Consider the following 72,089-nt stretch of genomic DNA (forward strand, 5'->3'; position numbering starts at 1 on the left):
TATAGAACAACTAGGTGAGTTGGTGACATTTTTCACTTCATATTCACTTTTTTATATCACTGCCATAAATTTGTTAGAAAATGAACTGATTCACTTGTATGTAGTAAATCTATATCCGACAATAGCGAAATGGCTGGAGCCTCTGTCAAGCCTGAGAACAACATCAGTTTTGATGAAAAGATCAATCAATCAAACGTATTTAAAAAGCCCTTTTCACATCAGCTGATGCCACAAAGGGCTATACAGAAACCCAGCCTAAAACCCCAGACAGCAAGCAAAGATAACACTTGCATAATGATAAGATGCACACATTAAACAATAGAAAAGTAGACCGTATGTATTTACTTTAAACGGCACATGTCAACAGGAGTTATATTTTTTCCTGGATGACTGGCAAATGAAAGATTTGGCGCCCTCATCTGATGGAAAGTAGACATTGGCGCAATTTTGAGTCTGCAATTGAGCTTAATGAGCTGCAATTGTAATGCATTTGGGCGTAGTTTACGATGTTATATGAAATTGATTAAGACCATCACACTTGAACAAAATAGATATTAGCAGTTAGCTTCTGAAATGAACTATCAGATATAATTACTAGCTTTGAAGGAGTATCCAGCCAACGTTGCAGAACTGTTTATCATACTGTAGATGACTTGAATGCTACTCAGTACTTTTGTTTATGGTGTCCGTAGGTAAGTAGCTAGCTAGCATGTCTGGTAGACTACCGTATTGCTCTCTTTCAATCCTCAAATATTTTATGTCTCACAAAGAAACCGAACAGTCTGGATTTAATCATTAACTTAGCTAGCAAATTAAAATCAAAATGTATTCACTTTCTTTTATTAACACTAGCTTTCAAGCAAATTAGAATACTTTGAATATATTAACATGATTGTTCAACACGCACATTTTTAACAGTTCAACAGACCTAAGGTAAGGCATGCTAGTGTTATCATGTGGAATGTGGGGACACATGTCTAACACCTCTTTTTACATTTTACACCCCCAGCAGTGTTGTCTGTCCAATATGAGTACCCATTTCAACTGAAATTGTGTTGGTCATAGACTTCTGTGACTTTGAATCATATTTAGGCTAGTTAAGAAAGATGGTCGACAGACAGGTTATTGACAGACAGGTACTTTGCCTCCTGCTGATACAGTAACTGTGCTGTGGGGATGCACCAACCCATATCCGAAGAGAAGCACAGAGGGGATTGAACATGTTAAAAGGGAGATTAAGTTTCATCAGTTCCTGGCTGAGGTTAAGTTCCTGTTTTTAAACCTTAAGGTAAATTTACACCTGTATTTGGAGAGAGACTAAAACAGTTTCATTTATTATTCTACAGTGCATTCGGAAAGTGTTCAGACCCCTTTACTTTTCCCACATTTTGTTACATTACAGCCTTGTTCTAAAATTGATTAAATAGTTTTTTTCCCCTCATCAGTCTACACACAATGCCCCATAATGACAAAGCAAAAACAAATTTGCAGGAATTTTTGATCATGTATAAAATTAAAATAAAAAGCTAATATCACATTTACATAAGTATTCAGACGCTTTACTCAGTACTTTGTTGAAGTACCTTTGGCAGCGATTACAACCTCGAGTCTTATTGGGTATGACTCTACAAGCTTGGCACACCTGTATTTGGGGAGTTTCTCCCATTCTTCTCTGCAGATCCTTTCAAGCTCTGTCAGGTTGGATGGGGAGCGTTGCTGTACAGCTATTTTCAGGTCTCTCCAGAGATGTTCGATCGGGTTCAAGTCCGGGCTCATGGCTTGGTTTCTGCTCTGACATGCACTGTCAACTGTGGGACCGTATATACACAGGTGTGTGCCTTTACAAATCATGTCCAATCAATTGAATTTACCACAAGTGGACTTCCATCAAGTTGTAGAAACATCTCGAGGATGATCAATGGAAACAGGATGCACCTGAGCTAAAGTCTCATAGCAAAGGGTCTGAATACTTATTTAAATAAAGTATTTCTGTTTATTTATTTTGTATACATTTGCCAAAATGTCTAAAAACCTGTTTTTGCTTTGTCATGATAGGGTATTGTGTGTAGATTGATGAGGAAATGATTTTATTTAATCCATTTTAGAATAAGGCTGTCAGGTAATAAAATGTGGAAAAGGGACCGGGTCTGAATACTGTGAATGCAGTGTATGTACTTGTTAATTGAAGACCTCACTTTCCATGCTTATCCTGTTCTTTGTAGCAGATGTAGCCTATAACAACATGTCCCTTTAGATTTGCTGTACCTGATTGCATTCCTACTGCATCAGAGTGGGTCCTTGGTGTACTACTTCACTCTGGCCACCACAGGTGAGCTACATCTTTAACTAATATGACAAATTGAACTACAGTATGACTGTTTTACACATCGACTGCTAATGTCATTCTCTAGGTTTCTTTTATCTCAAAATCACATGATTGACAGCTGTCGGGTCTTTGGCATCATTAAATTGAAGACTGTTATTTTATCAAATCAATTCTCTGTCATTATTATTACGTGATTAAACTAATCATGTACATGTAATTATCTAGGAAGTCGGGGCACCAAGGACAATCTTCAGATTAAAGTTATAATTTTTCTAATATTACTTTTCAGATATTTTAAAATCTGATCAATTAGTCTTCTAATTAATGAATTGTTCTTTACCTCATGTTAGTCTCATTCCAAACGTCATAAGTTGTTGGTTATCTGCACGAACCCAGCCTTCACTATGAATCATCCATACATCAATTGTCTTAATCATTTATTTACTAACTAACTAAATAATTACAGAAATGCATAACAAACAAACAGTAGATATGGTTACCTGGAAATGATAGGGGATGTGCCTTAGTGGGCTAAACCGGTATGGCGGCTTGGTAGACAAAGGGACTGAGAAAGGCGCAAAAGACAGAACACACTACACAGTTGATAATTATATTGATTGAAATACTAATCCTTTGCACCTGAACGCTCACTCATTCAGGAATAATTGCAATCGATATATATATATATATATATATATATATATTTACGTTCAGTGTGTCGTCATGATCTCTGTTGGAATCGTCTTTCTGTTGGAAAGTTCATCTGAACTTCTCTTTGCGTCCCTGGAGGCTTTCGTGGTTAGAATGGATACTTCAGAGTCCCATTCAGAAATGTTCTTATAGATTAGATGTTTCGGCGGTTGTCGGTCTTCACATTTCAGGTCGACAAAACTTCTAGCTGCAGACTAGTAATTAGTATCGAAGATTTGCTCTTATTCTGTCGGAATCGATAGTCTCGGAGTTTCAACGACCATTACAACCTTAGCTTATACTGTGTTTTTTTATGGTCTCTACTCAAATCTTTACCCCCTCTGTGATCGAGGTACGCATGTTCTGAAGGGAATTCCTTCAGGTGGGGGTTATATTCGTAACTGTGGAAAAGGGCTGTCCCATAACGCCAGATCAATGTTTGTGCTCATGGGGCGGGCCTATGACTTAGTTAAACTTTAAAGGGAATTGGATTCTCTTTCAATAAACAGTTTAAAATCACATGACATAATTTCACAAATAGTGTTCTAGCTCTGCTGTAATGGTTCAGTGTTCATCTCTCCTCCTCCTCCCCTCATACAGATCTGTCTCTGGTTGTGCCTGTGACCAACTCCCTCTCCTTCCTGTTCACCCTGCTCACTGGGAAGCGGGGAGGAGGTGCAGGGAAATGTTGTTATAATGTCACCACTTTCCAAACATTATGACACAACATTGTTGTTGCTCTCTGGGCAGTTTGGTTAGCTTTAGTACACATTGCATTGAGAATGATTGGTTATTTGGTATGGGCATACAATGCTGGCCTGTGGTTGTTTTGGTCATCATATTTTTCACATGCCGTGTGTGTGTGTGTTTGTTTGTTGATGCAGGAGCTGTTGGGAGGAATGGTCCTCACCATGGTAGGCATCACTCTCTGCATAGTGAGCCCCATCACTGAGCCTGAAAGCATAGGACAGCAGAATGGTACACAGCTCTCACAATACAATTAGAAACAGTATATGTAGCAGCACTCCTATTGCATCTATCTCTGTGTGTCTTGCGCGACGACAACAACAAAAATAAACAACAAAAAAAGGTCTGGACACATTTTAACAGGTTTTATCTCCTACAACCTAGTTCAAGGTATTGTTTCTAGTCTAAGGTACTTTCCATAGGCTTAGTTATATCATCAATAGATGTGGCTTCATACTACATAACATACTTGTTCAACTACAGTAGTGTTTAGGTTGTCCATAGGGTCCAAAACATTTCACAACATTTTGTAACGGGAGAATGAAAACAAATGAAATGAAAAATGAAAACAAAGGTTTTATTCCTGTTGTAGATCCAACCATGATCTCTGCCACAACCCTGACCTCTGCCACAACCCTGACCTCTGCCACAACCCTGGCCTCTGCCAACCAGGCAGTAGGGATTGGACATTGTGTGAATGAGTATGTAAATTGACTTAGCGGGAACTCAGCATGCACAGTGCTGAGGCTAATCCCATACCTTATAACTACTGTGAGTTCAATTAGGGTTCATTCCAGCCAACTATTCTAGTCGTTCTGATGCCATGCTGTGTGAAAGCCCATAGAAACACTATAGGACAGCAGAAGACCACAGTCAATGTGTTGGTTTGGAAAACGGACCAACAGGAGTTCAGTTGTTTTAATCAATGCTGCTACTGTGCATCTAGATCACAAACATGACATCGTATTTTTTTTATGTATGTAAAGAGCTTATTTTGATATGAAACTGCAAAGTGTTAGGTGCAAAGTGATATGTTGGTAGTGTATATTTTGTGGGAAAAAACTGTTTTCTGTTTACTGTTGTATTGCACGTTTTATTCAGAAATAATAGCATATGAATTGTTTGAGTCAAAATGCTTGTACTGTACAACCACAGAGGACATTGCGGTAGTTTTTTTGTAAGATATGAAATATTTCATATTGTATATTTCCATTAGATATTAAAGTATATTTTGATAAAACAGAATACTTTACATTCATTGTATGTGTTCTATAACTGAATAATACAGAACCCTATCCTACTTGTTCTCTTATTGTCTCAAAAACACTTCTTCCTGTTTACAATATGTTTGCCGCTTTCCATCAAAGTAAAAGCATTGTGTGTCATGAATATACATTTTTTAAAGAAACATTACATAGATTACCTGATTACTGTACCACAGTATTTCCTGTAAAATATGTCAATATCATAAAGAATACATTCACATTTTTGGATTCTTAGTTTACTAATGAAAACAATAGATGGTAGATTATAGAAACAACGTTACTCTCCTCCGCTCTCCTCATAAAGCCACAGGCCCATTCTGAGAACCGGACTGCTTCATTACGGTGTCTGGTGGAGGGTATGAGGACTGCTTCATTACGGTGTCTGGTGGAGGGTATGAGGACTGCTTCATTACGGTGTCTGGTGGAGGGTATGAGGACTGCTTCATTACGGTGTCTGGTGGAGGGTATGAGGACTGCTTCATTACGGTGTCTGGTGGAGGGTATGAGGACTGCTTCATTACGGTGTCTGGTGGAGGGTATGAGGACTGCTTCATTACGGTGTCTGGTGGAGGGTATGAGGACTGCTTCATTACGGTGTCTGGTGGAGGGTATGAGGACTGCTTCATTACGGTGTCTGGTGGAGGGTATGAGGACTGCTTCATTACGGTGTCTGGTGGAGGGTATGAGGACTGCTTCATTACGGTGTCTGGTGGAGGGTATGAGGACTGCTTCATTACGGTGTCTGGTGGAGGGTATGAGGACTGCTTCATTACGGTGTCTGGTGGAGGGTATGAGGACTGCTTCATTACGGTGTCTGGTGGAGGGTATGAGGACTGCTTCATTACGGTGTCTGGTGGAGGGTATGAGGACTGCTTCATTACGGTGTCTGGTGGAGGGTATGAGGACTGCTTCATTACGGTGTCTGGTGGAGGGTATGAGGACTGCTTCATTACGGTGTCTGGTGGAGGGTATGAGGACTGCTTCATTACGGTGTCTGGTGGAGGGTATGAGGACTGCTTCATTACGGTGTCTGGTGGAGGGTATGAGGACTCCCTTAAAAGAAAAAAACAATCAGACCGGGCCAAAATATATTTTCTTTTAAGGATATTCTCTGGTACTTTTGTATACTTTTTAGCCAGTAGTTCTGAAAGTTGCGCCCACGAGCCAAAAAGTGGTCCCCGAAAATGGCGTACTACATCACCTGAAGATATGTGCACGCTGTGTGTGTGTGTGTGTGTGTGTCATGCTAGCTGTCACTCAAATGGGGATGGGCTGAAGCTCATTGGTTGAAACTCTAATTGCTAGGGTGCTGGCCCACACGGGGGTAAATGTAGGTAAAATGGTGCTGCACAGCTTCCAGAATACTGTCGCTTTCAAACTAGGGATTTTGTGGCACATTGAGAGTAATTCTGCTCATAGATTATGCATGTATGAACTAAAATTGACACATCCAGACCAAAGTTGGAGGTTTAAAAAAAATGCTTATTAGGGGTCAAAGTACCAGAGCATGTCTTTAAACCACTCTAGGATGATCATTTAAATCCAGGGGCGCAACTTTCACTGGCAGCGGTGTGCTTTAGGACCATGCGGACGCCTCCGAGCGGTCGGGTCGGCTGTTTGGAGTATTTATCCGACTGGATAAAGAAAATCATAATAATTTGGCCCCTCCCCCACTTCTAAAACCAAACTTGCGCCAACTGTTTAAATTCACCTATTCAATCGAGCCTGATCAAATACTTGAACGGTTTCCCTGGATACCCCCGCTTGTCGGAGAACTTTGAGATGCGGAGGATGTTGATGACGAAGAAGCCCTTGAGTGTGGAGTGGTTGGCTTTGGCTCCGTCTTCGGCTCCTTGAATAGGGGTGAGTGTACAGACAGAATTCATTTCTAGACATTGAGTGTGTTCGTCTCTGTATTTATGTATTCATGCTGTACTGAATAACTGTGTGTGCGTGTGTGTGCGTGTGTGTATGTGTGTGCGTGTACCTCTGGTGTATCAGTAGCAGACACACAACTCTCTAAGGCAGCGCCTTCTTTTTTGTGGACAGATGGACCTGCGGTAGAGTTCATCTCATGCTCCAGGGATATGTTGGCCTTTGTTAGACGAAGAACATGTAAACCATGAAAATGTATCCAACATCTTCAGTGTGGTAGTGAATGACTATATCAGTGCATATCGCACAAGAACACACACCATCAGCGTACAAAACATTATGAACACCTGCTCTTTCCATGACATAAGCCATGTTCACATATCCAATTTCCTGCATTCTGAACAGCCAAAAAGAACATGGAATTTGATATTTCATGCCACATTTGTAGGTGGTTTGAAGTCAAATACAAATCTGATTCCTGGCCATGTGACTTGTGTCTGAACGGTCAAATCTGATTTATTTGCTAGAAAGCTAAACAGCTAACTAACTAGCTAGTTGACTGCTGTGGCCAGCCAAAAAGGACTGGGATGTTGTTGTCACCTTAGCTTGCTACATACAGGGGGCAAAAAAGTATTTAGTCAGCCACCAATTGTGCAAGTTCTCCCTCTTAAAAGGATGAGAGAGGCCTGTAATTTTCATCATAGGTACACTTCAACAATGACAGACAAAATGAGAAAAAAAAATCCAGAAAATCACATTGTAGGATTTTTTATGAATTTATTTGCAAATTATGGTGGAAAATAAGTATTTGGTCACCTACAAACAAGCAAGATTTCTGGCTCTCACAGACCTGTAACTTCTTTAAGAGGCTCCTCTATCCTCCACTCGTTAACTGTATTAATGGCACCTGTTTGAACTTGTTATCAGTATAAAAGACATCTGTCCACAACCTCAAACAGTCACACTCCAAACTCCACTATGGCCAAGACCAAAGAGCTGTCAAAGGACACCAGAAACAAAATTGTAGACCTGCACCAGGCTGGGAAGACTGAATCTGCAATAGGTAAGCAGCTTGGTTTGAAGAAATCAACTGTGGGAGCAATTATTAGGAAATGGAAGACATACAAGACCACTGATAATCTCCCTCGATCTGGGGCTCCACGCAAGATCTCACCCCGTGGGGTCAAAATGATCACAAGAACGGTGAGCAAAAATCTCAGAACCACACAGGGGGACCTAGTGAATGACCTGCAGAGAGCTGGGACCAAAGTAACAAAGCCTACCATCAGTAACACACTACGCCGCCAGGGACTCAAATCCTGCAGTGCCAGACGTGTCCCCCTGCTTAAGCCAGTACATCTCCAGGCCCGTCTGAAGTTTGCTAGAGAGCATTTGGATGATCCAGAAGAAGATTGGGAGAATGTCATATGGTCAGATGAAACCAAAATATAACTTTTTGGTAAAAACTCAACTCGTCGTGTTTGGAAGACAAAGAATGCTGAGTTGCATCCAAAGAACACAATACTTACTGTGAAGCATGGGGTGGAAACATCATGCTTTGTGGTTTTTCTGCAAAGGGACCAGGACGACTGATCCGTGTAAAGGAAAGAATGAATGGGGCCATGTTTCGTGAGATTTTGAGTGAAAACCTCCTTCCATCAGCAAGGGCATTGAAGATGAAACTTGGCTGGGTCTTTCAGCATGACAATGATCCCAAACACACCGACCGGGCAACGAAGGAGTGGCTTCGTAAGAAGCATTTCAAGGTCCTGGAGTGGCCTAGCCAGTCTCCAGATCTCAACCCCATAGAAAATCTTTGGAGGGAGTTAAAAGTCCGTGTTGCCCCAAACAACAGCCCCAAAACATCACTGCTCTAAAGGAGATCTGCATGGAGGAATGGGCCAAAATACCAGCAACAGTGTGTGATAACCTTGTGAAGACGTACAGAAAACGTTTGACCTCTGTCATTGCCAACAAAGGGTATATAACAAAGTGTTGAGATAAACTTTTCTTATTGACCAAATACTTTTTTTCCACCATAATTTGCAAATAAAGTCATAAAAAAATCCTACAATGTGATTTTCTGGATTTTTTTTTCTCATTTTGTCTATCATAGTTGAAGTGTACCTATGATGAAAATTACAGGCCTCTCTCATCTTTTTAAGTGGGAGAACTTGCACAATTGGTGGCTGACTAAATACTTTTTTGCCACACTGTAACTTCTGAGTGATAGGAAGCACGAGCACCACGACCAATCAGCCTACACCACTGCGCACATACCCTGTTGTTACTATGACAACTAGCGTAGCCTTGTCAGCATATGACTGCTGTCTGAACACACATCTGATTTGGTCACTTGTAACTTGCTGTTTAGACCGTCAGTAGTTCAAAACGGATTTGGAACAAAACAAAATGCATTTGAACATTAAGGACTGCGGTGTGAACAGGGCTTTAGACTGTCCAGGTGAAAGCTATGATCCTTTATTGATCCACTTCAATCAGTGTAGATGAAGGGGAGGAGACAGTTTAAATCATTTTTACCCCTTGAGACAAGGATTGTGTCTGTGTGCCATTCAGTAGGTGAATGAGAAAGACAAAATATTTAAGTGCCTTTGAACAGGGTATGGTAGTAGGTGTCAGGCGCACGGGTTTGTGTCAAGAACTGCAACGCTGCTGGCTTTTTCACGCTCAACAGTTTCCAGTGTGTTTCTGGAATGGTCCACCACCCAAAGGACATCCAGCCAACTTGACACAACTTTGGAAAGCATTGGAGTCAACATGGGCCGGCATCCCTGTGGAACACCTTAGACACCTTGTTGAGTCCATTCCCCAAGACGAATTGAGGCTGTTCTGAGGGGCAAAAGGGGGTGCAACTCAATATTAGGAAGGTGTTCCTAATGTTTTGTACACTCAGTGTACACAGTCTGATCACTGTTGTCTGTGTTCTCTCTCTCTCTCTCTCTCTCTCATGCAAGCACACGCGCACACACACACCTTTTCCTCAGTCTCTAACTACAGACAGGTGAGCCGCAAAGTAGTGAAAGGTATGAGCTATTTTCATAATTGCACTGTACTTAATGAATGCAAGCCTTCTGTACCTGTGGCATTTCTGTATCAAGCGTAGGGCTCCCATCGATGTCATCCTCTTTGCAGATGGAAGAGCTGGTATTTTCAGGTGAGTTCCTGTCTTTCTCAGTCGATGATTCCAACTTTGTGATTGGACGAAAATCACAATTATCTGAGTGGTTCTATCATGTAAGAGCAGACTATAATTTACATCTAACAGCAGACTGAAATGTACAACGGTAAATGTAACAGCATATCTCAGTAGGGTAAACATGTTGAGAATGATTTGGCAAATCATGAGCGATGATCCTCGACCAGACAAACCTTGTCTGGGTGTTCTGGGTGAGGAAGGGGATCTTTTGTAGCCTTGGTCAAAATCTAGAGGAGAACAATACAAAGAAGCTCTCGTAGCTTCACACTACCAACCATACATCCTGGATAAACATGTATGATAAACAATCTGCGACTTCTACAAAACCTCATGTCACTCAAGGAATGAGACTGTCCCATACAGATACACACCTGATCTTGGCTGTTGTAATGAGGAGGATTTCTCCCAATAAGGTCCTCGTCCTCTACTGTCTCTGCCACTCTCTAAAAGATAAAGACACAACACCACAATGCTAAAGTTTGCTTATCTATAATCCACACCTCAACACATTACATATAACCCTCATATACATTATTTCAAGGAGAGAAATGGAAAATGGTCCCATTGCACTGGTAAAGGACTAGGGAAGAAAGAACCATTTAAACTTGATTGTAACCCAGAAGGACATTTGGTTATAGGCAGGGGTAATATGATGACAAAACTTAGAGCACATACAAAAGAGTTAAAAAACAACAATACCCCACAAAGTACACAGAAACGTCATTATATGAAGGGGGGGGGGGGCATTAATTATAATTATTGTATTTATTTCTTATCCTGGGGATAAACACACTAAACAGCCCAACGGACTGCTTGGAGGCGTTTGCATGGTCCTGAAGCAAACCGTTGCCTCGTTTTGGATCGCATTCCAATGGTAAAACTGGGGGATGACAAAAATGCTATTTCAGAATGTGGGGGGGGGACATGTCCCTCCCGTCCCCAGTGAAAGTTGCGCCCCTGGTTATATGCAATTTCAGGCAATAGAGTGCATATCCAAATCAGGATCATTTGATTCCCTTTCCATACCAGGGCCATGTGTTTAACATGTTCATGGTGGTGGGTACAAAGGAGTGTTCGTATCTGTTGTATCTGTTGCTGTCTACCTGAGGGTAGGAGCTGGATCTCAGAGTGGAGGGCTTGGTCACTGTCATGGAAGGGAGGACAATAAAAGAGTGGGGGAGAGAGAAAATAATGAGGTGTCGGCCTACCTGGTCAACGGGAACATCTACTGCTGTGTTCTCATCCTCCAGCACCTCCTCAGCCCCCTGCACCTCCTCTCTCTTCTTCTGTACAGCTCTAAACACACTGGCCTGGGCTACAACACACACCAACCAACATGAACATGAATGATCAATCATTGTAAATGTGCATCGACACAATCATGAATGCAATATGCCACACCAGACCATATGCCAGGGGCCACCGCAGACAATATGCCAGGGGCCACCGCAGACCATATGCAAGGGGCCACTCCAGACCATATGCCAGAGGCCACACCAGACCATATGCCAGGGGCCACACCAGACCCACAAGCTGCTTTCTTGTGGCTCCCCTTCTGGTATCTAATTCCTATTAAATTCAGGTCCTCAGTGAGAACAGCAAGTCTGACACTGGCCCCCAGGTAATTGGAGTGTGTGTCTGTGTGCTCCTACCTGGTCCAGTCCTTGGTGGAGGCCTGGGATGGCCTCTGTTCCTCACTCGGACTTTCACTGGTTTGGCGTAGAAGATAGAGCTCTCCTCCTTCACTGGTCTCCTCTGGATGGATGGGAGAGCCGTCTCCCCCACCTCATCCCCAGTGGACTTCACCCTCCGCCCATCCGACTGGGACCACAACACCAGGGTCGTGTTCATTAGGCACCAAATGGAAGAAAACAGACTGAAACCGGGCTGGACTACTTGGACTTGTCCAATAAGAAACTTTATTTTCCACTAAAGTTTTTTGACAGTACCTCTGGAGAGTCCAGGAGAGCAGAGTCACTGTAACTGTCCTCAGGGCCACTGGCTGCCTTCCTGCCCTGAGCAAGACAAAGGGAGACAAGGTGTACCTTTATAACCAAGATCAATTGTCCTATAGACCAAAATAAATATACAAAATATTAGACTATGAAGTGTTAGACCTACAGTAGGTGTTAGACAGACAGTAGCGTACCTTATATCTCCTTGACAGCCTTCTATTTCCAGGGTAATTTCTGGAAAATATTATATAGAAATCCATATTACATTATATCATATTTATTATATCATATACTATACTATATCATATTATATATTATATTTATAATATTATTATATGATATCATATTATAATATATTATATCATATGTATTATATCATATCATATTAAAATATGTGATATCATATTATATTTATAATATTATAGAATTTCATATCATATTCAATGTATTATATAATATTATATCATACTATATGATATTTATTATATGATATCATATTATATTATATCAATTCATATCATATATTTATTATAAAATATTATCTTCTATAATATTATATAATATTATATTTATTATATCACATTTATTATATATCATATTTTATTATATCATACTATATTCCAATATATTCTATCATATAATATTTATGATATCATATTATATTAAAAAAATATGATATTATATTATATCATATGTATTTTATTATATCATACTATATTCCAATATATTATATCATATCATATTTATTATATTATATTTTAAAATATATCATATTATATTATATCATACTATATTCTAATATATTATATCATATAATATATCATATTATATTAAAATATATTATATTATATCAGATTATATCATACTATATTATATCAAACTATATTCTAATATATTATATAATATAATATTTATTATACTATATCATATTATATAAAAAATATGATATAGTATATCAGATATCATATTATATTATATCATACTTTATTTATTATACTATATCATATTATATTAAAATATATTATATTATATCAGATTATATCATACTAGATTCTAATATATTATATCATATAATATTTCTCATACTATATCATATTATATAAAAAATTATATTTGATCATATGTATGTTTTTATATCATATTATATTATATCATATCATACTATATTCTAATATATTATATCATATTACATTAAAATATATGATATTATATTAATTATATTATTTCATATTATATTTATTATATCATATTATAGCATAATGCATTTAATATATTATATCATATTATATTTATTATGTAATATTATATCATATTATATTAACATATATTATATTTATTATATTATATTATATAATTTCATATTATATTCATTATGTTTATTATAATATATTATATTATATTTATTTTACCTTTATTTTAGCAGGGAGTCCCATTGAGACCAATATATCTTTAGAATATAATACCCACACAGTCTTACATTTGACCTTTTAGTCATTTACCAGACACTCTTATCCAGAGCGAAATACAGTTAGTGCATTGATCTTAAGATAGCTAGGTGGGACAACCACATATCTTGGTCATAGTAAGTAAATTGTTCTTCACTAAAGTAGCTATCAGCAAAGTCAGAGATAGTAAGGAGGGGGAAAAAGTCAAGTGAGTTCATAAAAGTATTTTCTGTCTTGGCTGCCTAAAAGCTGTTTGTTCTATTTTCATATTATCTAAAAATCTCTGTACTAGGATAATTCCATCCATACCTCTCAGAGGCTTTAGGAACCAACAGCTCCACGTAGGGAAGCTTCTTGAACCTCTCTGCTCCCACAGCCACATAGAACTGGCCACTCACCAGCTCGTCTGCACTGGACACCGTTACTCCCTCTAGAGTGCACAACCTGAGGGGTCACAGGGTCAGGGGTCACTAATGGGGTCAGAGAGACTGTCATCTGTGTACCTGAGGGGCCATTGGGCTGCCATTAATAGGTCAAACATGCTGTGTGAGGGTGTGTGTGTGTCAGTGTGTGCGTATGTACAGTGTATATGCATGTGTGAGGGTGTGTATGTGTACGTATCTGACCTGCGCACTGCTCCAGTGCGTAAACTGGCCTTCTCTGTGACTAGACCGAGGATCTGATCCAGGTCGTGCTGCCAGGTCCTGGGAATTATGAAACGGAATGGAGAGCAGCGAAGATCTTCGTTGCGGAAAACACTGTAAAGGAACACGCAAATACGTAGTGTGTTTCTATGTGTGTAGTATTTGAGATGATGAATGGGAGTGTGTTAACAGGGAATCTTACTGTATGATACAGGGTAGAGGAATATACTTTCTCCATTTTGCTGACACATTCGGTCTGTGAAGTAATCTTGCCTAGGAAAGAAAGACATGACATTACAAAATAATACTGCACTGTAGTTTTAGATAGATTTGTCGGTCAGAAAAAAATACAAGAAAGAAATACCACTTCCTCTGATCAGTGAATGCCAAATTAAACCATGTGAGGAAACATTGACATCAAGTGTGCCATTTGCTATAATTTACCAAAACAAATTAAATACCAATTGTATTAATTTCAGAACAGAACATCCACAGACATTCCACAATAAGTGGTTATGATCTATTATTATGATTATGATTATGATTATTATAGCTTATCAGTCAGAGGGCTGTGTCCATGGCAACACACATCATCATCTTGGCCAAAAACATACTGTATCTACATAACACATCTACAAAGACAGACTGAGTGCTCCACTTCATTGAATACCTAAACTTTATATAGCCACTCTGTCCACAAAACTTCCCCTGACCTTTCTATTACATCCAGAGTCTATGAAGTCAAAGCCTATGAAGTCAAACCCTATTAAGTCAAGCCCTATGAAGTCAAGCCCTATGAAGTCGAGCCCTATTAAGTCAAGCCCTATGAAGTCAAGCCCTATGAAGTCAAACCCTATTAAGTCAAGCCCTATTAAGTCAAGCCCTATAAAAAAACTCAAGCCCTATTAAGTCAAGCCCTATAAAAAAACTCAAGCCCTATTAAGTCAGGCCCTATAAAGTCAAGCAATATGAAGTCAAGCCCTATTAAGTAAAGCCCTATTAAGTCAAGCCCTATAAAGAAACCTCAAGCCCTATGAAGTCAGGCCCTATGAAGTCAAGCCCTATTAAGTCAAGCCCTATTAAGTCAAGCCCTATTAAGTCAAGCCCTATAAAAAGAACTCAAGCCCTATTAAGTAAAGCCCTATTAAGTCAAGCCCTATAAAAAAACCTCAAGCCCTATGAAGTCAGGCCCTATGAAGTCAAGCCCTACTCATTGTGTCTGACCACATAATATATCGATAAATCAATACTTCAACCAAAATCCAACCACAGCTAGAAAATAAATGTTTCTACAATGCTTCCACTTTGAAGTGGCACTATGCAACGTTGTTTTTGTATTTAAACAGAGTGGTAGGCATGGGGCTGGCAGCAAAGGGCTGGGTAGGCTGGGAATCAGGCCTGCCCAGGCTTGTTCAGAGCCCTTATAACACAGGATGGGGCCACTGTATGACTTAGTTCTCTAAACAGAGTTACCAAGCTAACAATTCTAGTGAGAGAGAATGTTTTTGTATTGTTACCTGTAGAGTTCCCCAGATGTTTGACAAAAACCTCCTGAGAACCAATTTAGCATGTTTTGACATTAGATACATCTCTGCTCTGTTAAAAGCACACTCAAGAAAAGGAAGAAGAACATGACCAGGTAGCCTACTTTTTGTGATTTGTCTGACAATAGGATGAAAATAACATGACTGGCTCTGTTCATGCCACATTAAAAGGTAATACATTTTTCCTGTTTAAATTACGTCTTTATTATTAGGCCTATAAATAGTTTTCTTTTGCACAAGCAAGTGTGTGTACTGGATAGAGACCCCCCACCTCCCCCCACACACATTCTGGGTAAATTCAAATCAGATTTTATTGGTCACATACACATGGTTAGCAGATGTTAATGCGAGTGCAGCAAAGTTCTGTTTGAGGAAATGGTCTCCTGGAAACAGTTCTTTTTTATTTATTAAAAAAAAATATATTTAACCTTTATTTAACCAGGCAAGTCAGTTAAAGAACAAGTTCTTATTTATTCCTTGCACCTCACTGACACATTCCTATGAAAACTTTAGGTAAAGACCCAATGAGACTCTCAAGCATGAAACACACCAAGAACCTCGCTGCCGATAGACTGCCGATAGACTACCGATAGGTACTTATCACAGTGGGAGGCTGCTCCTTCTCTTGCTAGAACAAGGGGTATCTGCTGTGTGCTGACCGATGACACGGATAAACCCTGGATGACTGACAGTGGGACGCTGTATTGAAGTCACCTCACAGACATCTAGGTACTCCTCCTCTATTGTAAAAAAAGATATTGGTCACTAAAGACCCTGGTTCGATCCCAGGCTGTGTCGCAGCTGGCCATGACCGGGAGACCCATGAGGCGGCACACTGTTGACAGAGCGTCATCCAGGTTAAGGGAGGGTTTGGCCGGTTGGGATGTCATTGCGACCCCTTGTGGTGGGCTGGGCGCATGCACGCTGACTTCGGTCGCAATCTGTAGTTTCCTCTGACACATTGGTGCGGCTGGCTTCCGGGTTAGGCAAGCAGTGTGTCAAGAAGCAGTGTGGCTTGGCGGGGTTGTGTTTCGGAGGATGCATAGCTCTCGACCTGAACCCCTCCTGAGTCGGTACGGGAGTTGCAGCGATTGGACAAGACTGTAACTACCAATTGGATATCATGAAATTTGGGAGAAAAAGAGCCCAAAAAGTTTTAGAATAATAATAATTGTTTGAAAGATATAGAAAGGCATTTATTCATGTCTACATTAGTTTTTGACACACTTTAGGTAATGTGTCAAAAACTAATGTAGACATGAATAAATGCCTTTCTATATCTCCAATATATATATATAAACATTTTCCTTAAAGTGTAATTTTGTTCTTGAAACATTTAATTGAAATACTGTAGAATTCCATTCATTCCTATGGAGGACTGCTCCAACTAGGGAGTGCCAATATGGCCAACCGGTGGCTTCAAAGCCTCTCAATGGCCAAACATAGCTTCGGGGTTTGAATACGTCATTGGTGCCGACTAGGTAGCGTCGATACTTGTCGAATCCCAATGCTCGTCAGTGGCCAACAACTTGATTTTGAGCCAATCAGACAGCACGAACCCCCACATGGAAGAGACAACAACAAAAAAGTAATACAAAGGATTGTTTCTCGGTACATTCACAGATGTGCCAGTTACACTTCATATGCAATGTAGGCTATATGTGATGGTAGCTAGCTAAGTGCAGAGATGCAATGCACACAACACGAAATACTTCCTCCAAGCTAGCTAACCACTGTAGCTAGTATTAACATTCTAATTAAATAACAATGGATTAGCTAGTTTTCATGAAACGCCTGTCTGTTGTTGTGCTAGCTAGCGAATATGCTAACGTTAGTTAACTAGCTAAACATTTGGCTATCACTGGCAGTATGGAATTATGGAGAGTAAATTAAATTGTTTCTTTGTCATCTTGCTAGGTAGTTATCTAGCTGTGGGCATCTGGCTAGTATCAACAAGGGCGTTCTACAAAATAGCAACATTAGTGCAGATGGCTTTGACCTAGACCATAAGCAATACCCACAAATATGCATTGCCAAACAGCGCTACTGCCACCTTGTATTTTGGAGTATTTTATAACAAGGCTGATTGGCTGATGACTCTTCCAAGGCCTTGTTAGCGCGTTGGGCCAGTAACCAAAAGGTTGCTGGACCGAATCCCTGAGCTGACAAAAATCTGTCATTCTGGCCCTGAACAAGGCACTGTTCCCAGGTAGGCCGTCATTGTAAGTAAACTGTCTTGCCTAGTTAAAAAAATATATATTTTTTTTTAAACACAAAAGAGAGAGCTCTGACACTGTACAGAGGTGCTAAATACTGTCGGCAGTCAAACGTTTAACAATCCTACCGGTGTGTCAGAGTTTTTAAGGAAACGTCCTCTAAAGTTGTGAGAATGTTTGTTGTTAGCTGTCAAATCACACTGTCTCTGCTAATATACAACACCATATAAGCGCACAGGCAGGGCACTCACACAATGGCAAAACGATATCTGTGCCAATTCAAGTGCCACACAATTACCTTTCTACTATTTCACATGAATGTTGATGGGTTAGTTATGGTGGCCCTTCTGGTCTCAGTCAGACAATGGAGAATGTTTGTTCACAGCTTTCCTGCAGTCAAATGACAAATTCGCCCTGTAGTGGCCTCATGGGTGTAATATTATTCAGATTTTTCATAATTTCCAAATGAACACCTTTTTTTCCCGCTGAAAATCCTGTGTTTCTATGTCAAACAGTTTTGATATATTTCAGTCAACTGTGATGTATAGTGTAATATTGGGTTGCAAACTCTAAATGTTCTACATTTCAACTCCATACCTGATATGGTACAGATGTCTTCTTTTTTCTAAGCCCATAACCATGTGTGTGAGGTGTATACCTTCGTTTCAAAGTAGATTTGTTTCAAGACTACCCGGAAACACTCCGTGTGACCCTGATTTAGCCCACTGCAGTAAAAGATAGGACTATGATATTGCTCTGAATCACTACACGCTCCACAGCTGAAAATGAAATACATTCATCTCTATCCATCCAGCCAGCCATTTGGGCTGAATACAAAGCAAGCACTTTCCATTGTGTGAACGGCAATTGAGATGCTGCGCTTGAAATGCGTTTTATGTGTCCATGATCTCATTAACACAAGATCAATCTTCCTTATATGAATGTATCCGATGGTGAACAAGAGATCTATTGAAATGGGCCAAGGATGACACGAGACACTGTAAGACTGAATACGGTACAGAACATTGATTTGTTATTATTGACGCGTGGTCTACATCCTCTGTGAGTTTGTGTTGGTGCTGAGGACCATTATTTACAGATTACACGTATCCGAAAATCAATGCTATGCTATTGCTTTGGTCTATCATACTTTGGTCTACCACAGTGTCCGGTATTATGACATGCAAAGCACATCCAAAACCAAATTTAAACACAATGAATATGAAGTGTGGTCAAATAAATAATAACCATTGCGCAGTGAGAGAAAACCTGTTCTCTGTTACAACTGTTACCAGTTCAGATCTACTTGATTTTGAGGGTGTGTGTGTGTGTCAGCATGACCTACCCCAGATAGGTTAGATTAATGAGTAACGGACTGTACCGCCGACAGAGACAGAAAACCATATTGAAGCTTACCCGAGCTCCTTCTCCCATGGGTACAGGCTGCTTCTTCAGCCCCGTGTTCAAATAACTGCACGAAAAAACAAATAGACATGATAAAGGTTCACATATTCATCCTCAGTGAGACACAGCTTAACACATAACTGTATTACTGACTGTATTACTGTATGAATTACTGACTGTATAACCAACGGTGTTACTGACTGTATAACCGACTGTATTATCTACTGTATTACCAACTGTATTACTGTATGAATTACTGACTGTATTACTGTATGAATTACTGACTGTATAACCGACGGTGTTACTGACTGTATAACCGACTGTATTATCTACTGTATTACCAACTGTATTACTGTATGAATTACTGACTGTGTTACTGACTGTATAACCGACTGTTTTACAGACTGTATTACCGACTGTATTACTGACTGTATTATCTACTGTATTACCAACTGTATTACTGTATGAATTACTGACTGTGTTACTGACTGTATAACTGTATGAATTACTGACTGTATTACTGACTGTATTACCGACTGTATTACTGACTATATAACCGACTATTACCGACTGTATAACTGACTGTAATACCGACTGTATTACTGACTGTATAACCGACTGTATTACTGACTGTATTACTGACTGTATAACCGACTGTATTACTGACTGTATTACTGACTGTATAACCGACTGTATTATCTACTGTATTACCGACTGTATTACCGTATGAATTACTGACTGTTACTGACTGTATTACTGACTGTGTTACTGACTATATTACTGTATGAATTTCTGACTGTATAACCGACTGTATTACCAACTGTATAACCGACTGTATAACCGACTATATAACCGACTGTATTACTGACTGTATAACCGACTGTATTACTGACTGTATAACCGACTGTATTACTGACTGTATAACCGACTGTATTACCGACTGTATTACTGACTGTATAACCGACTGTATAACCGACTGTATTACTGACTGTATTACCGACTGTATAACCTACTGTATTACTGACGGTATAACCGACTGTATTACTGACTGTATAACCAACTGTATTACTGACTGTATAATCAACTGTATTACTGACTGTATTACTGACTGTATAACCGACTGTATTACTGACTGTATAATCGACTGTATTACTGACTGTATTACTGACTGTATAACCGACTGTATTACTGACTGTATTACTGACTGTATAACCGACTGTATTACTGACTGTATAATCGACTGTATTACTGACTGTATTACCGACTGTATTACTGACTGTATAATCGACTGTATTACTGACTGTATTACTGACTGTATAATCGACTGTATTACTGACTGTATTACTGACTGAATAACCGACTGTATTACTGACTGTATAATCGACTGTATTACCGACTGTATTACCGACTGTATTACCGACTGTATTACTGACTGTATAACCGACTGTATAACCCTCTAGTGGTGTGGGGGCTGTGCTTTGGCAAAGTGGGTGGGGTTATATCCTTCCTGTTTGGCCCTGTCCGGGGGTGTCCTCGGAGTGGGCCACAGTGTCTCCTGACCCCTCCTGTCTCAGCCTCCAGTATTTATGCTGCAGTAGTTTATGTGTCGGGGGGCTAGGGTCAGTTTGTTATATCTGGAGTACTTCTCCTGTCCTATTCGGTGTCCTGTGTGAATCTAAGTGTGCGTTCTCTAATTCTCTCCTTCTCTCTTTCTCTCTCTCGGAGGACCTGAGCCCTAGGACCATGCCCCAGGACTACCTGACATGATGACTCCTTGCTGTCCCCAGTCCACCTGGCTGTGCTGCTGCTCCAGTTTCAACTGTTCTGCCTTATTATTATTCGACCATGCTGATCATTTATGAACATTTGAACATCTTGGCCATGTTCTGTTATAATCTCCACCCGGCACAGCCAGAAGAGGACTGGCCATCCCACATATGCTCTCTCTAATTCTCTCTTTCTTTCTCTCTCTCGGAGGACCTGAGCCCTAGGACCATGCCCCAGGACTACCTGACATGATGACTCCTTGCTGTCCCCAGTCCACCTGACTGTGCTGCTGCTCCAGTTTCAACTATTCTGCCTTATTATTATTCGACCATGCTGGTCATTTATGAACATTTGAACATCTTGACCATGTTTTGTTATAATCTCCACCCGGCACAGCCAGAAGAGGACTGGCCACCCCACATAGCCTGGTTCCTCTCTAGGTTTCTTCCTAGGTTTTGGCCTTTCTAGGGAGTTTTTCCTAGCCACCGTGCTTCTTCACCTGCATTGCTTGCTGTTTGGGGTTTTAGGCTGGGTTTCTGTACAGCACTTTGAGATATCAGCTGATGTACGAAGGGCTATATAAAATAAATTTGATTTGATTTGATTGATAACGACTGTATTACCGACTGTATAACCTACTGTATTACTGACTGTATAATCGACTGTATTACTGACTGTATAACCGACTGTATTACTGACTGTATAACCTACTGTATTACTGACTGTATGACGACTGTATTACTGACTGTATAACCGACTGAATTACTGACTGTATTACCGACTGTATTACTGACTGTATAATCGACTGTATAATCGACTGTATTACTGACTGTATTACTGACTGTATGACGACTGTATTACTGACTGTATAACCGACTGAATTACTGACTGTATTACCGACTGTATTACTGACTGTATAATCGACTGTATTACTGACTGTATAATCGACTGTATTACTGACTGTATAACCGACTGTATTACTGACTGTATAATCGACTGTATTACTGACTGTATAATCGACTGTATTACTGACTGTATAACCGACTGTATTACTGACTGTATAATCGACTGTATTACTGACTGTATTACTGACTGTATAACCTACTGTATTACTGACTGTATGACGACTGTATTACTGACTGTATAACCGACTGAATTACTGACTGTATAATCGACTGTATTACTGACTGTATAACCGTCTGTATTACTGTATTACTATATTTATATAATGGTTACTATCTACATTTATCTACTGCACACAGCAATAAATATCGAAGAAAATATTTTGACAACATCATATTTACACAAACATACATGGTAGCCCTGTAGGACCATATCTGAACAATTTAAAAGTACCTTAAAGGGAAATTCCGCCACTTTTCAACCTCATTTTCATTAACTCCATCACTGTACCAGTGTCTATGTGAAAATGGTGTGTTTCTATGATATATGGTTAAAAAGGTGAGAAGGTCCTAAAAAAGAATGATCTGTGATATGATAGGGTAGGATTAAAAGTAGAAAAACTTTTTTTTTTTGCCCGTTTCTAACCAGAGGGAGGGTATTTTCTTGCTACTCACATCAACGCGAATCTCAGTGTTTGAAAATCACTGTTTTAAAAATGTTTTACATGTTGATGATGTCATCGCATTTTCACTTATGTAGACACTGGCATTGTGCTGGAGATAATGTAACTGTGGAAAAGTGGTGGAAATGCCCTTTAATTGCCCTTTCTAATCTAGACAACTCTACCTGATAGGCTACTCACTCAAGCTTCTTGAACCTCTCGAAGCCTGCGGCCACGTACTGGGCCCCGGTCTGGAGGTCATGCAGCTCCCTGACCCGGTGACCCTGCCGGGGGGTGTACAGGGTCCTCACGGCCAGCGGAGCCTGAATGCAGTGGGTCACGTCATTGAGAAACGCCTCCATGGTGGACACCTGTCGATGGTTGACCACAAACCTCCTGCCGGAGTAGAAGGGGTCCCCGTTCCTGTAGACCATCACACTCTTGACTGGAGGCAGGAGGAGGGTTGCTGTCCCACAGGAAGCCATTTTTCCAGATACTGTCTTCCGTCTCTGGTTCCTGTCTTCCGTCTCTGGTTCCTGTCTGCAGTCTCCGATCCCTGTCTGCTCTGGTTACTACCACTACTACTCAAACCTGTTCTAATTAATCTGTTGTGTTCTGTGTGGTGGTCTCTCACAGCTCTGGACTGTCACGTTCTCTCTCTCTCCTCTCTCTCTCTCTCCACACACTACTCTCTGGCGGCCGAGAGTATTTCCTGGTAGCCATGGCAGCAGAGCCAGCAATGACTGGCTTTGTGGGCCAAACCATTAGCAGCAACGAACGACAACAAAAGAGGGAGAGCGAGAGACAGAAGATGCAAGTGTTGTAAGCTGAATAAATTATAAAAACCATAAAACTCCTATGCATCATCTTTACATATATTTTTTTAACTATTCGAAAGCCTGTTGAATTCACATGTGTAGCCTAATGGCTGCTAGTTCTGTAGTATTTACAGTAAAATCTCAGGGATAACCCTTCTACAATAGAAGTTAATGCTCTGGGAGGGAACAAGAGGGTCTAGGAATACCATTTCCATACATCCATTTCAAACAGTCTCCCTTGACCTTGTATGGGCTGTCAGGAAAGCACATGCAGCGTTTGTGTTTATTTTGATACCCACATAGACAGGAACAGTATGTTGTTTAAGATAACTGCACTATTTAAAATGATTGTGTTGAGTGTGTGCTCTCACTGTGAAACATTTGTGTGAATCACCTGAGATAAACTGGTTATGGCAGGGAGTTCCCTTGAATCTTTCCCATAACTTATTTTGAAAACAATGGAGATCATCATAGTTAAATGCAGTTATACAGACAACCATTGTAATGACGTAGAGGAACCTCCCATGTACTGTAGCAACAACTGTATTAACTAGTAAAAAAAATAAAAAAAATGTGTCAATGGATACTTACAAAAATAATCTTTATTAAATTGATATTTAATTTGACAATGTGTATTTGACAACATACCAACCGTTTGTGCTAAACAAAAGGTACCATTTGGATAGCTACATCGGCAACATTTCAAACTAGAAGTGGAGTGAGTTAACGGTAAGTTCTTAACTCTACTACACTACTAGATGTGGAGTGAGCTTACGGTAAGTTCTTAACTCTACTACACTACTAGATGTGGAGTGAGCTTACGGTAAGTTCTTAACTCTATTACACTCACACCTTCTAAACTCGCTACCCCGGCCGTTGAGCTGAGCCCAGCTGCCACCCCTGTAACGGGGGTCAGTGTGCTGTTAACAGATTAACTTCCTCCACTCTCCAACTGCCCCATACCGGGCTCAAATCAGTGATCCTCTGCTTCGAAACACACGTGGCTGCTCTCCTGGACAACATACTGACCATTTGAGATATACAAAAGGTAGGGGAGAGTGGGGTATGTTGAGACGTTTTTTACATTCAGCATCACTACCTCAAGGGAAATATGTACCAAAGATATCTACATATATTTCAAGATGTCGTGTATCCCTGGAAATATAACAGTTTTGAAAACATAGCTGGTGCAAAAAAATGTGGTCTCTTGCTATAACTTACGGGGTAAGTTGATATGCCTTGTGGTAAATGGGTGATGGTGTCCTGTGACAGTGGGTGATGCTGATGGTGAGTCAAAGTTGAATTCATGAAATGGGGGTGTGATGTATTGTATATCTTAAATGCATGCTTACATTCAGATATAGATCTCTCTGTTCAATATCACTTACCCTTCCAGTTCTTAACCAGTTGTCCGGGACAGGGATGTTGTTTCGCTGTGCCAATTCGTAGGCAGCTGGTCCGCGAGATTCTTCATATGTTTATCAAGCTCAGAGTCCATGTCTTCAGATAGGACCTTGTGTTCCTCTGCTACTCTGTCATTGCCTCTCTTTCACACAGATACATGTTTGTTTTCTTTTTCGTCAATGTCCCTCTTCAGTGTCATTCTGTCTATTTTTACATCCCTTGCTGGTTCTCGAATGGACTTCTTCCCTTCTCTCACTTCCTTGGCTGCTCTCTCTTTTATGTTTATAAACATGGGATATTATGATGTCTGCTCTGTAACAATACACATCTGTAGTTCATATGCATGACACATTGCAAAAATACTATACATGTTATGCATAAACTGACAAAGTGAAATCCTCATTTGTATGGGGTATGGTGGCCCTTGTCTCAACTTACCCAAGGACAAACATTTTGACTATATTAGCCCACACAGCTACAAGGATGCACTTTCATGCTAGTTTTAGGACCTCATATTGTAGCTTATAGAGACCCCAACTGTTGGAAGAGAGAGAGAGAGAGAGAGAGAGAGAGAAAGTATGTAATTGTTTCCTTTGTATTCAATATTTATCTTCTCCTTCCTCAATGAAAATGATGCTGAAGCCACAGCATCTCCATGGCCAGACAACTCCACTGCTGGGAACATGGGAGAAGGCAGATACATTGAGAAGCAACTCATTAACTTACATAACTTAAAAACAATGAGCATAAATGTAATAAAAACAAGGATCAGAGAGAGAGAGAGAGACATCTCTCAAACATTTGGGTTTCCACACACCCACACAGACACACACGCACCCACACAGACTTTACCTTTCTGAAAATGGCTGTAATGTAGCTCACATCTAAACCCAGACTGTTCCAGGCTTCTTATGTCTGGTGCCTCTTTCACTTGTTTTTTGGTGAAGATGTGCCATCCTGCTGGTAGAGTACAATAACATTGGTTAGAGACACCAACTGAGCAGAAATGACTAGCAGAACTCATTATCTTCGGGAGAAGGGCAAGCCTTACTTACAAAGTCTTTGAAATGAGGTATGGGAATAATATTCCCCTTCCAATCTAAATGGTTCACGTCTCCGTCGATATCTCTCACACTGTCTTCAAACTTCAAACAGTTGATCTCTTATCTCACCAAATATTCACGAGTGTGTGCCTGTGGGATCAGGTAAACACTGAAACACTTAAATACAGAACCAGGTGTGATACAACTTATCATTAATGAGGCAATTGAGGGGAAAAACAGAAACCTTGAATCAGAAACCTTGCATTGCAGGAATGTTAGCTAACATCCTGATGTGCCATGACGGTTCAGAGGCCGTAGTACAGTCATACAGGGTGGTCACCTCCCTCACAAACCCCAATACAAATGGGAATGCTTCCATCCAAAAAAAGAATGCTGGGAAAATAAAGGCTGTAACGTTAGAGGGGAACAGGTCTTGAACCTGCAACTCGGTTGTTCCAGTATCATGTTGTGCACGTCTGTGCCATTAATGATCCAGACCATTTAGGCAGAGCATTCATTCATAACAGGTTTGCTGCCTAGAACATTGTAACGTCATTTAGCTTAAACAGAATTAGCTAGGTGTAGGGTGTCCAATCAAAAATGCATCTTTTGACCAATGGATAATTGGTCAATGGTTCAAACCTCATGTCTCTATCATAATCCATTCAAAGGTTATTGGAGTTTTTACATTTGTAGGAGGCCAGAATTAGGGTGACTAAAACAATAGAGGCCAGAATTAGGGTGACTAAAACAATAGAAGCCAGAATTAGGGTGACTAAAACAATAGAGGCCAGAATTAGGGTGACTAAAACAATAGAGGCTAGAATTAGGGTGACTAAAACAATAGAGGCCAGAATTAGGGTGACTAAAACAATAGAGGCCAGAATTAGGGTGACTAAAACAATAGAGGCCAGAATTAGGGTGACTAAAACAATAGAGGCCAGAATTAGGGTGACTAAAACAATAGAAGCCAGAATTAGGGTGACTAAAACAATAGAGGCCAGAATTAGGGTGACTAAAACAATAGAGGCCAGAATTAGGGTGGCTAAAACAATAGAGGCCAGAATTAGGGTGACTAAAACAATAGAAGCCAGAATTAGGGTGACTAAAACAATAGAGGGCAGAATTAGGGTGACTAAAACAATAGAGGCCAGAATTAGGGTGACTAAAACAATAGAGGCCAGAATTAGGGTGACTAAAACAATAGAGGCCAGAATTAGGGTGAGTAAAACAATAGAGGCCATAATTAGGGTGACTAAAACAACAGAGGATATAGCCAGGAAAAAAAATGTGTTCAAAAATCTGGAAAATTGCATCTGTGAACTAGGCTGGATTCTGTATAAGAACTAACGATACTGGCTACCTGACAGGCTCACTTTCCCGATGAACTTGTCTTCTCGAATCCGCAGGACAAAAACAATATAGAGGTAAGATGGATATCGATTATGAGACATAACATGTAGTATTTTCATATTTTAGTATACACTAAAATATTAATTAGAAATGACTGTTATTTTTTTCAACGATTTCTCACAAAAACAGTACATCTCTATGAAATATCATTGGAGCAATGAGCTCATACCATTCATTTTCAAAGCCTTTTATACTGAACACAAATATAAAACACAACATGTAAAGTGTTGGTCCCATGTTTCATGAGCTGAAATAAAAGATCCCAGGAATTTTCCATATGCACAAAAAGCTTATTTCTCTCAAATGTTAGGCACAAATTTGTTTTATTGTTCTATTAGTGAGCATTTCTCCTTTGTCAATATAATCCATCCACCTGACTGGTGTGGCATATCAAGAAGCTGATTAAACAGCATGATCATTACACAGGCGCACCTTGTGCTAGGTACAATAAAAGGCAACTCTAAAATCTTCAGTTTTGTCACACTACACAATGCCACAGTTGTTTCAAGTTTTGAGGGAGCATGCAATTGCCATGCTGACTACAGGAATCTCCACCAGAGCTGTTGCCAGAGAATGTAATGTTAATTTCTTTACCACATAAGATGTTCTTTACCAACATCGTTTTAGAGAATTTGGCAATATGTCCAACCAGCCTCACAACCGCAGACCATGTGTATGGAGTCTTGTAGGCGAGCAGTTTGCTGATATCAACGTTGTGAACACAGTGCCCCATGGTGGCTGTGGGATTAAGATATGGTTAGGCATAAGATACGGACACAATTGCATTTTATTGAAGGCAATTTGAATGCACAGAGATACCGTGATGAGATCCTGAGGCCCATTGTCATGCCATTCATCCACCGCCATCACCTCATGTTTCAGCATGATAATGCATGGCCCCATGTCGCAACGATCTGTACCTAATCCTGAAAATGTCCCAGTTCTTCCATGGCCTGCATACTCACCAGACATGTCACCAATTGAGCATGTTTGGGATGCTTTGGAACGATGTGTATGACAGCGTGTTACTGTTCCCGCCAATATCCAGCAAATTCACACAGCCATTGAAGAGGAGTGGGACAACATTCCACAGGCCACAAATAACAGCCTGATCAACTCTATGTGAAGGAGATGTGTCGTGCTGCATGATGCAAATGGTGGTCACACCAGATACGGACTGGTTTTCTGATCCACGCCCCTACTTTATTTTTCTTTTTTTTCTGACCAACAGATGCATATTTGTATTCCCAGTCATGTGAAATACGTAGATTAGGGCCTAATGAGTTTATATAAATGGATTTCCTTATATGAACTGTAACTCGTTGCGAGTTTCATATATATTTTTGTGCCTAATTCAGCTCATGTCATGATTCTAATTTTCCTTTTTGCGACACGTGTAAACAACTTTGAAGACAATGACCACAAAATGTAAAAAATGTAAAATGTAAAATACTCAAAAGTTTGGAGAAACCTACAGAGCTCGGTGCTTAAAAGAGTATGTTGATCCACCGTGTGTCAAACTAAGTAACATAATAAAAGAATCCCCATCAAAATCCGTCAATTTAAGCTGGAGATATCCACATGTCGGCCTTCCGCTATTTTTATGTCGGCCGTCCGCATCTGCGTGAAAAGTGACAGAGCTACAGTGCTGTTTGTCAGAGGAGGAGACATCTCGAAAATCGGTCTTCTCACGAAAACGCCAGTTTTGCTCTACTACCCCCACGGGACTCATCTTTAGTTTATACCGCCAATGTGCCAACTTCTGTCTGTGGTGCCTGAACCGTTTGGGCTACAAACTAATATGACCCCACCACTCTCACGAACATGATGGTGTTCTCCGTTTTGCTCTATGACAATCACAAGTGTCATGCCAGGCATAAAAAAAAATGATGGAAGTACAGAGGTAGTTTTGTAACAACAAAACATTTTTGTTAAATATGTGTCCAAAAAACACAATTATTTCCTGAGCTTTCTTATATCTCCTAGATATAGGACAGAGACTTCAAAACCTTACTCCTTATGATTTTGGGGGGGCTGTCTGTTTTTCCATTTAATGCATGTGTTTTTCAATTTGTTTCTATGAGCTATAGTACTACAGTCCAAATGTAACACTTTAAAATGTGATACCTACAGGGGTCCTAAAATTCTAAATCAAATAGCTAAATGATCCATGGTACTGTATGACCATCATAAAACAATTCCATATGCTGTGTTAGAGAAAGACGCCTCTGAACGATTAAGAACATGAATAATCATATTTGTCTTGGTAAAGTGTATTTTATAACACAAGGAAGTTACATTTCATCATCAAAGTGCGTTTTATCCCTTTGAGCAGTGGTTGGACACCACCCCCTCCCACACAGTCCCTGCTGGCAATGCTAACTAACAACAGTAGCTTTGAAGCTGCTTAACAGCAATATGCACAGCAAGACAACACACACGATAAGCAGAGGAGGAACAACACTTTTGGAAACGTTGTCATTTACCTAGCTAGCTGGTTAAACATCTAGCTTAGCTAGCTGCTTTTAAATGAAAACGTGTGAACGTCAACATTTGTTGGAAATGAACCAACTTTTTATTTATTTTCCAGTGTCCCAGCCCACATGAACTGAAAAACAAAAGTACCCAGTGAAATTTGAAAAAAAAAAAAAAAATGTTAACTATTAAAAGTTGGAAATGCGTCTGTATTAGCAAGACATGAAAACCTAAATGTTTTTTTTTTAACTATTTAAAGCCATTATTAGGCCTACCTGCGACCCCGGAAGTACTTATTTATATATTTAATTGTTTACAATTTTCGTTATGACACCGCACGTGAAAATGACTGGTACAAACCAAATGACTTGCGGTGCATCAGTACCGCAAAAGGTTAGTCAATAACGAATAATGTAAGTTTGTTGGGCTGGCGAAAAACAACCTCAAACCGCAGCGCAGCATTCACAGGCTAGAGTCGGAAGGTGAATGACAACTTTGCCACCCCCTATGCCCCGTAACTCTCAGCGGGGTGAATTTGGTCAAGGCTCCACAACTGACAGTGAGCTGAGACATATTGAGGAAGCTGCTGCTGATGAAGATCATTATGTTTTAATGGTAGTTACTGTTTACGAGGCTGATAAGTTAGCTATGGACAACAACATATACCAAATATTGAGAACACTAATAGCCTCACAGGGACAACCTCAAGTAGAACAACATATTACAATGACTTCCCAAGCCTTGACAGCTCCTCAGCAAAGGTAACATATCATACTAATTTGAGTGTCCCGAATTTACGTTTACTATGTTATGTCTATAAAACCAGGCTGAGTTGACAGGTAAATTGCAACACATGTATCTTAAGTGTTTGAACAGGGCCGAGGTAAGGATATAAGCCATGTTTGAACAGGGTCTTCTCTGACATTTCCATTCCTTGTCCACCACGGAGCGCTCAGTCACTGCAGAGGCGGGCACTATGGAGGTCCAGGCACATCTTCTTCTTCACTCCTCAGGTGTTGGTGAACGACCTGTCTCGAGACACCTGCCCCACGCTGCTGGTCAGGTGTGTGGAGATTGACGAGGCTAGGGAATCACGCCTATTGCCAGGTATCTATCCTAGCACCAGTGGAGGCTGATGGAAGGAGCTATAGGAGGACGAGCTCATTGTAATGGCTGGAATGGAACGAAGTCAAACATGTTGTTTCCATGAATTCCAATTACGCCTTTACAATGAGGCCATACTCCTATAGCTTCTCCCACCAGCCTCCACTGCTATGGTCTTATATATTTTTCCTGGTTCTTTGCAGAATGTTGACCCGGAGTCATACAAAATTGTGTGTTTCTCTAACTCCAACACAGATAAAAGGGGAAACCTAGTTAGTTTTTAGTCATCTTTGATGAATCTCTCCTGGGTTTGTATGCTCGTATTAAAGGAATCCTGCATTAAAGGAGTGGCCTCCCTTTTGACCCTGGGACATGACATTTGTTTTGGTATGCCTCCATCTTGTGGCTGAGATTTGTCATTGCAGGTTTAAAAAAAAAAAAATTCACTACTTGGAAGTACATTTTCCCTCTGTGTGACATTACTTAATTCATTATAATTAATTCTAAAGATATAACAAAAATCTACATCCCAGGGTGCACTGGACACTCTTACTGACAGTTGTGGCTGCTTCGCCTTTGTGCTGTGGCTGCTTCGCCTTTGTGCTGTTGTCTGTGCCCTATGTTTGTACCATGTTTTGTGCTGCTGCCATGTTGTGTTGCTAGCATGTTGTTGTCATGTGGTGTTGCTGCCTTGCTATGTTGTTGTCTTGCTATGTTGTCTTAGGTCTCTCTTTATGTAGTGTTGTGGTGTGTTTTGTCTTTTTTTTTTTTATCCCAGCCCCTGTCCCTGCAAGAGGCCTTTTAGTAGGCCGTCATTGTAAATAAGAATTTGTTCTTAACTGACTTGCCTAGTTAAATAAATTAAAACAATAGCTTGTCAGTGCAAATGAGTTCACGGTGCGCTGAAGTGTTCACTCATTAGAGTCTAATCCCAGGAGTGGAGGCCTCTGTACTGTAGCACCCATCTCACTATTCTGTCTCAAATGGCTGGAGTAGTAGAATGCTTTGGCTCGAGAGCAAAGGCCCAATCCAGAAACTACAAGTGTCCTATAAAATCTGCCATGTGGAGAACTTGGATGGATTCACGGAATCCAGACATTAAAACATAATTCAACAATATTCAAAATTGTACTGAAATCAACTAAATCTATTGAATTTATTTGTGTATTAATTTGTCCAAGATTATCATAAGACATTAACAAAATGCATCAGTGATTCGTATTGCCCGTGTTTGTGAGTTTTGTGTAGCAGTTAGCGATAATGCTAATCGTCTTCTGGTAGATGGAAAGGCTTTTCTCGGTTAAATGCTAATTACAAGCATAGCCTACCTGGCAGAATGATGATCGTGATTATTTATAACAATCATTACATCAATCAATGATATCATGATTATTTGCATAAATTCAGTGACGATTTGTTTAGTAAGCTCTGCAATCACGTTTGCTACAGAAACACCACTAACCAAACAAGTGTTTTGACTGGTGCACAGTTTAATTAAAGGGTATCTACAACCAAATATTACAATGTTTGATTTGACCCAGACCTCAAAAGTGGTCTCCCGATGTGGTTTAAGCATTGTGGACTTAGAATGTCCAATTTGGTTGTTTTTCTGTTAAAAAAACGGGGGGGGGGGATTTCGAGTTAAACCTTAAACTAAAATTGAGAAAATGTTATAGGGCTATAAACTACTCCTCAACCACTGTCAACAGCCATCAAGCCACTGGAGCTGAAGTGACTGGTTGCTAGGGGAATCGGATAAATTAATTCTCAGCCAGGAGGAGACTGGACCCTTGTGGTGCTGCTGAACAACAGGCCCTAGTTAGTGCACCAACGCTAGTCTGAAGTGCTGCATTTCTTAACACCCTGACCAAACCGGCCACGCAGTTGTATGATTTTTGTCCATCTACACCAGATGTGATCATGACACGCAGGTTGAAATACTAAAACCAACTATGAATCAATTATATTCATTTCGGGAAGGGTCGAAACACACAAAACATTAAATAGACTTTTAGCTAGCTAAGTTTGACTCGGGAGATGAACGCTGGGTTGTTATTTAACCCAACACGCCTATGGTCCAGTGGAGGCAGGAGGGAGGTACTATACAACGGGCTCATTGTAATGGCTGAAATGGACTAGATGGAACGGAGTCAAACGTGTTGTTTCCATATGTTTGTGTTTGATACCGTTCCATTTATGCCATTCCAGCCATTACAATGAGCCCATCCTCGTGTAGCTCCTCCCACCAGCCTCCACTGCTATGGTCTTATATATTTTTCCTGGTTCTTTGCAGAATGTTGACCCGGAGTCATACAGAATTGTGTGTTTCTCTACTCCAGCGATAAAAGGGGAAACCTAGTTAGTTTTTAGTTATCTTTGATGAATCTCTCCTGGGTTTGTATGCTCGTGAAAACCAATGATAGGATAGGCGGGACTTGCAGCGGGTGCTTCTACACCTGCATTGCTTGCTGTTTGGGGTTTTAGGCTGGGTTTCTGTACAGCACTTTGATATATCAGCTGATGTAAGAAGGGCTATATAAATCAATTTGATTTTGAGTCTAGCTTCTCAAATAGATGCAAGATCTATTTGAGCGTGGCTGGCTTAGTTTCCCTGTAAGGAAGTCTCTTGGATGATGGTCTAGACAAGATGCCATGGCCACAATAGGTTTGCCTCAGCAAGCATCTCCTTCATTGTCTTACTCAATGTTGAGGGCAACTGGTGTAACCTACATAGGTTTGCCTCTCCCTGGGCATTGCATAATATCCATGTGACAGCCTGATATGGTATGGTGATAAATGGTGCATGGTTCCCTTTTGTTAGGGTTTGTGTAACTGATTGTAGCTGAGCCCCCAATTGTTCCCTTGTCATGGGGGAAGAATATTTGTTCCCAAGAAAAAAAAAGGGTGTGCCCCTTGCCCTCTTTTGTAGACTATGCATTTTGATCTCGTGAAAGAAATGTACACACTTGATGTGGGTGTGAATCGGGTCATTTTTCAGTACGTGTCAGGATGTTCTCTCTGGTGATTCCTGCTCCCTCAGGCACAGCACTGAGCTGGGGTCTAGTAACCTCATGCCTCCAAACATTCAGGTTTCAATAGCCTCATCTCTAGTCTGGTGCCATTTCTGTGCTCACTGGCACCATATCGGTTCAAAGCCAGACTTTCCAGATGCTGATCTGTTTTCGTATGTTTGGACTTGACCAATGAAACTTTTGTATAAAGTGGTAGTCTAGGTTACTATTAGGATTGTATATTTTAATAGGGAAATATCTATCCCCACCATCCTTGCTAGAATCACACGAAGGCCCACAGATGTAATATCATTTTTATTTCTTAAAGGAAACAAAACATTTTAACAAAAACAATCAAGAAATCCATAGTAGCTTTCGTCATTGCATTTCAAATGTTTTTCTGCACAGCACACTTTTACGAAAAACACAGAAAAATGTTTGCAAAAACCCCCCAAACTGCCTTCGCTCCAATTGTTCCCAAAGGACCAGTCTGTTAGTTAGACGTGTTGGAGTCATGGCGGACACCCAGTTCAAATCATTCAGCATTCTCCAATTTCGTGCACATTTAGAACTAACGTTACATCCTACGTGGTGTCTACATCACATTTAGAACTAACGTTACATCCTACGTGGTGTCTACGTCACATTTAGAACTAACGTTACATCCTACGTGGTGTCTACATCACATTTAGAACTAACGTTACATCCTACGTGGTGTCTACATCACATTTAGAACTAACGTTACATCCTACGTGGTGTCTACATCACATTTAGAACTACCGTTACATCCTACATCACATTTAGAACTAACGTTACATCCTACGTGGTGTCTACATCACATTTAGAACTTTAACGTTACATCCTACGTGGTGTCTACATCACATTTAGAACTAACGCTTCATCCTACGTGGTGTCTACATCACATTTAGAACTAACGCTTCATCCTACGTGGTGTCTACATCACATTTAGAACTAACGTTACATCCTACGTGGTGTCTACATCACATTTAGAACTAACGCTTCATCCTACGTGGTGTCTACATCACATTTAGAACTAACGTTACATCCTACGTGGTGTCTACATCACATTTAGAACTAACGTTACATCCTACGTGGTGTCTACATCACATTTAGAACTAACGTTACATCCTACGTGGTGTCTACATCACATTTAGAACTAACGCTTCATCCTACGTGGTGTCTACATCACATTTAGAACTAACGTTACATCCTACGTGGTGTCTACATCACATTTAGAACTAACGTTACATCCTACGTGGTGTCTACATCACATTTAGAACTAACGTTACATCCTACGTGGTGTCTACATCACATTTAGAACTTTAACGTTACATCCTACGTGGTGTCTACATCACATTTAGAACTAACGCTTCATCCTACATGGTGTCTACATCACATTTAGAACTAACGTTACATCCTACGTGGTGTCTACATCACATTTAGAACTAACGCTTCATCCTACGTGGTGTCTACATCACATTTAGAACTAACGTTACATCCTACGTGGTGTCTACATCACATTTAGAACTAACGCTTCATCCTACGTGGTGTCTACATCACATTTAGAACTTTAACGTTACATCCTACGTGGTGTCTACATCACATTTAGAACTAACGCTTCATCCTACGTGGTGTCTACATCACATTTAGAACTTTAACGTTACATCCTACGTGGTGTCTACATCACATTTAGAACTAACGCTTCATCCTACGTGGTGTCTACATCACATTTAGAACTTTAACGTTACATCCTACGTGGTGTCTACATCACATTTAGAACTTTAACGTTACATCCTACGTGGTGTCTACATCACATTTAGAACTTTAACGTTACATCCTACGTGGTGTCTACATCACATTTAGAACTTTAACGTTACATCCTACGTGGTGTCTACATCACATTTAGAACTAACGCTTCATCCTACGTGGTGTCTACATCACATTTAGAACTAACGTTACATCCTACGTGGTGTCTACATCACATTTAGAACTTTAACGTTACATCCTACGTGGTGTCTACATCACATTTAGAACTAACGTTACATCCTACGTGGTGTCTACATCACATTTAGAACTTTAACGTTACATCCTACGTGGTGTCTACATCACATTTAGAACTTTAACGTTACATCCTACGTGGTGTCTACATCACATTTAGAACTAACGCTTCATCCTACGTGGTGTCTACATCACATTTAGAACTAACGTTACATCCTACGTGGTGTCTACATCACATTTAGAACTAACGTTACATCCTACGTGGTGTCTACATCACATTTAGAACTAACGTTACATCCTACGTGGTGTCTACATCACATTTAGAACTAACGTTACATCCTACGTGGTGTCTACATCACATTTAGAACTAACGTTACATCCTACGTGGTGTCTACATCACATTTAGAACTAACGTTACATCCTACGTGGTGTCTACATCACATTTAGAACTTTAACGTTACATCCTACATCAGCTCTGATTACGGGCAGGAAAACAACTAACCTAAAGTGTAAAAAGCTGCAGAGGCCAAACAGTTAAGACTAACCACCACTGAAACAACTCGGTTAAAAGGCGCGCGTTATATCACTACACTGATCATGAAGTCATGGGGACGACAGGTTCTGTGAACTACTTTCAGACTGGACTTGGCGATTTTAAGTGATTGAGACGCTGTTTGTTTACATGCTGCTGAATGCGGAACATGGTCAAATAATGGTTATGACTGGTCATTAATGAGAAAGATGATCTCCTGAACAAGACTTTACACAGTGATTATTTGGCAAAGTACAGTTACCTGACATACTGTGACTGGTGTTGTCACAGCTACTTCAATATACAGCCCGGTGTTGTGCAATAATGGCCTATTCTCCTTTAAAACAACTGATAGAGCTTGAACTTGTTGAGTCAACAAAATAGATTATGATACACATCACTTTTCTTAGTTAGCTAAATTCATCCTCTTAGTAATTGGTTCCATTACAAAATATTTTGAAGATAGAAAATACCTCTTGTTATTTTGAGCTTTAATGGATTTTTGCTAAAATGGGGTATAGAACCCTAATGCTGTGGACTAATAAATCACTTTTCTTACTCAGATAAACAAATATAACCGTGTATATGATAGGCAGCTCCATCACACTGGTCCATGCTTTTACTCTGTTTTCAATGTTACTCGTTTCTCGTCAGCAGTGTCAGGTAACTTGCGAATAGTACACACACACACGGACACAAAACAATGTCTGGATTGGAACATTAGGTAAAGAGACAGAATTAGGTTGTTTGTGAACATCATGGCTTTAAGAATGAGGAATGCATTGACTCTCAGAGCATAGAAAAGTGTAGTACGCTGCAGATAGCTGCTCGATTGTCATACAACAAAAGGTAAGTGATTTTGGTTTGTAGTAATACGTATTTTCTCTGTCTCACCATGCTTATACATTCAGACTGTTGGCTGTTAAATTTATCCGGTGTTTGTCTGTGTCATGTTCAGTGTTTTTCATTGACAGAAAGAGAATGACACAATTTACTTACACTTCATAACGAATAAATCCACCCTCCTATCGCATTAAATGGTCTAAACGGTGGTAGTTACCATGGTGAAGACTGCACTTATCCCCCCCCCCCCCCCCCCCCCCTAAAGCAGACTGGAATAGCAGTCATCGTTCAGGATTGTTAATAACCTGGTAAGGATTCCAGTTCTTCAAGGTTTACAGTGTGACTGGCGCAATAACTAGGATCCACCAGAACCATGTATTTAGAGAGATGGGGCATAGAGGTTTCTGCATTGATGCCTTTACATGACACTATAACATTATATGGCAGACATGTTAGCTGTCCCCATTCACATGACATGGGGAATATCTAAACACCATGTCACTGTCTAGAATTTAGAACAATATTCAACATTCTATGGCAGCCATGTTAGCTGTCCCCATTCAAATGACATGGGGAATATCTAAACACCATGTCACTGTCTAGAATTTAGAACAATATTCGACATTCTATGGCAGCCATGTTAGCTGTCCCCATTCACATGACATGGGGAATATTTAAACAACGCTATGTCACTGAATATCTAGAATTAGAAAGATATTTTACAACCTAACAGTTGGCCCAACTCTCTAAAGGCATGGCTCTAATATCCATCCACTTCTCACAAAACATCAAGTAAACGTCACATGACTCCTCACCCTTCGGAGGTCGTCAAGACTATCAGGGCTCAACATTAACGCTTGTCCGAGACAAGTAAAATAAAAAGTTGGGCAAGCAGAATATAGATTTGTTGTTCGAATGGACAAGTAAAAAAAATATCACAAAAATCACTATCAAACAAGTGTCTCCCGTATGTGATGTTTTGCACTGTTCGCATCTGAGTAGAATTGTATTGCATTGACAGGCACGAGCGTGTGCACATTTGTTGATATTCCTTGCTAGTTTATTTTTAATTTTTTACCCAGTTATAGCTCATTTTGGTCAGCAAACAGGGTACGGTCATTAAAATCCTGGAAAAGTCATGGTGTGTGAATCACCTGCGTGTGTGAGCAGGCCCATGGACAGACAGACATTATAGCAGCGAGGTAACCTTTAATAATGACAGACAACAGACTAAAACTACATAGCCAATTCAAAACATCTTGTTTAGCCTGGCTAGTTTTCTGTAACTAACTATTCAGCGTGCATTAATGTCATGTCACCGGCACTCCAGTGCAACATTGATGAACGGGTGCATTAGTAAAGCAATGCTACATAACCCTGTTGTAAAACCTATCAAGCGCTCAACATTGTGAGTTGAGAAATACATCTGACAGTTGGTGAGCTGGGATTCCCACCTCTATTAAACATTGGCCATGTCATTCTGACAACGTTCAAAATATTATTAGAATAGCCTCATTGACAAATAACTCACACGCGGTCAAAAGATATCCCACATTTGTTAGTTACTTTGCTTTGACGTCTACCTTATTGGCAAAGGGAATTATTTTTACGAAGACAAAGTATTTGGTTGTAGTTGTAACGTTGCAATATTTTATAGGCTAAGGGTGGCCAACTATCCTCCAGGAGAGCCTTAAAAGGGGCAGTGTTGTATTTTGAGACAGGCAAAGAAGCCAATAGATAGATGGTTTCCTACATTTTTTGTCTGATTCTCCATTTTATTTTGTAAAGTGGTTCCTTTCATCATACAATGATGTAAAAAATAGTGTTGCGGCCCATTATTTTTTTGGGGGACAAGTAAAATGAAAAATCTGTCCTACTTGTCCGAATGACAAGTGACTAAAATAAGTGAATGTCAAGCCCCAACTATGTGAGGAAAACAGCAGAGTAAAATATCTAATCTAGATACCCTATCGTAAAGGTGTTCATGGACCCAAAGGATGCAGCCTCGCACAGGACTAGTAATAAGGGCCCTTTTCAGCAAAGCCCCTAAGTCTCTTCTCTCTAGAACAGGAAGGGGTGAATCAGTAGGATAGGATGAGGACGGGGGTGTTGGGTGGGTCAGGTTTAGGAGGATGGGCCAAGGTTAGGCTGACCCTCAAGGCCGCTCCAGGAACCAAATCTCATTCTGTCGGTTCGCCACCGCAGGGTTGGTGTAGCCGGCCACGATGAACGAGTCATTCACATGCATGGCAGGGGAGTCCAGCATTTCCGCCATGGCGCTGATCTCATTAATGATGGTCACCTCGTTTGTGGCGCCAGTGAAGGACCTGGAGGTTAGAACACAGGGCACATAGGAATCGAATGAGATTTGATTTCAAGTAAGGGAGGTGTGCGTTTGCAGGTGCAGGTCTAACACTGGAGTCATTATAACTTCCTTACTCTCATTCTGCTATGTAAATTCACTAGGCTTTTGAATAGACTCGATTTGAGATTGTCCAAAACAATATGCTAAATTAAAACAAAACTGCAGCCACTATCATTTTTGGAAGAAGGATGCATCAACATGGTGTCTAGCATAAAAGTATTAGTGGCTAACCGACTGAAATAATGTCATTAACTTTAGCTAAATAGCCTCATGTGACTGACTTAATGTTTGTATCCAATCAAGTAGCTAGCTAGTTACGTACATGAAATTTGGTTCTGGGTTCCCGAAAACCAGCAAGCTAACTTCTTGACTAACTGTAGGCCGAAAAGTGAAATTCACTCGTTTTACTAGAAACCGAACTTGTTTATGCCTCAAACTGACAGTGGTTCCAGTAATGATTACAATTTAAAAAGTTTATAATTCATCTACTTTCATATTGTATTGCCATAAAAAAAAAAATCAAAACTCCTACCTTGTGTATACAATGGTGGCAGGCCATTCCTCAATGCTTATTTCAGTGTCAGAAGGCAGGGGTGGCTGGACTTGGTATTCTGTGGGCAGGTAGTAGGCCACAGTGACGTCCCTGGATAAGACAGAGTGGTTCTCATCCGTACGGATCACAGTCAGGATAGGGATGGTCATACCCAGATAGCTACCTAAGGACAGGACATGGACAACCAAGAGTCAGGCGTCTGAACTAGACTTGGCTAAATGTAACGGATGTGAAACGGCTAGCTTAGTTAGCGGTGCGCGCTAAATAGCGTTTCAATCGGTGACGTCACTTGCTCTGAAACCTTGAAGTAGTGGTTCCCCTTGCTCTGCAAGGGCCGCGGCTTTTGTGGAGCGATGGGTAACGATGCTTCGTGGGTGACTGTTGTTGATGTGTGCAGAGGGTCCCTGGTTCGCGCCCGGGTATGGGCGAGGGGACGGTCTAAAGTTATACTGTTACATAAGGATAATGTTAGAAGGATATAGGCCCAATGACTCCGATGAAGGCTGCTTTGGGCTCACCTGAGGAGTTCTGCTGGCAGATGTATCTCATGAGCTTCATGAAGCCGTAACAGATGCTCTGCTCGTAGGTGTCCTCATGAACTGTGATACACGCCCAGTGGGCCTTCTCATAGTGTCTCTTCTCATAGAGCATGTCTCCACACTGTGTACACACAAACAGAGCACTGGGTCACTACCTAAACACTTAATAACGCCTAATGCAGTGTAACAACACTTTGTTTCAGCATGTTAATAGATTCAGTCGTCAGTAGCTAGGTTTCCATTCAGTTAGCGACAGAATTTCATGCAAATATTGTAAAATCTACATAAAATGAGCATTTCCCCCCAGGGATGTTTCCATCAAACATAATTTTTTTGCAGATAAAAGGCTGTGCGTGATGTTAAATTCCCATGTACCAAATACAAGTTTAAAATGGGTTTCCATCACATTTTCAACTCTACTGATGGGTCTGGGATTTGTTGATTGACACAGACATTAAAAGATAACACATCTCTCCTTTGTTTAACACTCCAGCCAAACCCTAACTTGAGGAAAGCCAATCAGACCATTAAAAAAAAAAAAAAAAAAAAGTGACTAGGAGGCTTATTGAATTGGCTGAGGGGATTGCCTCTTCCCCATCCAAAATAAAATGGCAATCGCAGTCATATCAGCTTTCATCACATTGTAAACACAACTAGTCAGCCTTGGTGTCAGGTCTCAACAGAAACGGCTGTCAGTGTCAGTGGAAATGCGTTGGCGCTGCGACCAGGATTTTAAACCACAAAAGTGGTATTCAGTCCTCGGGGAAAATACGGAACGTAATCAGTTCTCAGATGACAAAATTAAGTTGCCATTTTAGTCATCCCCTTCATTACCATCAACCTTTATGTATAGGCGGTGGAGGAAAGCATCATTATCATACTCCTTCTCATGTCCTATTTTTTAAATTTTTTATTTTAATGGCCAGATCAGAACAGCTACGAGAGTTGTCCATACCTCACTTCAAATGCAGATGGTGCTTTCTCCTTGAAACATAAAATCGCAATTACCACTATCAAATGGGTATCACAGGAACCAAATTGTGTGACTTTGATGTGCACCAACTATCAGCTGGAGAGAAACTTTAAATGCAGACAAGTGGGGAAAGATGAAACGCGAGTTGGGCGATTTTTCTTTTTCCAGCATTTCATATTAGCTCTATGTAAGTAAAAAGAACAGCTATGCAGTATGAATTTATCATAGTTTATTGTTAGAGTACAAACATTTTGATTTTTTTTGTATGTAAACGTTTATAAAATGTAATTTTTTTTAGATTATCCCTAGCCCAAGATGTACTCTCAAGGAGCCTACCATTACAATACTCCTTAGGGATAGCCTCCTTTTTTCCCAATTTTCAACCTAAATGACCCAAATCTAACTGCCTGTAGCTCAGGCCCTGAAGCAAGGAAATGCATATTCTTGATACCATTTGAAAGGAAACACTTTGAAGTTTGTGGAAATTTGATGTATTTGAATTTGAATGTAGGAGAATAACAAACACAATAGATCTGGTAGAAGAAAAAAAAAAGAAAAACGGTCCTATTCTACCACCATCTTTGTAATGCAAGAGAAAGGTCATAATTCTAGCCAACAGTCTGGTTGTAATTCCGATAGCAGGGTATGTGCAAAATTTCAGATGACTAACTTGACTTATGAGTGAACAACAAGACTTTGTGGGAAGTCCCCAGGTACATTTGGGCAAATCGTGAAGGAGACAGTCGCATTCATATTCCATTTTTCTGCAAGAATATCGTCAAATCTGTATACTTGGACTTTGATTTAGCATTTCCAGTATTATAAGTTCAAAATTTACAAATCAACCAGTTTTCATAACTCTGAATATCCTTAGAATTTTTGTCCAACATGAAAAGGAATGCTGTCCTACAAGGTTAGTAGCTACATTTTACGACATATACATGGTTTCCGGACACTCCCGTAAAGCCCAGCTCATTGGCTATCTAGCTAGCTTTGTTTGACGAGGATACAGTCGTTCAAGTAATGGCCGCCCGCGTCATTGGCGTGCCATGAAGGCGTCGCTCTCTGACCAAATATGGTGTGCTATAGGACATGCTACACCCCTAATTAAAAATAGTGAAGTCTTGTTACCTTCTAGGATCTCTGAGGAATAGATAAACGTGATTAGACTCGTTGAAACAACGTTTAGGGTGAGATTTATTATTTTCTTTGCAAATTGAATGAGTGGAAATACAAAATCAAACATGCATGCTATATGGACCTTCAGGTTATCTCTGGGACCCTTTAGATGATAAACCAGAGCAAGATTTCAGAATGTAAGTACACATTTCACCTTCAGAGGTGAATTTATCAAACCTATCGCATTAATGTGTTTTGTTAGGAGCTCTCAAACAATAGCATGGCATTTTTTCGCAGTAATAGCTACTGTAAATTGGACAGTGCAGTTATATTAACAAGAATTTAAGCTTTCAGCCGATATAAGACTTACGTGTACCGACATTTGTTGTTTCTCTAAAATCTGAGATTTTGACACAACGCGCTGCATGATTTACAACTGTCCTGTTGACGGAACGCCGATCCTTCAGAAGATTTATTAAGGACCAAAAGGATGTTCAGAGGAAGACTGGCTCTGGGAGCCAAAACAGACAAACACTCCCTCTAAAAATAAATGTTCGGCGCATGCTAGATAGCTAATTTGCACAGGTGGTACCTCTGTCTTCCGTAAACACACACTGTAACATGGAGATATGGCTGTGTGGGAACTCTATAAAAAAAGAGGTGTATCAATGTAACCTTTTGTTTTTTTGAAACCGATCTGTCGCTGATAAGTTAGAGACGGTCCTTATGCTTCCAAAACCATCCTGCAAGTGATGCATGTTAATGTTGAGACCGGGCGTCGGGGCTCTTAACAAAACTCCCCTGTACAGAAGACGCCTTTGTCCAATGTAATGAATCGGGAGTCATGAGCCATGGCTAGATTATCACCTTGGCTAAAATGCCCAGTTTGGGCCTAAAAAAATGGTGGGATTAATTTATAAGGAAGTTTTTATTGGACATCATCTCCCTCCAGAAGAGGAAGAATCCCTGACTGTCTAGTGATGTCCTTGTCTGATTTTGACCCTGTATGAAGGTTGCTAACAAGCAAAACAGCATGATCTTTACACAGGTGCATCTTGTGCTGTAGAGAATAAAAGGCCACTCTAAAATGTGCAGTTTCGTCACAACATAATGCCACAGATGTCGAGTTGCGTGAGCGTGCAATTGGCATGCTGACTGCAGGAATATCCACCAGAGCTGTTGCCAGAGAATTTAATGTTACATTTCTCCACCATAAGCCACCTCCAACGTCGTTTTAGAGAATTTGCCAGCGTGTCCAACTGGCTTCACAACGGCAGACCACGTGTATGGCATTGTGTGGACGAGGGTTAAGGTATGGGAAGGCATAAGCTCCAGGCAACGAACACAAATGCATTTTAATCGATGACAATTGAATGCACAAAAATTCCGTGAGATTTCTTTTTTCTATATCTGTGACCAACAGCTGCATAGATGTCATGGGAAATTCATAGATTCGGGCCTAATGATTATATTAATATGAACTGTAACTCAGTTTAAAAAAAAATGTTGCGTTTATATTTTTGTTCAGTATAGTTAGTGTTTCTGAGCTAGGCCTTTGCACATGCATTTCAGTACAGTCCAGTATTACTCTGGTATATGGAAATGTGTTCCTGAAACAAAGGGACATCAGCTCATGAACAGTTCCCCTTGGAGGCCAAACTGAAAGGGATCCTAAAATGAAGTTAAAAGAAAAGGGTGAAAAAAAGTTGTTCACCCAGGTGACACGCATCCTCCTGGACTGTGATGCATTGAAACAAACAGCTAACTCCAGTTTAAGGAAGCCCAGTTTAACACAGCACAGAAAGAGAAAACACTGATCCGTTAAGGTTAAGCTCTAAAGCCAAGTCTACGTGTGTGTTAATCTGTTTCTGCTTTTAGAGTAAGGTAGACCCTAAATCCAGTGTAAAAAAAAACATGACTTTCTTGTTGTCACACTAGAAGAGTTGCAGGAGGAACTGGTTTGCGTGCCTCTTCAAGCGGCTCCGCCACAGGCAGAGGTTTCTGATCGTAACGGATGGTTAGGGTATGCTTGCCTCCACCTCATCGCCAGAACTGCAAGGTGAAAAGGCAAAAATGCTTTTAAAATGAATACTATCAGCTCTACAGCTTCTATTCCAAATACAGGCCATGCAAATTAATACTTGGGAGTTCCTTTTCTGTTAGTGAAACTCTGACCAACTCTACATACAGTCCATGCAAGTTAATAGAGTAGACGGGGCAGAAACTGAGTATTCATTGTGAAAGATTGTAATTGGGAACTTGACAGGTTAAACCAAATACCTCAAACCCACGAAAAACACTAATGAAGTTCAGATAGCAAGTCTATACCTGAGCATGATTTGGCAAGCCGGGCCCTCATCCAGTGAGTCAATGCGCATATATATAAGGTTAGGTTACATAAATCGACAATGAACTATTGAAAAATTACAGAAAAGATGCATGTCATAATAGACAACTACCTTAGCTCATCTGCCTCCCTGCCATGACGGGCAACACAGGAAAAATACATTACGGTTGATTAAGAAGTCTACCTAGTTTCGGGGTAAACATACGCTAGATAGGCCTACCCTGCAGCTTTTCTGATGATGGTCCTCCTACCAGGCTTTGGAGTGGACGTCCAGGTTAACACAGTCTGCACAACCTGCTCCCTTGGAATCACTTTCTCACATATTGTATTTTAAAATGAGTCCACAAAGTGCTTTGAAATATTAATCCACTGTAGTTATCAAGCTTCAGAACTAGCTATATTGGTAAGATGCAAAGCTAGCTACTAAGTTGGCCATCGTTAGCCATTCTCAGCTAACTGGTGGCAGTGTTAGCCTAGCTGCCTAGCTAAGCAGCAACGTTAACAATCTTACCTTCAAAGTGTGTCCCGACATCAATTTTATTTTTCGCCACCCATTGGCGTTGTAGCGCAGGATCTTTGTGGAAACAGTGGAAAGTTCATTCGACATGACTCCCTCCTTTGTAGGAGTTACATCCAGGGACGCAGCAGTATGACATGTTTGACTGCGTTGCCTAGGTTTCTGGTCTCGGTTTCCCCCACTAGCCTCATTTTAGTGCAGCCGGAAGTGACGTGTTGTGGTGTGTGAATTAAGCGAATAGGACCACACATTTTACAATGAGTCTTAGTAAGGGTTGGGTGGTATCCAGATTTTTTTTATACGGTATAACACAAGGGCTGCCATTTTGTTCCAATCTAAAAATGAAGAATTATGCTAACAAAGTACTAAGGAATTCCCATAGCAGATGCTAGCTAAATGCTAACAAGCACAAGCGAACAAATTGCAAGGTTGTCTAACCCAGCTCATAAAGTTTGACAACTTTCTCAAAAGGTTACTCAGTTTGCTGCACGCAAAAAAAACAAATATTAGACAGTAGGAATCTTGATTACAGGAGAGGATTGATCCGGCTCTGCTGTAACCAAGAAGCTTTAAATTGCAAGCTAGCAAGTTAGTAAACCAAATGCAGAGCATTTACTTGGCACATCCTAGATAATGAAAATCATTACGTTGGTATTCCAAAATACCCCGAGATACGGTATTCCGCCCAACGTCTTGTTGCGTGGCCGGCAGAGTAGACATTGGTTCGTTGGTGAATGAGTCCATCATAGACTTGCCTTTTCCTTACGCGCGATGAGGGTGAAGGGCACGTGCTCCCGGTCGTGTTGGCCATTGTTGTTGCTGGTAATCTGCTGGATGGGCTCAGCCATGTCTGTTTTGGTGAGAAAAACAAAAATAATGGGTTAATTTCTATTGAGTTAAATCAAGAGGTTCAGGTAGGGTCGCCGTAGTCTGGAAACCTCACAGGTTTGGGGAATTCTGCGACCCTACCTTCAAGTACAACAACATGTCAGTCTACCCGGTTGTATGCTTGTTGACAATGCTTTAGTCCTACTAACTAAACAATATGTTCTTACATTTTCTGACTTGGGCTCTATAGATTCAGGAAAAACTGGTATTATCTTCCAACCTGCATAAAAGAGGTCAAACTAGTCAAGGCAAATGTAGACCCCTGTGGCATGGCTGAAGTACAAGAAGTCTTGGTTTCCTCTTGCAGTCGATAGACGATAGTGTTCAGTCTAAAGACTATACATAGTGTTACAGCTCCTCCAATAACTCATGACTAGCCAGCTTCTCCTGGCGATGGCGTGAGAAAGGCTTTGTCATGTCAGCCAGGGCACAGTGCCAGTTTGTCAGTGCTCATAAATGTCACTCTGGTAGAGGGGAGGGATGCCAAGCTGCCCAAGGTAGACACACACAGCCAACAGTATGCCATGAAATTACTCTACTGCACTATTTCTCTGTAAACACAGCAAGCAACAACTTCACCTCTTCAATTTTAATAATGACAAATTCCATTGACTTTCCTCCCCGTTATATCTGTCGTCAAGGGGCTTTGTTCTCTAGCTGCCCACCTCTCCCATTCAGCAGGACTACTAATGAATGTAGGCTATACTTCCTTGGCATTGAATACCAACTGGACAAATATCGGTTCTCCTCTGGCCCTGCTATTTAGTCGGTCACACCATGTCCATTTCTGGCTGCAGTAGGCATTACCCACACTGATACCAAACAGAGCCATTATGAATGTATGAATAATAGTTATTACAAATACCCTGGAATCCAAGGATGGGAAACCATAGTACCATTTATTTTTTTTAATCTTATTTTATTTACACTTGGTCAAGTTTCAACCTCTGGTATCATATAAAAATGCATAGAATTGCAGGAAATTAACTTAAAACGGTAACATGGGTTGCTGGGTGGGGGTTTGTTACTAGGCCGATAAATTACATTACCCATTTGGACCTTTGCCACCTAGGAAATTAGTGCGACCGGACCTTCTCAAATAGTACTGGAGTACTCCTGCACTATACTATCATCAGTATCTGACTCAGTCTCACTAGCCTGGATCTAGGGCAGGGGTGCTGAACATATGACCTACAGGGTGTCAAACCTCCAGCCCATGAGGGGATAAGAAACTAACTCAAAACTAAAAATCTGAGATTATTATTTACACATCTTAGAGTAGTCAGAACATTCTTGCAAAACAGAAGACTAGCAGACCAGATATATCTGGGGATTAGCACCATTGCTAAATGTCTAGACAAATGATTCAAGTGCTGTTTTGTGTATTTGTTGATGCATTGTTTGTCCAATTGCTGAGTCGTACTAAGTTCTTGGGATCAGATCGGAATGTCAACATAACAACTAACAATGGCTCTAGGGAAATCCACATCTAGATGGCCCATTTTTATTATGGCTGACGTTGGTCTGTTTATGGAGCCTGAAGTTGAGGTATGCTACATGCACCCTTGTACTGGCTTATCGGAGCTGACGGTGCCATCGACACCTGAATATTCTACTATCAGGGCTATATTAAAATGCTTCTTATTTACTGTAAGAATTGTAACCAGCCTAATTGAAAGCAGCACAATAGGGATTTAGAGGGATTATTCACACTATCAGATTAGGACAATTCCACAATAAGAGTGACAGACTCGGTTTTTTGCCATTACGGTTCAAGTAAATGTTGTTTGTTGTAAACTTTTCAGTGGAAATTGTTACAAGTAGTCCTTGTGCATAGATTTGTATGGTTTGTTTGACTTTGCAATCATTGGTTTTTGATCAAAAGTTTGGACACCTCATTCAAAAACACATTTATTTTTACTTCTATTTTCTACATTGTAGAATAATAGTGAAGACCTAACTATGAAATAACACTTATGGAAACATGTAGTAACCAAAAAGTGTTAAAATATGTTATATTGTTCCAATAGCCACTATTTGCCTTTGACAGCTTTGCACACTCTCAGTATTCTCTCAACCAGCTTCATGAGGTAGTCCCCTGGAATGCATTTCAATTAACAGGTGTGCCTTAAGTTAAGAAGGAAAGAAATTTCACAAATTAATGCATTGGAGCCAATCAGTTGTGTTGTGACAAGTTAGGGGTGGTATACAGAATATAGCCCTTTTTGGTAAAAGACCAAGTCCATATTATGGCACGAACAGCTCAAATAAGCAAAGACAACCGACAATCCATCATTACCTTACGACATGAAGGTCAGTCAATATGGAAAATTTCAAGCACTTTGAAACATTCTTCAAGTGCGGTTTCAAAAACCATCAAGCGCTATGATGAAACTGGCTCTCATGAGGACCGCCACAGGAAGACCCAGAGTTACCACTGCTGCAGAGAATACATTCATTTAAGTTACCAGCCTCAGAAATTTCAGCCCAAATACATGCTTCAGAGTTCAAGTAACAAACACATCTCAACGTCACCTGTTCAGAGCGGTGGTGTGAGTCGGGCCTTCATGGTCGAATTGCTGTAAAGAAACCACTACTAAAAGGACACCAATGAACATGAACGGATGATCTCTGCATGTGTTTTTCCCACCGTGAAGCTCAGAGAAGGAGGTGTTATGGTGTGGGGGTGCTTTGCTGGTGACACGGTCTGGGATTTATTTAGAATTCAAGGTACACTTAACCAGCATGGCTATCGCTGCAGAATGCTGTGGTACGCCATCTCATCTGGTTTGGGCCTAGTAGGACTATCATTTGTTTTTCAACAGGACAATGACCCAACACACCTCCAGGCTGTGTAAGGGCTATTTGACCAAGAAGGAGAGTGATGGAGTGCTGCATCAGATGACCTGGCCTCCACAATTCCCCGACCTCAACCAAATTGAGATGGTTTGGGATGAGTCGGACCGGAGAGTGATGGTAAAGCTGCCAACAAGTGCTCAGCATATGTGGGAGCTCCTTCAAGACTGTTGGGAAAGCATTCATGAAGCTGGTTGAGAGAATGCCAAGAGTGTGCAAAGCTTTCAACAAGGCAAATGGTGGCTAATTGAAGAATCTCATATTTTAATTTGTTTAACACTTTTTTTTGGTTACTACATGATTCCATGTGTTATTTCATAGTGCTGAAAATAGTAAAAATAAAGAAAAACCCTTGAATGAGTAGGCATTCTAAAACCTTTGGCCGGTAGTGTGTTTTAAAGCGAAAAATCTGAGTCATTGTCACTCTGTTACCATGGAAATGTATGAAGAGGGATTGATCACATACTAGTGCTAGGATATAGCCTAAAACGGTATATAGCCTAACCTTTAATCAGAAAGGTCAATAAGCATAATATTTCACTTTGTAGGTGTAAAGTTGAGCAAATCAAAATGCAGTCAGTGTTTTGCTAGGGCGGTAGTGACAATGGCCACAGTCCGTGTTGTACTTGGGTGGTAGTGACAATGGACACAAGGCGATGGTACTAAATTAACTAAACCTTGAACCTTGCTTCACAGCCCACGAGAGGCAGGGAGGGTGAGCAAAGAGGTTAACCAACACAGTATTTTAGGACCGGATTTATTAGCCCAAGCTTTCCCTCAAACAGAGCAGGCTAAGCTATAGCTAATCCGTTGAGTCAGAATGCCCCAATGATGGCTCCATGCAATTAGTTAGTCTGAGAAGAGAGAGGGAACAAGCGGGAGCCCCAGACCCAGTCTAACCAGAACTCATTAAGCAGCATACCCTAGAACACATATGTCAGAGTCAAGGCCCGCGGGCCACATCCGGCCCGCAAGAAGGTTTTTTACGGCCCCTGGGATGATCTTGATTTATTATTAGAACCGGCCCGCAGCAAGCCGGCAGCCCGCAGATCTTTTACACGCACCAATACTACATTTCCCACAATGCAAAGGTGACGCACCGAGCAGTAGGCTGCTTCATTTCAATATTTATTGGCACAGCAGTCGTCAGCATCACAGTAAAATTAACTTTCAGATACCCATCAAAAATGGCAAAACGGAAGGTGGATACTGAGAACCGGGGGTTTCAAACAAGGTGGGAGTCGGAGTATATGTTCACGAAGGTAGCTGGAAAACCTGTGTGTCTTCTGTGTGGAGAAAGTGTGGCGGTACTGAAAGAGTATAATCTGAGACGACATTATGAAACGAAACACGCGGACAAAAACAAGAATATGGACATGGAACAAAGGCTACAAAAGGCAGAGGAATTAAAACGAGGCCTCAAATCTCGACAGGCTGCTGTCAAGGCCAGTTTTATTTTGGCAGAAGAGATCGCTAAATCAGCCCGGCCATTTACGGAGGGGGATTTCATCAAAAACTGCATGATTAAAGTTTGTGACGAAGTTTGCCCAGAAAAAAGGCAACTCTTTTTAAATGTGAGTCTGAGCAGAAACACCATTGCCGAGAGAGTAGACCAGTTGTCCATCAATCTAAAAGAGCAGCTTGTGAAAAAGGGAAAAGATTTTATTGCATATTCCTTGGCTGTGGATGAGAGCACCGACATTTCTGACATTGCCCAGTTGTCAATTTTCATCCGCGGAGTGGACTCCAGCCTAAGCGTGACAGAGGAGTTTTTGGCTTTACGTCCTATGCATGGCACAACTACGGGGCATGATTTGTATGAAGAGGTGTCAAGATGTGTAAATGAGATGGAGCTGCCTTGGGAAAAACTCGTGGGTTTGACAACCGACGGAGCACCTGCGATGTGTGGACACAGGAGCGGACTGGTGGCGAAGATACGGGAAAAGATGCAAGAGGAAAACGCGACAGGTGAGCTGACAGCTTATCATTGTATCATACACCAGGAAGCGTTGTGCGGTAAAGCCTTGAAAATGGAGCATGTAATGAGCATCATCACGCGCACAGTTAACTTTATCAGAGCCAAAGGTTTGAATCACCGCCAGTTCAAGGCATTTCTGACGGAGTTAGAAACGGAGCATGGTGATTTGCCTTATCACACAGAGGTGCGATGGCTAAGCCAGGGAAAGGTGCTTCAAAGATGTTTCGAGCTTCGTGAGGAGATTTGTCTATTCTTGGACAGCAAAGGGAAAGACACAACACAACTCCGAGACGAAATGTTTCTGTGTGAAATGGCTTTTCTGTGTGACATTACGAGTCATCTGAATGCAATAAACTTGCAGCTGCAGGGTCGGGATCGTGTCATCTCTGATATGTACAGTACAGTGAAGGCATTTAAAACCAAACTGACTCTGTGGGAGACGCAGATGCGGAAAGAAAATTTGAGCCACTTTCCCAGCTGCCAGACCATGAAAGAGAAGCTCTCTACCAGTGCGTTCCCGAGCACACAGTTGGCTGATAAAATAGGTATGCTTACCACTGACTTTCGACGCCGATTTGCTGACTTTGAAGCACAAAAAAGCAGGTTGGAACTGCTCGGTAACCCATTTGCTGTTGACGTGGAAAGCTCACCACCAAACCTCCAAATGGAGTTGATTGACCTCCAATGCAATGATGCACTGAGGGAAAAATATGCGGCAGTGGGTGCTGCGGAGTTTGCCCGTTTCCTCCCCGGCACAATGCCCCAGCTGCGCATCCAGGCTGCTCAAACGTTGTCTATGTTTGGCAGCACATACCTGTGTGAACAACTGTTTTCTTTGATGAACCTGAACAAAACATCACACAGAAGTCGACTTACTGCTGAACACCTCCACTCAATTCTGAGGATTTCTTCAGCTCAGAGCCTTACCCCGAACATTGATGAACTTGTGGAAAAGATGGGACACCACCAAGTATCACCCTCAACCTCAAACAAGTGAACATTACTGTGCAATCACATATTTAGAGTTTTTACTCAGTTCAAGTTTAAAAGTTAAAATTTAATATTTGTTTTCACTGCATGTTACTTCTCCTTAAACAAAGTGTTGTTTTTGATTAATAGATTTTTGCACTTTATTTTTTTGTATTTCAATCCAATTATATTTTAAAAATATTTCAGTTGAGTGGATGATAGAAAATTGCTATTATTGTTTTTTCTTTGAAGTAAATTTAGCCCACTTTTGCTAAAATAGAAAATATAGTCTACTGATGGTGCCTTGAATACCGGTTTCTTTCATTTAATGTTCATGTTATGGGGATATTTATATAAAGGAAATTTGTCTTTTGTGTCTGTTGAAAATTAAAGATTACTGACAGAGCCATAAGAAAATATTGCTTTATTTATCTGATCATATTGTAATATATTTGTTAGGTTTTCAGTAGGTTCAATTAGGTTCACTAGACTATATGCGTCATTTAAAAATTTTTCAATGAACATTCGAACAGTCCGGCCCTCGTCTTGTAGCTGATTTTTTTATTTGGCCCTCCGTCCATTTGACTTTGACACCCCTGCCCTAGAACATCATTCATCAGTCCTCGTCACTCAATGTTCAGCAGCCTACACCAACCAAAATAGCATTAATTTCTACCCTGTGGCTCTGACACTAGCCTACTTCAACTCAACTAGGGAGGTGCTGTGGATTTGTCCAATAACAACCAAATGTTTTACTAGTGTGTCCTGCTGAACATACTGGACTCCAGCGAAAACCTACTATCTACACTGAACAAAAAATATAAAACGCAACAATTTCAAATATTTCAGAGTTACAGTTCATAAGGAAATCAGTCAATTTAAATAAATTAGGCCCTAATCTATGAATTTCACATCGCTGGGAATACAGACATGCATCCGTTGGTCACGTACTTACAAAAATAACAGGTAGGGGGTGTGAATGAGAAACCTGTCAGTGTCTGTTGGGACCATTTGCCTTTTATACACATCTCCGTCACATAGAGTTGATCTGACTGTTCATTGTGGCCTGTGAATTGTTGTCCCACTCCTCTTCAATGGCTGTGTGAAGTTGCTGAATATTGGTGGGAACTCAATCCAGAGCATTCCAAACATGCTCAATGGGTGACATTAAATTTCCCATTTACATGGGAAACTATAAATTAATTAATTATGGTGCTTAGAACTAGGGCTGGGACGAAACCAGTATTGCAATACTCGTTGGGACATTTTCAGCTTCCAGGAATTGTGTACAGATCCTTGTGACATAGGTCTGTGCATTATCATGTTGAAACATGAGGTGATGAAGCAGATGATTGTCGTACCAATGGCCCTCAGGATCTCATCACGGTATCTCTGTGCATTCAAATTGCCATAGATAAAATGCAAATTGTTAGTTGTCCGTAGCTATGCCTACCCATACCAAAACCCCACCACCACAATGGGACACTGATGTCAAAGTTGTGAACAGCAAACCCTTCACCCACACAATGCCATATACGCTGTCTGCCAGGTACAGTTGAAACCAGGATTAATCTGTGAAGAGCACACTTCTCCAGCGGCCATCGAAGGTGAGCATTTGCCCACTGAAGTCGGTTACGACACCGAACTGCAGTCAAGACCTTGGTGAGGATGACGAGCACGCAGATGATCTTCCCGGTGATGGTTTCTGACAGTTTGCGCAGAAATTCTTACGTTTTGCAAACCTGCAGTTTTCATCAGCTATCTGGGTGGCTGGTCTCAGATGATCCCACAGGTGAAGATGCTGGATGTCAAGGTACTGGGCTGGTGCAGTTACAAGTGGTCTGCGGTTGTGAGGCTGGTTGGATGTACTGCCAAATTCTCTAAAACAACGGTGGCGGCTTATGGTTGAGAATTAACATTAAATTCTCTGGCAACAGCTCTGGTGGACATTCCTGCAGTCAGCATACCAATTGCATGCTGCCTCAAAACCTCAGACATCTGGCATTGTGTTGTGTGACAAAACTGCACATTTTAGAGAGTCCTTCTATTGTCCCCAGCACAAGGTGCATCTGTGTAATGATCATGCTGTTTAATCAGTTTTTTGATATGCCACACCTGTCAGGTGGATGGATTATTTTGGCAAAGGAAAAATGCTCACTATCAGGGATGTAAACAAATTTGTGGCCAACATTTGAGAGAAATAAGCTTTTTGGAAATTTGGGGATCTTTTATTTCAGCTCATGAAACGTGGGACCAACACTTTACATGTTGCATTTATATTTTTGTTCAGTTTCTTGAACACCATTAGTACTAGTAAGGCTCAGAGGTTGAGACTTTACTCTGGGGACAGCTGCATAGACAACACAGTCTGGGTGTACCTTTTTCAGTCCTCTGCTGCGGCTGGCCGCCTGATGCACACCCAGTCTGCATTCCAGAGGCCCTAGAATTAGGTCAGGTACAACTGGCCTCCGTTTCCACTCTGCACCGGGCAGAGGCATTCTGGGTGCAAATCTGGTCGCAGGTCAACCAGCCAGCCAGACTGTACGTGTATGTACATTCAGTCCGCTGCAATCTGCATTCTAGCCTTACTCAGTGTTGCCTCTTGTTAACCTCGGGCAGGGGCTTTAAATTCAGGCCAAAATATTCACATTCTCCATGGTAAAATTGTAAACATAAGTGTCTTATTTTAACCTGGGGGTTTTGAATGTCATTTTTCAGCCGATTCCGTATTCTGGAATGTATAGGTTATAATTTTCCCCCAGAGGTAGGGTAGGAAACAGTTAAGCTATTTACAGAGCCTGAAACATTGCTTCCAATATTTATTTCCTTTAACGAGGGAGTAAGTTCAATATTTCAATTGTTTATGCTTTCAGTTAGTGTTTAAAGTAGGGCTGTGGCAATACCAGTATCGCAAAAAAAATGTAAAACACGAAGCAGACCAAACCCTATTGTCCTTTAAAAAAAACTAGGGCTTGGAAAATAAATGTGACTCTGGATGACAACATAATTGTTTTTTTCCCAACATTATGGCTGTTTTCCTAAAGAAGTGAAATCTGCTACAATACTAACGAGTATCATTCCGGCCCTGGTTGTAAGTAATAATCCAGTCGTTCATTTACAGTGGCGACAAGTTATTTAGGGCAGATGGGGATTGCCTGTTTTGCTTGCATGTATGTATGTATGTATGTATGTATGTATGTATGTATGTATGTATGTATGTATGTATGTATGTATGTATGTATGTATGTATGTATGTATGTATGTATGTATGTATGTATGTATGTATGTATGTATGTATGTATGTATGTATGTATGTATGTATGTATGTATGTATGTATGTATGTATGTATGTATGTATGTATGTATGTATGTATGTATGTATGTATGTATGTATGTATGTATGTATGTATGTATGTATGTATGTATGTATGTATGTATGTATGTATGTATGTATGTATTTTGTTTTACTTTGTTTGCAAACTGATATGTGACTTGCATTAATGCCAAAATAACATGCAAAACAGGCAATCCCCATCTGCCCTGAAATAAATAAATATATATAATGGAGTTAATAAAGCCACATACAAATATGGTCTCTTTTGTTTTCTTGTGTAAGGCAGCTCCAAAATGCAGATGTTTCAGCCTAGCTCAGTGGTTTGTGGGGCAAGCCAGCAGAAAATAGGAGCGTTGTTCCGTGATTGGCTTAGGGTTCTGTCACTCATGGTGACACTACGTCACGGCCAAGTAGTAAGGGTAGGCATTGAAAATTCAAGCCCTTTGGCTCCTGCCACAGAGTTACATTAGTAGTGCCCTTCCAAGAAGGCTCAAGGTCATTGGCCACAGATAAAATGACATCAAATCACATATCTACAGTAGCTTTGATTGGACAGATCACATCAACATTTTACTTTCAAAATCTTAGCTAGCAGTCATCATCATGAATCAATTCGACAATCTACTGGCAAATCCTTTTTAATCCTTGTCATATGAAGAAAAATAATGAAGAGAAATTATAGATAAAACGTATCGGTGCTCATCAACCATTGGACATAAACATTACACAACTAGTTGGGAAGGAATCGGTGACAGTGGCTAACTGCAAGCATTGCACCTGGGAAATTGGGAATAAACGAGCTCAGACTGAGAAAAAAAATAAAATCAGAATTATAAATCCAGCCTCTTTCTTTCTTTAATGACAAAATTTTGCCCACGAAGGACCGCGGCACCACCTTCCTGTTCATGTGAGCACATCACAACAAGGTGAGTCCAAAAGGGACTGGGGCGGCAGGGTAGCCTAGTGGTTAGAGCGTTGGACTAGTAACCGGAAGGTTGCAAGTTCAAACCCCCGAGCTGACAAGGTCTGTCGTTCTGCCCCCGAACAGGCACTAGGCCGTCATTGAAAATAAGAATTTGTTCTTAACTTGCCTAGTTAAATAAAGGTAAAATAAAAAATAAATAAGTGTATGTTGTGTAATAAGCTGTTAGTAGCCCATGTGCCTCACCCTGATTACATTTTGTTTGTCTGTTTTCTGACTCTGTAGCCTTTTTGAAAAATGTAATCATTGAATATTGTATCCTACAGTTCTGACTTGGTGTACAGTTTTTTTTTTTTTTTAAACACTAAACACTAAGAATGGCCCATGTTCTGAATTCTGTCGCTGTTCATTTCAAAAGTGCTGAACAAAGTTATATTGACTGCATCCGTCCTGGCTCGCCCATTAATGTCTTAATCAAAATTACGGATTGCCTTTTATCCACTTGTCGGCCCCTTATGCCATAGTTTGTACATCTCAATTGTCAGAAAGCACATTTGTTTAAGCAAGTCAGCCATATCAGCTATGTTTTTTATAAAGGCAGTAAATGAGGCTGATTGAACTGTTTCGCTGCCAGACAAATCTCCGCTGATAGCCAGGTGTAGCAGTGGTAAGATGTTGGGACTGCTGTTGGGACTGCTTTATGTAGGCCCGTTTGTGGGCACCGTTTTTCACCGTTATAGAGCAATTAATGTATTGTGTAGTGACTTTGCTTGCTGGCATTCATCCCACTTTTTATATGTTTTGCCCCACCAAGATTTACATTCTAAAATAACCACTGTTCATTTATAGTAACCAAAACTCCTCATGTAATGGCAAACGGGTCCACAACTACCCTTGCTTTGTAGTTTAATTGGTTTTCCTCTAATCTCTCGTGGACAACTTTTATTTTTTTTTATTTAACTAGACAGTTAAGGAGAAATTCTCATTTTACAATGACTCCCTACCCCGGCAAAACCCTGCCCTAACCCGGAAGACGCTGGGGCAATTGTTCGCCGCCCTATGCAATGGTTGTGATACAGGCCAGGATCGAACCAGGGTCTGTAGTGACGTCTCTAGCACTGAGATGCAGTGCCTTAGATCGCTGTGCCACCCCGGGCGCCCCTACGTAACATAAAACTGGCATCGGTCAACAGATTGGGATGCGAATGACATCTTTGATTCCGATGTGCAGATTTTTCCACATTGATCATTTTGACAAGTCTTGATTTCCCAGGTGTTATCATCCAGTCTTTGTACTCATTTTTTTTTTGACAGAGTGGAATGTTAGCTAAACAGACTGGTACCCATGCTACCGTTACTAGCCACAGGGAGAAAAATAAACAGAGTTGTAAATGGGGCTTTAAAAGGTGCAATATGAAGAAAAAGCTCTGCCATTTCCCAGTTACTAAAATTGTAATAGTTCCCCGAATTTCATAAGTGACAAAACAAGCAATCATTGTACCATTAAGCCACTGAAATATTTTCAATAACCAAAAATCTTGGTATTTTCAGCTGGTGTACAAAACCCGAAATTAAGACACAAAAAACTAAACTTAACAGGAAGCATCATAGAATAGTGCACAAATAACAGATCTACTGCTTCTTTGACTGTCTTTCAATGAAAATGACAGATCTAACTCACATTTCTATGTGAATTTGGTCGGGTCACCCACAAAAAGTGACATCACAGACAAGTCAGTTAAAGAAGAAAGCACGTCTCTTAGGAGGCTACAAATACATGAAGCCCCTAATTCTCACGTCAGTCCCTAAGACCATTATTCACAGCCTAGGATTTCCATTAAATTAAGTACATTCTGTTAAATCAATTGGAGTACATGTAGCCGGTGCTATACTACACCGCTGTAACTCTGCGTTGTGTGTGGTTGATAGAGACCATAAACGTGGACTTTGGAGATCAGGTAGTTTTAATCAAGCAGAACTGACTCTCTGCATCTTGCATCTGCATCCAAAAGGAAATAAAACATTTGTAGAGCACATCTGTTCTGAGAATCGTCGCCTCTTTCTCTCTCAGTGCATCAAAATGATTTTTAAATACAAAAATTAATACACTCTCTCCTTATTATACATAACATATTTTACATTGATAAAACCACATACCTGCATCCAAAAGGAAATAAAACATTTGTAGAGCACATCTGTTCTGAGAATCGTCGCCTCTTTCTACAACAGATGCACAATAGGAGGGACTGGGATCATTCGAGGAGCTAGCCATCGTTCACACATACAATAGCCTGCTAATACCTTAGCTAGCTATTAACCACATGTTGAATTCAGAATATTGATATCGTCCTAAAAAGTACAATTACAAGTGCATCTTAACAATACCATCCATTTATGAGTAACCTCTAAATATACATCATTATTCATGAACAAAACATTGTGTGTATGACTTTGTACTTAAAAGAATCAAACTTTTCTGAAGACAGAAAAAGCGTGCCTACCTCTCTCAGTGCATCAAAATGATTTGAGCACGAGCACGCCGGGCAAAACGTAAGTACACACTCCCCTTCTCCCAGGATGCAGGCATGCATAACAAATCAACACAACATATTGATATATGAACCTGGTGAAATTCACATAGTACTTCAACAACTGTTACATTCACCCCTCCTGAATTTCACCAACCTTGTAAAACAACAAAATAACCTACCAAGCTCAAGGCTTAATTCTGAATTCAGCTCAAAGCTACCCATAGGGTTCAGGGCAAGCGAAAGTTGGTCAGGCCTTCAACTGCCCCTAGATGCATAGTGCCTCTTACACTATATCTACATTCTTAGCCTTAAAAAAAAATCCTGTACTAAATCATCTCTGTACTATGTTAAACTTACACCTTCTGGTGGGTTGACTCTATTAGTCTCTTTACTGGTTTAACTACCCTCCCCGCCCTTGTGCGACCTGCCACTGGGCTAGGGGCCATAGTAACTAACGGTGGCTCTGGCCTTAGATCATTGATCAGAGGTGAGTTTGAAGGAATCAGCTCCAGAATCTCAGAGGTGCTTCCCCGGTCATTTTCCTCAAGAAAACAAGGTTCTTCTGGGTCTGACTTTCCATCCGATGTCCAGAGTTCGGAGTAATCGCTTGAATCCTCCGCCAGCCAGGATGCACTTTCCTCCCCAGAGTCCTCCATGTCTTCCCTGTCCAGTCCATCGCCGGAGTGGGTGGCCTCTCCTGCATCTACATTGATTGAAGGCCCTGCAGCATCACTGTCATTGAAGTGTACTGAATCATCAATTTCAAATGGCAGGAAATTCACCTGCAGCAGTAGATTCCTGTGAACCACTTTCTCTCTGCCATAACGATCTTGGATTATGTACGTGTGAGTTTGTGGATTGACTGAAGTCACTGTGAAAATCTCGGGGTTCCACTTGTCAGCCAACTTGCGGCGGCCCCTTTCACCCTTGTTGGCGATGAGGACACGATCCCCCATGGACAAACCGATGCCTTTAACCCGCTTGTCATACTCCCGACCTTGTCGTCTCTGTTGCTTGTCAGTGTGCCTTTGGGCAACACTCATAGCTTCCTTCAGCCCAGTGATCAGAGTCTCGACATACTTGTTGCAATCCACAACACTGGAGTCATCCAAAACATTGCGGAACATAACATCCACTGGTAGCCGAGGGACTCTACCAAACATGAGAAAGAATGGAGCATAGCCCGTAGTCTCGTGAACAGTGGCATTGTAGGCAAATGTTAATGACTGGATTTGTTCAGGCCAATGTTCTTTGGTTTTCAAGGGCAGACTCCTGAGCATGCTACCTAAAGTCCTGTTGAAGCGTTCAGTTTCTCCATTCCCCATTGGGTGATATGCTGTGGTTCTGGACTTTTGGACACCGGAGAGCTTAAGCAGTTCTGCTATTAGCTCACTCTCAAAATTTGCGCCTTGATCAGTATGGATCCTTGATGCAAAGCCGTAGACACAGAAGACATGATCCCACAGTTTACGAGCTACTTGCTTGGCTGTCTGGTTTCTGCATGGCCATGCATGGGCAAGTTTAGTGAAGTGGTCAGTCACCACCAGAACATCAACTGAGTTCTTCTTACTGTCTTCCGCTGTCCAAAAATCCAAACACACCAACTCCATGGGAGAGCAAGTTTTGATGCTCTCTAACGGGGCTCTAGCCGCTGGCTCTGGTGTCTTTGCTAGAACGCATCTCTGGCAGCAGCGCACATACTCCTTGATGTCTCTCTCCATTGCCGGCCAGAAAAATCTCTGCCTGGCCAGAGCTAGAGTTCTAGCTTGGCCTTGATGTCCTGCAAGGTCGTGAATGCCAGTCATCGCTTTGAGTCTCAACACCTCTGGCAAGACATACTGGAACCTTCTCCGGTTTGTGTGACTCTCCTTAATGACACGATACAGAACTCCCTCTCTTAGGATCAAGCGATCCCACTGTTTCATCAGCAACAACACTTTAGAAGAAACACTGTATCGATCTCGTCTGGTGGGCCGTTTCTTATTGAAGACGAAAGGGATGACCTTGGAAGTCACAGAGTCTTGCAGCTGGAAATCTCGAAGTTCCTCGTGCGAGAGTTCAGGCAAAGTGTCAATACCAGGAGAAAGCAGCCGTTGGGTGTTGGAACCAAGCTGGATTGCTTGCATCTCCATTGAACATTCCCAGTCAATATGGAGCTGACATATGGCCTTCACTTCAGCAGTGGTCAAAGAGGTTATCTCCTGGGGATAAGAAGCCCAACGAAAGGCATCTTGGACATCATCATTCAGTGTCCCAACAGCCTCAGACAGAAGTGCTAGGTAGGACTCCCTCATCAGTCTCTGCGCGACAGTCACTGCAAAGGGATCACGGCTCAGTGCATCTGCTACTGTGTTCTTGCTGCCTGGGATACGCTTCAAATCAAAGTTGTACGGTGCCAGCTTGGCAACCCATCTTTGCTCGCAAGCGTCCAGCTTGGGTTTTGTCATGATGTACGTTAACGGGTTACTATCTGTCCAGACAGTGAACTCGTGCCCCTTAAGCCAGTGACTGAATTTCTCACACACACTCCATTTCAGTGCTAGAAATTCAAGTCTGTGTGCCGGGTACCTTCTCTGCGACTTACTCAGTGTCTTGCTCGCAAATGCTATGGGCCTTGCCTTATCTTCACCTTCAGGTACTTGGCAAAGCACAGCCCCAAGACCATCCAAGGAAGCGTCAGTGAAGAGAATGAACGGCCTCTCGAAATCAGGGTGAGCTAGCATGACACAATTCAAAAGAGCATCCTTCAGCTTCTGGAATGCAACGACACACTCCTCAGTCCAATCCGATAGCGTCAGCTTCCGGAAAATCCCACTGTTGCCCTTCTTCCCATCTCTTCCTCTTCTCTTTTGACCCCCAGTGAGTGCAAACAAAGGTCTGGCTATAGCAGAACAGTCAGGAATGAAGTGCTGGTAATATAATACCATACCCAAGAAGGATTTCAGCCTCCGAGCAGAGGGAGTGCATCCATCTGCCTCCATCAGCTGAGCTTGGCTCATCTTGGCAATGGCCTCCACCTTCTCAGGATCCACTGACACACCGTCCTCTTTGATGATATGTCCGAGGAATTTCACTGTTCTTCGTAGAAAGTGGCATTTTTTGGGTGCTAGCTTGAGATTGTTGGCTCTTAGACGGCTAAACACAACTTCAAGTCGCTGTAGAGCCTGTTCCTCGGTGGGTGCAAAGACCAACAAGTCATCTAAGTAACAAAGGAGATTTGAGAAGTTTAGGTCCCCAAATATACTCAACATCATTCTCATGAAAGAGGCCGGGCTGTTACACAGACCTTGTGGCATGCGATTGTACTCATAAAGTCCCATTGGTGTGGTAAAGGCTGTGTACTTCTTGTCCTCTTCGTGAACTGGAATGTTATAAAATCCTGAGGTCAAGTCCATGGTGCTGAAAAATGCACTGCCACCAAGGGCTGCGAGGCAATCTGCTTGATGAGGAAGGGGATGAGCGTCCTTCACCGTTCGTGCATTCATCCACCTGAAGTCAGTGCATAACCTCAGACTCCCGTCTTTCTTCCATACCATGACTAAAGGGGAGGCATACTCACTAACTGACTTGCGTATAAGACCTACTTCTTCCATATCTGTCAATACCTTCCTCAGCTTCAGGTAATGAGCAGGCGGAACTCTTCTGTATGGTAGCCGGAAGGGTCTGTCATCAACCAGGTGGATACGGTGAACATAACCCCTGGCTTCTCCGCAGTCCAGATTATGTCTTGAGAAGATGTCTTCATATTTTGTGATGGTATTCACAAGCTTTTCCTTCCACTGGTCAGCTACCTGGCATCCATCAATGTCAATGTCTACTAATCCTAGATCAGACAGTCTTTGTTTCAGATTGTGGCAGCCATTGTCATCCTGCTTCTGTTCCATTGGGGTTTTCCTCACCTCATGAAGGCCCTGAAATATTGTTGCATCCTCAACAGCCAAGCATGTAGACACATCTGCCAACTTCATGTTACGTCTTAGGGTGAGATGTTTGTCAGAACAGTTTACTACCTTTAAAGGCACCCAGCCATCTCCCCACATGGGTGTAATAACTCTACCCACGAGTATGTTTCTGGGCATGACCTTTGACCTGGTAGGTTCGACTATTACAGTGCTGCCTGGAGACAATGCCACATTTTTAGGAAGTTTACCCCAAACTAAGTGTTCAGTCTTGGGCGAAAGAGTCACAGCTTGAGTGAGCTTCACTGTCCCAATCTTGCCATCGACTTGCTGTCCCTTCCATCTTGTGACACTTGTCATCATCTGCAGAAACTGCTCACCCTCTGGTGAGTGGGTCTGGCCATCCATGTTGTTGACGAGCTTCCAGTATTCATCCGTGCCTTTCATCTCATGCAATAGATGCTTAATGACATTCGATCCCAGGATGAGATCATCACGCTGTCCAGGAACAACTAGAGTGGGCACTTTAACATCAATCCCATAGATTTGCATCTCCAAATCATAGAAACACTTTGTTGAGGTCTTCTTCCCCCCACACCCCACTAATACTAACTCTGTGGGAGGCTGATAATGCTGAGGAAGGGCACCTGCTTCCAAAAGTCTCTGCTCCGCATGTTCACTTAATGTACAGGCCATAGACCCAGTGTCAAGCATGCCCTTAAGCTGCACTTTCCCATGTACAGACACAGAGGTGTAAAACAAATCTGAAAAAGCCTCAACTTCTTGTGAACCTAACATAACAATTTTCTCTCCTTCTTTCGCATCAGAGCACAAAATCTCATACGTTTTCTCAAGATCATCAAATTCTTTCTTGGGGGTAGACAGTTGAACACCCACATTTCCCCCCTTCACCTGTGGGCGTGTCAGTTTAACGGTTGCTGCTGTGGTGGTGAGTTTCTCTGCTGTTGTGGTGGGCGTCTTTCACCACCGGGATTGGCATAGCGTTCCCCCGGTTTAGGACAATTTGACTTCCAATGATCTGGGGAAAAGCACAGGAGGCACAGGTTCTCATGTCTACAGTGCATCACAGTGGAGTGATCTGTTGAGCCACAAACCCTGCATTCCCTACGCCTGAAGGGCTGGGTGGGGAAAGATGGTGCCTTGGCCTGTGTCTGTGAAACCATAACGGGTGGTATGCTCTTCTCTAAGGTACGTTCAAGCAGGTGAATGAGTCTCTCGATACTTGCACTCTGCCCATCTTGTTTGGCGCTTGATGTGAGAGAAGTGTCACTGCACGTACCAGCATTGACCCCGCCTTCACATGGAGTTATCTGGGGATGTACTGTTACTTGCTTTGAGGATACAGCGGTAGATTGACACATGGTGGCCTTCCTGCGGCGTTCATGTTCATAGATTCTCTCCTGTACTTCACTCGCAGTCCATTTCTCAGCAGACTTGTATTGGAATACTGCTGCCAGTTTGGGGTCAGGGCAGTATGTTACAAACATCCTAACGACATCAGAGTTGGAGCTGTCAATCTTCTTACCTTGTCTCTTAAGGCCCTCGTCAGCGACATCTACAGCCTTGTTCAATCGAACCCAGTACTCCATAACAGCCTCTCCGGGTACAGGTTTAGTATTGTAAAAATCAGCCAAGGGCATGCACGAATAGGCCAATTCACTGAAATTCTGTTTCAGAATGTCAAATACAATCTCTGGCTTCTCTGTAGGATCAACTGTTGTCTCATTGCGTAAATTTATCTTTACCATGTCTCTTGCTTTGCCAGATAATCGACTAATCAACTCATCTGATTGTTCCCCAACAAGACAACCCTTTCTCCTCAAGTATATTCTCATCAACTCCTCCCATTCATGAATGGAGCATTTGTCTGTACCATCTCCTCTATATGTAGGAGGTTCCTTTATGTCTGATTGCATGATGAACTTAATTTGACTGAGATCTACATATCCTACTGAATCTGAATGATGATCACTTATATTTTCTGTACTTACTGGTGGCTCATAAGTACTGGACCTGCCACTCTGTAGTTCTTCCCTAATGGAGCTCCCTATTTCCCGGGCTAGCTGAGTGACCAGCTCAGCTAGACCATCTACAGGGGCATTTGGATTAACACTAGATGAAGGGCTTTCATCCAATTTTTTTGTGGAGCAAAACATGGGGGAACCTCCTGCACCTACACACTTTACCGGGGTTTGATCAGAGTATGAGAAAAACCTCCCCCTCCCAGCAGTGAATTTGGGTTCATCACCATTATAAGATGCCATGCCACTAAAGTTACGTTAAAATGTCTGTTGATGAACACACTTCTATGTTGGTTAACGATAAACAGCGCTCTCAATACATCGTTGTCAGAAAAAAGAAAATAAAAAAAAACTGTAGTTCCGATTTCTGCCACAAGGCGGCAAGAGTACCTCAATTATATTTTTAGTCTCTAGAGCAGCAGCGCCGCGGTGATTGAGCTGACGTCGATCAACGATGAATCCGGGTCTAGAAGGCACCAATGTAGCCGGTGCTATACTACACCGCTGTAACTCTGCGTTGTGTGTGGTTGATAGAGACCATAAACGTGGACTTTGGAGATCAGGTAGTTTTAATCAAGCAGAACTGACTCTCTGCATCTTGCATCTGCATCCAAAAGGAAATAAAACATTTGTAGAGCACATCTGTTCTGAGAATCGTCGCCTCTTTCTCTCTCAGTGCATCAAAATGATTTTTAAATACAAAAATTAATACACTCTCTCCTTATTATACATAACATATTTTACATTGATAAAACCACATACCTGCATCCAAAAGGAAATAAAACATTTGTAGAGCACATCTGTTCTGAGAATCGTCGCCTCTTTCTACAACAGATGCACAATAGGAGGGACTGGGATCATTCGAGGAGCTAGCCATCGTTCACACATACAATAGCCTGCTAATACCTTAGCTAGCTATTAACCACATGTTGAATTCAGAATATTGATATCGTCCTAAAAAGTACAATTACAAGTGCATCTTAACAATACCATCCATTTATGAGTAACCTCTAAATATACATCATTATTCATGAACAAAACATTGTGTGTATGACTTTGTACTTAAAAGAATCAAACTTTTCTGAAGACAGAAAAAGCGTGCCTACCTCTCTCAGTGCATCAAAATGATTTGAGCACGAGCACGCCGGGCAAAACGTAAGTACACACTCCCCTTCTCCCAGGATGCAGGCATGCATAACAAATCAACACAACATATTGATATATGAACCTGGTGAAATTCACATAGTACTTCAACAACTGTTACATACACATTGTGACTAACCAAGATAGTACCGTATGAGTCACTGTATACATGCATGTTTGCACTCTTGGTGTGAAAGTGTCTAATATTTGCGCTCGGTGTGATACGACGTATGCAGTTTCTTGGCTGGTGTACAGCAATTACCTACAATGCACTGTAACCGTTTGTTTTGACAGCCGTCAGCATTGGCCGACTGTGGGATCGACAATGATTTAATATTGTCACTGGGTGCCTACTAGTGAAACAAGTATAGTTTGTTTGTGAGCGAATGACAATGTCTGGCACCCTGAAGACCCCGACTACCTGAATAGTTCTAGTTCGACCTGGTTGGCTGATCTCATCTCAATCGCAAAAAAATAGAACAATCGATGAAACGAGAAATAAAAAAACAAAGTAGCCAAGATTGCACTTTGTTGTCACAACCAGTGTGAACCGTTTTGTTTATACTGTCTATACAAAGTCACAAGCGAATTGCCCATTCAAAACCCGTATTACTTTCTCAATTTGAAATGTACAGTGAGTGTGTGTGCGCTTAATACCAAATGCTTTACCTCGAGGCACTTCCACTTGGTGTCCCCGTGCGGCGTCCTGCCAGTAGCGCAGCAATCCGTCTTGTTGCTCTTCGTCCTCGATCGTCTCACCCGCCTCTTCCAGACTCCCAGTGCCCGAATCTGACAGCTGGTCTTCCGAAAAAGATTCCAGGTCCTCTAGCGTGATCATACCATTTGAGGAATTGTCGCCGCCTCCACCGATACCGTCAAGCCCACCACCGCCATTCATACGACAATTACCTGTCTCCATTCTCCACTATTGGAACAGCTATCTAGATATAAAAGTACTGCAAAGCAAATGTGTACAGTAGGACTACTGTTGTGTCTAAATAAAGACCGCTGTTGGTGGTAGTTCAGAGAGCGTTGCGGTAAATTCTGACTCAGGTAAAAATTCGAATTAGGAAAACTTTAGGGCCATTTTTGCTCTAATCTTGACGTTTATTCCGACGCATTAAGCCATGTTCTTTTCCTTATACAACTGTGCAACCTATATTATATTTACAGAAACCATTGCAAACCTGTATATAACTGTTAACTCGTCGAAGACGGCAAACCAAATACCTAGCAAGTCCATGCGCGACGTGTTCCGTGGACTGTAATGAACTTGATGTTTATAAGACATGACCGACACCGGGCCACTCCTCCCACCGCAATACGGGATGCGAACTTTCCTTTCGTAGGATAGCGGAGGGAAAGTCTCTATTATCCGTCGGATGATTGGTTGAGCCTTATTGGGGGGCGTGCCATCACTACTAGCGTTTACCAAAACAAAACAATGGCGTATAATTTCTCTTCCTGGGACAGGGTTGCCATGTTCGTGTTTTCTTACAATTTGCCTATTTTGAAAACTATGTCGCGGGTGAAAATGTATTTATTGGTCACGGGTTGCAGGTTATTGGGCTACTAAGTTTCACTGTGGCCGGCATGGCATTTCTATTTTATATATATTTCACTGTGACCTGCTGCTGCTGACTCAGGCAGTGAGGCCGGCTGTTGCTGAGTGAGTGGTGTGGAGGGCCGGAGAGGTGTATGTTGAGAGAGCACTGCAGCATAGTCCACTATTGGCTGACACACATGAGTGAGAGGAGCCCGCGCAGCACACACTGTGAACTTTTTACCAGTTGTAGGTAGGCTAATTCACTATTCATTACTCGCGAGTCGACATTTGAAATGGAAATTGTGGAACTCCCTTGCATTCTCTTATGGGGAAAGATAACTCAATGAAACTGACATTAAATGTAGAGACTTATGTACTTTCCTTTGTTGGCCATCAAGTAGCCTATTAATTTTGTTTTAAATCCGGTAAACGGTAAATGACGTACAAATGTTTTGCACATAAATCAGAGCCGGATGGTGTTCGTTTTCAGTAACTGGGAGAAGTGCAGCCCCTAGTGTATATCAGATTTTCCAACCCAGTAGAGCCTGACTCATAAAAGAGTAGGCCTACTTGTTTTGTTGCAGGCGATTGTTACTGTTAATAGTGGATACTGTCATGAAATTCTACATGTTCTCATGGTAATATAAGGCAAACTTCTGTTTCAAAATTAACTCACTAATTATATATTTTCAACATAGATAAAAGGCAGAAATTCACTCCAAATTATCTTGCACATTTTCTGACGGATATTTATATTTTATTTATTTATTTCACCTTTATTTAACCAGGTAGGCCAGTTGAGAACACCTTTATTTAACCAGGTAGGCCAGTTGAGAACACCTTTATTTAACCAGGTAGGCCAGTTGAGAACACCTTTATTTAACCAGGTCGGCCAGTTGAGAACAAGCTCTCATTTACAACTGCGACCTGGCCAAGATAAAGCAAAGAAGTGCAACAAAAACAACAACACATAGTTACACATAAACGTACAGTCAATAACACAATAGAAACATCTATGTACAGTGAGTGCAAATGTAGAAGATTAGGGAGGTAAGACAATAAATAGGCCATAGAGGCGAAATAATTACAATTTAGCATTAACACTGGAGTGATAGATGGGCAGATGATGATGTGCAAGTAGAGATACTGGGGTGAAAAAGAGCAAGAAGATAAATAACAATATGGGGATGAGGTAGTTGGCTGGGCTATTTACAGAATATGAATATGCTTATCAAAAAAATAAATATGCTTATCAAGAAGGTAGTCTATTAAATCCATTGATTAGGGGAGATGGGAAGGGACAGGGTTATTATAGAGTGATGAAGAATATGCTGACATGAGAGAACGTCACTGTAATGGAGGACAGTGTTTGGGTGTTGTGTGCTATCGCTCATTCGTGCCTCTGTCATGAGCGAGAGAGCACAGAAAAAATGCAGGGTTAGCACCCGTCGCGGCTTTGCCTGCCAACACGCTGCAGACCCCATTAGGCATGTGGGGGAACGTACGGAGGAGGACATTATATAATCATCTGCTCTGTAGTGTGACACATAGAGAACACTCAATAGGGTCCATGCCTGCCACCTTGCTGGAGTCCACCCTTCAGCGTAGTGCACAGAGCATGAGAGAGAACTGGGCCAATGCTTCAACACAGAGGGGGGAATAACATTATGGTTGAAAACAGACCTGCAGTCGCCAAGACGTGACAGTCGTCTCATTGATTTTAGCACTAGCAATTTGCCTGTTGTGATTCTTGGTAGTTTCGAAATCGGTCAAAATCCTCAAATGTCATCTTTGTTTATGAAGCAACGGTTTGATTATCCTAGATATAAAGACACATTGGCATTGAATTGTCTTTTGTTTGGGATTCTCCGTAAAGACAATAATTACAGTATGTCAACCAGCTGGTCAGTCACAGTGGTCATCTGGGGAAACTTGGGCCCAAGTAGGGCTGCAAACCTGAAACAGTTGATTTATTATTGTCAAGTGAAGCCCATTGACCTCGTTTCTGCTTTTCGCAGAATCTGCAATGATGTTACCGTCGGGGATCATCTCCTTTTCCCCAGGCCATGGCACAGATCCTGTGCATCAGCCTCCATTGTAGACATCCGGCAGAGTGTGTAGGCTCTCTGACTCCCCTGTATATTAATAGCTATGGAGAAGAAGCCACGGGCCACGCGATTGGCTCCCACGTCACCTAACTCCACGCTTGTTCAGCCAATGAGGAAAGAGCTTCTTCACTGAGCCTGCTCTGTAAGCCTCAGTGCTGTGGGTTGCAGTGCTCACCATTCCTGCACCTCATGACTTCCGTCTGCTAACCGGTGGTCGTCTGAAACGGAACTCATGGGGAAGCTGCTTGTTAGGCTATAAGGATAACATAGGCTATAATTAGGATAATGTATATACATTTGCAATGTGTTTCAGTAAAAGGGAAGGTGATTGTTGCAGGGAATAAGGAGATCTAGTTGTGATTTATTTCTCTACGCATCCCCCTTTATGAGGTGTCTCTTTATCCAAGACCCACATGATACTTGCTGACAGACAAATATAAATTACTTAATTTCTTCTCCTTTCTATATGGCTGTTTTAGTATCACAACATTTCCCTAGATCAATGAATGATTTACTCATCTCCACTGCCTGTCTTTGTTTTCACACTTGCAGTTTGCACTCATACAATTATATTCCTTTGACATGGTGAGTCATTCATCTTCTTATGTTTGAAGGCGTTTGTCTTATTTTAGATTTCAAATCATTAACCGCTGAGGAATATGTTCCTTGTGTTCTTATTGGTACATAGAATGTCACTAATCACTGAGTGAGATAGATAGGCTAGGCTATGCACATCCAAAAGTCCAGTATCAGTACTGGACCAATGAGAAAGCTTGCACTATTGTTGTCTTGAAATAACTTATTTTCTTTATTCCTGTCTTTTTTTTTATTTTCCACCCTTACCCACTCACCTAAGGTTGCTTGTTGTAACCCCTCCCCCGCCTCCCATTTTCTATCCCCCCAGATCCGAAAACCCCTTTTTCATCAATTATCGTATTACAGCTGTTTAGTTAAACACTGGAAACTGACAGACACAACAAGCCCCCCTGTCAACTCTAATATAGGCTCTGTCCAGCCAGCCGCCCCCAACCCATCCAATCATTTCCCCTGTAATCCCAGTAGTAATCTGATTTCACCGTACCCTGTTGCTTAGCCCTTTATTCACTTCTCATTAGACTGGCACATTTGGCTTGGTGGCTCTCCGTCTGTCCAGCACTACGCCTCATTAAAGGGATCTTGTCGAGTCGTGTGCTATTACGACTAGTTTTAGATTTAGGCTATTTTCTCCCAGCACTATGTCATTTTTATTAGCTACGAAAGAGAAACTGACACCATATGGTTTTTGGAGAATCGTATTTTTTCAAATTTCAGTCTAAAGATCAGTTCATCAATTTATTTCAACATTAGATTCTGCTGGGTCTTGTTGTTAAGTACATTGTCATAGCGAACAGCGAGCTCCTTCCTTTCAAATCATGTCCTACTTAATCAAGGCGCATTAGATTATGTACCTGTCTTTCGGCCATTAGAAGCCTCAGACACGTAATCTAGTATGACCGAGTAGCAGGCCACAGTGACCTGACCATACTGTTTTCTTCAGGTTACTAGTGTGGTTCTTAGATTGCAGTAGTAAGAGCGTATGGACTTTGGAATGTAAACATGCATTGTCTGTCTGTCGTGTTTGTTGTGTCCGTTACTCTGCTCCAACCGTCCTGACATCTGCTGTATGCAAAACTTTGGTGGAGAAGCGGGTGAGACAAAGCTGGCTGTAAATAAACACAGACTGTTTGGAAGAGAATACAAATGTAAACAAAAACATAGGCTGTTTGGTTTTGACATCATCGCGGGAGGAGTAAACGCTCAGGTTCAATACGAAGCAGGTTTAGATTCAGACAATCTATATTGTTCCGTTGCTGGACAACGTGGCCGCAGCCCTATCAAACACCTTCGTCAGCAGATTCACGTAAAGAGATATGTGTCTCTTGACCTTCCCCACTGTGTATCATTGTAACACTACACTGAGTGGACAAAACATTAGGAACACCTGCTCCCTCCATGACATAGACTGACCAGGTGGAAGCTATTGGTAAGGGAGGGGGGTGGGGTGCAACTTATTGAGTGCAAATGCAACTCAATATTATAAACTTTATTGTCTACAGACATTGTATGTATATTGTATACACAATACATTTCCTCTAGCCT

General features: G+C 41.2%; 2 protein-coding genes across 3 annotated transcripts; both read right to left on the reverse strand.

The window, feature by feature from the left end:
* Positions 1-5,896: 5,896 nt before the first annotated feature.
* Positions 5,897-23,520, reverse strand: dcdc2b (doublecortin domain containing 2B). Of its 2 annotated transcripts, XM_021574782.2 has the most exons (15): positions 22,861-23,520; positions 19,341-19,395; positions 14,367-14,437; positions 14,147-14,278; positions 13,830-13,964; positions 12,270-12,309; positions 12,070-12,135; positions 11,773-11,941; positions 11,329-11,435; positions 10,492-10,563; positions 10,294-10,347; positions 10,002-10,112; positions 7,016-7,123; positions 6,740-6,880; positions 5,897-6,081 (listed from the first exon to the last, which is right to left on the reverse strand). In XM_021574782.2, the coding sequence occupies exons 1-14, from the start codon at positions 23,142-23,144 to the stop codon at positions 6,758-6,760; spliced, it is 1,527 nt and encodes a 508-aa protein (XP_021430457.2). In that variant the 5' UTR covers positions 23,145-23,520; the 3' UTR covers positions 5,897-6,081; positions 6,740-6,757. The 2 variants fall into 2 exon arrangements, with proteins under 2 accessions (XP_021430457.2, XP_021430458.2); XM_021574783.2 differs by lacking the exon at positions 10,294-10,347.
* Positions 23,521-39,082: 15,562 nt separating this feature from the next.
* On the reverse strand, positions 39,083-67,634 carry LOC110498175 (heme-binding protein 1). The gene is made up of 5 exons (XM_021574784.2): positions 66,966-67,634; positions 46,490-46,584; positions 40,758-40,899; positions 40,219-40,402; positions 39,083-39,648 (listed from the first exon to the last, which is right to left on the reverse strand). Exons 1-5 carry the CDS (start codon positions 67,213-67,215, stop codon positions 39,477-39,479), a joined length of 843 nt encoding a protein of 280 aa, XP_021430459.1. The 5' UTR covers positions 67,216-67,634; the 3' UTR covers positions 39,083-39,476.
* Positions 67,635-72,089: the final 4,455 nt, after the last annotated feature.

The sequence above is a fragment of the Oncorhynchus mykiss genome, chromosome 19, assembly GCF_013265735.2.
Source record: "Oncorhynchus mykiss isolate Arlee chromosome 19, USDA_OmykA_1.1, whole genome shotgun sequence".
NCBI classification, from domain to species: Eukaryota; Metazoa; Chordata; class Actinopteri; order Salmoniformes; family Salmonidae; genus Oncorhynchus; species Oncorhynchus mykiss.

Coding starts and splice junctions, on each gene's coding strand:
- dcdc2b (XM_021574782.2), bottom strand. CDS start 23,144: ATGGCTTCCTGTGGGACAGCAACCCTCCTCCTGCCTCCAGTCAAGAGT. Junction 14,279..14,366: donor CCTCTACCCTGTATCATACA/GTAAGATTCCCT, acceptor GTTCCTTTACAG/TGTTTTCCGCAACGAAGATC. Junction 6,881..7,015: donor CTGCTACTGATACACCAGAG/GTACACGCACAC, acceptor CCCCTATTCAAG/GAGCCGAAGACGGAGCCAAA.
- LOC110498175 (XM_021574784.2), bottom strand. CDS start 67,215: ATGGAGACAGGTAATTGTCGTATGAATGGCGGTGGTGGGCTTGACGGT. Junction 46,585..66,965: donor CCAAGTGGAAGTGCCTCGAG/GTAAAGCATTTG, acceptor TCACCAAAACAG/ACATGGCTGAGCCCATCCAG. Junction 40,403..40,757: donor CTGCCAGCAGAACTCCTCAG/GTGAGCCCAAAG, acceptor TCCTGTCCTTAG/GTAGCTATCTGGGTATGACC.